Consider the following 61701-nt stretch of genomic DNA (forward strand, 5'->3'; position numbering starts at 1 on the left):
ATAAATCTTTATATCTTTGGAGCACCTGGGTGGCTCTGTCTGTTAAGCATCCTACTCTGTATTTCAGCTCAGGTCATGATGTCATGGTTTGTGAAACTGAGCCCCGCATCAGACTCTGAGCTGACAGTGCAGAACCTGCTTGAGATTCTCTGTCTCTCCCTATTTCTCTGCCCCTCCCTGGCTCATGCTCTCTTTCTCCAAAATAAATAAATAAATATTAAAAACAAACAAACAAATAAATAAATCTTTATATCTTTAGCAACTAGCTCAGTGCCTGACATATAAGAGTCATGAATATTTGTTGAACTAGTCAACGACAGTTTGAATAAATCTTTTAACATCGTTCACATTTTTTTGGTCCAAAAATAAGGTAAGTGGGTTGATCTATAAGTGGTTCTCAGTGAACCACTATGTGGTAGGAGCATCTAGAAATGTACGGAGACAGCTTTTTTGTTTTCCTAATGCCACAGAGGTGTCACTGGCCCTTCTGACCAGGTCGCAGGCAGGTTAAATACACTGCAATCACTAGGCTAGTCCCACACACTAAAGAATTGCTCTGCCCAAAATATCATAATGAGGCCATTCAGAATTTCATTCCCTAAAGTCTTTTCTAGTTCTGAAACTCTATGATTGTAATATTTTAAACATTACTGTTTCAAAATGCAGACACAAATATCGAGTTAACATCAGCTAATAAGGCTCCTGATTTGTTTCCCATTTGCCTTCAGGTATGCTCCTGCCTGGCACATTGCTCTCAGATACAGTATGTGGACTACATGAATGAAAAGGCCAGTTTTTCTAGTGTGAAACTGAACTACTGCCCCTGCTCCTCAGGGATCCCAGACTAGCCTGGGAAATCTTTTCTCGCCCTTGTATACTAACCTCATTCCAGTAGATAGGATCTGGGAAATGCAATAGGGCCAAAAGGATCTCTAATCCCTTCACCCCCAAATGTCGATCAAAGCCCCCAAGACAAGGAATCTTCCTCTCACGAGCCATAAAACTGATCTTCCTTATTCTCTAAGCCTCCTGCTCTAGAAGGCTCTGGTATTGCTGCCATTTTCCTGGTGATTTAACTTATTTGTAATTTGTGTAAGATAAGCTCTTCCTCACGTAATCACAGCCCTTTGATTGTCCGGCTCCTAGGATGATAGTAGTTGCAGAATAATGACCTTGCCCTTTTGTAAAGGTAAACACCAGGGGGAGGGATCAACCCCTCAGAGCCTGTGGGTAGATCTGACTTTTAAGTCAGTGTTTCTCAACAGTTCATCCAAGAGTCAAAAATCACAGTGATTCACAGCCAAACTCCGTTTCACCCTCCTGTTCCAATGTTCACTTGCTTGTTAGCTCCAGGATGAAATGTACAGTCTTTTTCCTAAGTTGCAGAACACTTAATTTTTTTTCCTGATCAGAATATTTTCACTTCAGTTTTCTTTATTTTTTAAATTTCGTCTATCGATTGATTGATTTGGTCCTAGCTCTTTCATCCATTCACATATGATTACCTCACACGAAAAAGCATATTACCAACTTGATACATATCCATTCATATTTCTCTCCCTAATCAAAATTCATTACAGATTACATGAGTAATTGTGTGTGTGTGTGTGTGTGTGTGTCCATACATATACAGAATTGTTAAAAATCATGGTTTATCTTTCAAATTAGAACCATGTCATAAGCACTTTTCTATGTTTGGTTTTTGGGTTTTTTTGTTTGTTTGCTTTGCTCTCTAACACTTTATGGGGTGTTTCTCTAAGTCATCTGTTATAGCTCTAACTCACACCTTTTAGTACCTGCAAAAAATTTCATGGAAGGGATAAAATAACTTATCCACCTCTCTAACAATAAGCATCTATTTTGTCCTCAGTTTTTTGACACTTTGACAATACAGAAATAAACTTCTTCATACAATATGTAGAAACGTGCTTGTGTTTTCACTTCTCTAAGATAGATGCCCAAGAATAAAATTGCTAGATCAAACACGATGTATCTTTTTTAAAAAAAAAGAAAAACTGGGAGCACTTTATCATCATGATTGAAGTTAACAAATGATAAACCCAATAAAGGAAATGTTTTATATAATTTTACATCACTGATCCAAGACCTACAGATATAGGAAACAGATAGAAAACAGAGGAAAACACATACATCTTTGGAAATGAACACAGCATTGCTGTGGAGGTGAAACTTAAAATACAGAACACTTCTTAAGTTTGTAGCTCAAGTACAATGGATTGCCTCAGCCTAACTTCACACTGCCTGCACAAGATGTCCCTTCCTGACTTGAGATGTTAGCTTCAGAATATGTACACTGAAGAGGCTGCTATCTCTGGAATGTTCCACAGGAGCACTAGGGATCCAGTCTGAATTTTCAAAGGCCATTGTCATTTCATACAAGCCTTTCATCCATTAAGGACGACATGGCATCACCAGACTTACCCACCACATCTCTTGTGAATCATTTTGAAGGCAAAAACAAAATGTCTTTGAAATACAGAGCAAATCCTGCTTCTCTCTGAGGAAGTGTTAGAGAGATTGATGGGACCAGATATGCATCCCTGTGTACTAGTTGGCAGAGGTAGATTTGATGATGGTATCTGCAACTCCAATGGAACAGACAGCGCTCCCAGTATCCAGCTGACCCTCAGCAAGTTACAGCTCGGGGCAAGCCGGTCAAACCAGCCTGTGCGCTCCCCCCAGCACTGTGTCAGAAGACTTGAACGCCTGAAGACATATGCCACTGTAGTTTTTAGTAGGGCACTCCAGGGTCATCATCCAAGTAGCAGTGTGTAACATCGTTTGGTAGGGAAAATGTGTAGGACAATTTAACACAGTCTGACCCACTCACACAATCCTATCTACTCTCAGCAAACAAAGACATGTTTTAGCTCGAATCTGTTCCGTCCTAATCTTAGCCACTACGCTGAGACTTCATACATCCAAACAGCAAAGCATAATATGATGACCTCTAAGTCAATGCTTATTCTGGATTCTAGTAGCAGACTTCTTAAAACTAACGTGAATTGGAGGTCAACCTGTTGAGCATCCCTTTATTATTATTGGCCAACTAGCCACAATCTACATCTTCTTCTTATCCTTGTGACTATACCGCTTACAAGCTTAACTGGATGTAACCTTCTTAAATTACAAGTCCTTGTATATTTATTACTCCAGTCTTCCAAACCAGAAATGGAGACAAATTTCTCCCCACGGCCATCAAGGAAGGAGCCCTCAGCTCCACCATCAGCACCCGGAGTTGAAATTCTACTTAAACTATTCCTTGTATGGTTATATGTAAACAAGAACCATTATTCTATGTTGATATTGAGGAAAAGTATTAAAAATTCACCCACTATGTACATCATGCATTATGCGATCTACCACATACTATTTTATCAGCATATACATATTTAATTATACATAATACTATATGTAATTGTACATTAAACTACCTGCCCCATTCACATAACCATGTACATTAAACTATTTATCTTACATAATACATATCATACATAAAACCCCAGACAACATGAATAGTATATGCTACATATCACCATTCACATCACATAGGATATCACATTATTGAGCATCCAGAGCCAATTGAGTCAAATTAATCCTTGCCACCATGTTTATCATAGCCATTGTCTTAATCACCAAGTGTTGAGGAACTAGCAACCTACTCACATTATACCCATTCCCTCTCTGGCCCCATAATATGTTGGGGTTTTTAATGGGAAACTATACCTGGCATCTGGTTCTTACTTCAGGACAATTCCACCCAAAATCGTCTATTCATTACCTTAAATAAGACATCCCAACGAACCAGTGACTAATCATCTCATGCTCACACAACTGTGGTGCCATTTATTTGGTATTTTTTAATTTGGGGAGGCTGTCAAAGGCCTCAACACAGTCAAGCAACTTGTAGCTGAGCTTAAATTGAATATTACTTACCAACATCATAACCCTATGGTTTTAATTAGTTAATGCTTGTAGGATATGTAAAAACTTAATTATAAATTTGTACACATATTATCATCAAACAAAATTAGCTTAACAAACCTCCTCGTCCCCCAATAGACTTTTAACTGTAAATAATATATAAGTTTATCTTGCCAAACTCCCAAAATAAGACTCTCTAACATACAAGGCCTAAATAATCTTAATTATTCCATAATTTGTATATTTTCTCCAATTATAGTCTCAACCAAAACATATTCTAGCCCAACTCCTAATTAAATAAAATTTTAAGACACTAAAAATTTTCCAAATATTAGGCTTAATGAGCTAATTATTTTTTATTCTTTATTAAGTTTAATCTCACCCCTTTGAAAAACTGATACAGCAGTTAGTATTTTGAAAATGAAATATTTGGAAAGGAATTTTTCTAGATATGATTTAGTTAATGAATCTTAACAATTAAAGCCAGGCACTGAAAATGCCTAGATGAGTTTATAAAACTCCATAAACTCATAGGCTTTGTCCCACTATTTCTACTAATTTTGTATCAAATTACACAGGCAAGTATATGCATCCCAGTGAGAATGCCTTCCAGATCTGTGAAGATAAAGGAACAGGCCTCAAGGTCAATAACAAGGAGTTCATTATGCTTTGCTTAACCACACACCCATGAAACACAGCAGTGATAAAAATTGTTATAAGTGAAAGTTTGACTAATTTATATTAGCTTACTATTAGAGTTGGTAAATTTTGTGCCAGCCACCGCAGTCATACAATTAACCCAAATTAATAAAATTTGGGGGTAAAGCATGTTTAAGAAAATTTAATAATAAAGTTAAATTCTGATTAAACTATAAGAAGCTGCGACTAAAATCAAAACAACCTGCAGAAATGACTTTGATATTTCTGGTTACACAATAGCTAACTGAGATCTGAACTGGGATTAGATACTCCACAATGCTCAACCCTACACCCAGATAATTAATATAACAAATTACTCTCCAGAGCACTACTGGCAATGTCTTAAAACTCTAAGAACTTGGAAGCCTGTTCTATAATTTATAAATCCAGATAAACCTCACCACCTCTTGTTAATCCAGACCATGAACCACCTTCCTCAGCAAACCCTAAAAGGGAATGATAGTAGGCAAAAATATCAACATAGAAATATAGGTCAAGCCATAGCTTACGAGGTGGAAAGAATGGGCCATTTACTCCACTTCGAGAAGATTAAATACCGTGCAAAAGCCTATATGAAACTGAAGACTAAGGAGGAGTTAGTAGTAAATTAAGAACAGAGAGCTTCATTGAATTAGGCCACGAGGCAGGCGCACAATCATCCATCACCCTCCTCAAATGTTAATTTCATTTTTTAAGACTATTTATAATTATCTAACACATGAAAAAAGACAAGTGTGTTTGGACAAACCAAGGTGTAAATAAAGCACTTGGTTTACCCTCCGGAGATTTCATCTTAAGATGACCGCTTTGAACTAAAGCCAGCCAAAACTTAACTAAACCTAACAATTATATTTAAATGCAACAAGACATTTATTTACAAAGGCGAATATAGGGGAGAGGAATCTTAATGGGTGCTATGGAGAAGATAGCGCAAGAGAATGATGAAATAAGTGTTTAAAGTAGTAAAGAGCAAAGTTTGCCCATTTATCTTTTGCATCATGAATTGACTAGAACAATTTTGACAAAGAGAGCCTAAGTCAAAACATCAGACTGCTACTTGCAGACACTTTAAGGAACAAACTCATCTATTTGGCAAAACAGTGACAAGATCTATAAACACAGGTAAAAAGCCTGATGAGCTGGGAGATAGCTGACTCTCCAGTTCAACTTCAATGTTACCCAGGGGCTTCTGGGTGGCTCGGTCAATAGAGCATCCGACTTCTGCTCAGGTCATGATCTCACAGTTTGAGAGTTTGAGCCCCATGTCGGGCTCTCTGCTGTCAGCGCAGAGCCCGCTGTGGATCCTCTGTCCCCCTCTCTATCTCTGCTCACGCTCTCTCTCTCTCTCAAAAATAAAAAAATAAAATAAAATTACCCAAATTAGTTCAACTTTACAATTACCCAAAAAAGTATGGGGCGCCTGGGTGACTCAGTCAGTTAAGTGTCCCACTTCAGCTCAGGTCATGATTTCATGGTTCATGAGTTCAAGTCCCTGGAGCCTGCTTTGGATTCTGTGTCTCCCTCTCTATCTCCCACTCCTTCACTCACAGTCTGTCTCTCTCTCTCAAAAATAAACATTTAAAATAAAATAAAATAAAATAAAATAAAATAAAATAAAATAAAATAAAATAACCCAAAAAAGTATTAAGTCCTACATAAATTTAAATGTTAATTTAAAAAGGTACAGCTCTTGGGGCGCCTGGGTGGCGCAGTCGGTTAAGCGTCCGACTTCAGCCAGGTCACGATCTCGCGGTCCGTGAGTTCGAGCCCCGCGTCAGGCTCTGGGCTGATGGCTCAGAGCCTGGAGCCTGCTTCCAATTCTGTGTCTCCCTCTCTCTCTGCCCCTCCCCCGTTCATGCTCTGTCTCTCTCTGTCCCAAAAATAAATAAACGTTGAAAAAAAAAATTAAAAAAAAAAAAAAAGGTACAGCTCTTAGGACATGGGAAATAACCTTCTTTAGAGGTTTTTACAATATTTACAATATTTTACAATATTTACAAATCCACAGTTGCTTTAAAAGGCAAATATTTAGAGTTCTTATTGACAATAAGGTGCCAATAAGGTGACAACCTCAATGCCAGACCAGAATATCCCAATGTTGTAACTACTATCAATGGTCCTTCTGTTCAATGATTAAAGTTTCATATGACTTGAGTTCAAATTAGAGCAATCCAGACTGATTTCTATTTCATATTTTCCCCCCAGGAAAAGACAAAAGAAATGAGGCCAACCTGAGAAAAGTGCCTTCGACTGAATATATGATATACTCTTCATCTAATTAATTTCTATCAGCCCTGCTCTTGGTCTGGGTAAGTGGAAGTCGGGTAACCTCATGAAACTTGAACCTTTATAACTAGCGGTTCAAATCTTCTTCTTAACATGGGGTCCCTGTGTGGCTCAGTCAATTAAGCCTCCGAATGCAGCTCAGGTTATGGTCTCACAGTTTGTGAGTTTGAGCCCCAAATCTGGCTCTGTACTGACAGTGTGGAACCTACTTGGATTCTCTCTCCCTCTCTCTCTGCCCCTTCCTGTCTCGCTCTCCCTCAAAATAAATAAAATGTTTAAAAAGGTATATTCATAATTAATCTCCTGTTAATTATTCTCCCCCCCCCCACTTTTTTTAATCTAAATTCAAAGTAGTTAACTTACAGTGTAGTCTTGGCTTTAGGAGTGATTCATCTCTTACATATGACACCGAGTGCTCATTCTGAAAAGTGCCCTCCTTAATGCCCATCACCCATTTAGTCCATCATCCCATCCACCCTCCCTCCAGCAATCCTAAGTTTGTTCTCTATATTTGAAAGTCTTTTATGGTTTGCCTCCCTCTCTGTTTCTATCTTATTTTTCCTTCCCTTCCTCTACGTTCATTGGTTGAGTTTCTCAAATTCCACATATGAAGACCTAAATGTGAGATAGGAAACCATCAAAATTCTAGAGGAAAAAACAGGGAGCGACCTCTTTGACCTAGGCCGCAGCAACTTCTTACTTGACATGTCTCCAGAGGCAAGGTAAATAAAAGCAAAAATGAACTATTGGTACTTCATCAAGATAAAAAGCCTCTGCACTGCAAAGGAAAATCAACAAAACTAAAAGGCAACCGATGGAATGGGAAAAGATACTTGCAAATGACGTATTAGATAAAGGGATAGTATCCAAAATCTATAAAGAACTTACCAAACTCAACACCCAAAAAAACAAATAATCCAGTGAAGAAGTGGGCAAAAGACATGAATAGACACTTTTCCAAAGAAGACATCTATCTAGATGGCAAACAGACACATGAAAAGATGCTCGACATCACTCATCATCAGGGAAAAACAAATCAAAACCACAATGAGATACCACCTCACCCCTGTCAGAATGGCTAACATTAACAACTCAGGAAACAACAGATATTGGCAAGGATGTGGAGAAAGGGGAACTCTTTTGCACTGCCAGTGGGAATGCAAACTGGTGCGGCCACTCTGGGAAACAGTATGTATGTTCCTCAAAAAATTACTAGTAGAACTACCTTATGACCCAGCAATTGCACTACTAGGAATTTATCCAAAGGATTAAAAAATTCAGTTTTGAAGGGGCACAAACACCCCAATGTTTATAGCAGCACTGCCAACAACAGCCAAAGTATGGAAAGAAACCAAATGTCCATCAACTGATGAATGGATAAAGAAGATGTGGTATACATGCATATCATAGAATATTACTCAGTGATGAAAAAGAATGAAATCTTGCCATTTTGCAACAATGTGATGGAACTACAGGGTGTTATACTCAAGAAATAAGTTAGCCTTCTGTTAACCATCCTTATTTTACTTGCTATAGTTCTTTTCATATTAACTGAATGAAAAGTATTAAGTTATGTAGAACTTCATAAAGGACGAAATATTGTTGGTCCTCATCATCTATTTAAACCCATCACCAGTGCCTTCAAATTCTTTATCAAAGAATATTTACAATCATTGACATCATCAATAATTATATCATAGCACCAATCCTAGCCCTTACAGTAGTCTTAACAATATGTATTTCGCTACCCATACTATATCCACTAATCAACATAAATCTAGGTGTATTATTCGTATCAGCTGTAGCAAGTCTACCTGTTTATTCTATTCTCTGATTGGAATGAGCTTCAAATGCAAAATATGCCCTAATTGGTGTAGGCTGAGCAGTAGCACAATTTCATATGAAGTAACACCAGCAATTATTCTATTATCAGCACTACTAGTAAATGTATCATTTACATCATCAACCTTAATTATTACTCAAGAGTATTTTCTTTTTTTTGAGAAAGAAAGAGAGAATGAGGGAGGGGCAGAGAGAGAGGGAGGCAGAAGATCCAAAGCAGGCTCTGTGCTGACAGCAGAGAACCCAATGAGGGGCTCAAACTCACAAACCATGAGATCTTAACCCGAACTGAGGTCAGAAGCTTAACCGACCGAGCCACCCACGGGCCCTTCAAGAGTGTTTATGATTAATTTTTTTCTTATCATGACCACTAGACATAATATGATTCATTTCAACTCTAGCAGAAACCAGCTGGGCCCCCTTTGCCTTAAGAGAGAGAATCAGAATTTGTCTCTGGTTTCAGTGTAAATATGTAGCAGGCCCATTTGCTCTATTTTTTTTTCTAGCAGAAATATGCCACCATTATCATAATAAATACTTTAACAATTCTTTTGCTAGAAGCATTTCACAATCCTTATATACCAGAAATGTATACAATTAACTTCGTTATCGAAACCTTTCTTCTTTCTGATATGACCAACTTACACATCTCATATGAAAAAAAATTTCTTATACTAATGTTAGCATTATGCATATGATATGTATCAACTCCCATTATTATAGCAAATGTCCCACCACAAACATTAAAAATATGTCTGAGGGGCATCTTGTTGGCTCTGTCAACTGAGCGTCTGACTCGATTTCGGCTCAGTCATGATCTCAAGACATGGGATTGAACCCCATATCAGGCTCCATGCTGAGCATGGAGCCTGCTTGGGATTCTGTCTCTCTCTCTTCTCTGCCCCCACCCCCCTCTTGTGCTCTGTCTCTAAAAATATATAATAATGATAAGGTAAGATAAGATAAGATAAGATAAGATAAGATAAAATAAAATAAAATAAAATAAAAATTTTTTAAATAATAAAATGTCTGATAAAAGAATTGCTTTGATAGAGTAAATAACAGAGGCTTAAACCCCCTTATTTCTAGCATTATAGGGGTTGAACCTAATCCTAAGAATTCAAAACTCTCCATGTTACCATAATACATCATATTCTATGTTACGGTCAGCTGAATACACTATAGGGCCAATACCCCCAAAATTGTTTATATTCTTCCCATACTAATAAACTCTCTTATCTTTAGTATTATATTATTTACCATTATTACAAATACCATAATCATTATATTAAGCTCACACTAATTAATAATCTAAATTTGTTTCAAGATAAATATAATAAACCACATTCCAATTCTAGTTAAAACTTATAGTCCATGATTCATAGAAGTATCCATTAAATATTTCCTAATAACAAACAAGCTACCACATCTCTACTTCTCATAATAGTTATCATTATTAAATTAATATATTCTGGTCAATGGACAATTAGTAAAATTTTTATTCCACAGCATCCTTTATTATTACAGTAGCCTTTATTATAAAATTTGAACTTTCCCCATTCCACCCTTGAGTACCAGAACTTACACAAAGTATTCCATTAATTCCAGATGATTAAGACTTAATCATCTTATCAGCATGACAAAAACTTACCTATCAGTTTTATATCACATTTCACCATCAATTAATCTATTATTAACAGATCATAAGTTTACTATATTACTATATAGTATTACTATATTATTAACAGATCGTAAGTACCACCTCCTTTGATCCTGAAGGAGGAGGCGACCCAATTTTATCTCAATATCTATTCTGATTCTTCAGTTACCTGAAGTATATATTCTTATTTTACCTGGATTTGGGATAATTTCACATATTGTTGTATATTATTCAGGAAAAAAAAGGCTTTTGGATATGTAGGGATAGTATGAGTCATGTTATATTGGAGAATCAGAAGTTACTAAAGGATTTTCAACTGCACAGGAGGTCAGTGCCCTTGACCCCGACATCGTTCAAGGGTCAACTATACTTGCAACACTGGTATTACACGTGGTACTTTGGCGAGAACAGTACACTCAAGTACCACACACAAGTTAAGCAATAAAAGCAATATGTAGACATTTTATTCAGTAGTATTAATTTCTGAGAACCTCTCCCTTTCCTGATGGGCCCTTTCTGTTCTGTTTCATTTACATCTAGCTCAGAATCCTTGATTTTCCTCCTGTTGGGGCCCATTCCTGCCTTTAGATTTGGTGGCTCATTTTGGCTTTGTTATCTTGATCTCTACTGATTTATACAGAGTTTGACTTGATTCTCTTTACTTGTTGACACATTAGGTAGGAACTCTTCCTTAGTTCTGACCCTTGTGACTGCAATCCCTTTTAGGCTAGGTGCTAGCCATATGTCACCTTGGTTTCCTCCTCAGGGTAATTCTGATAATTTACCATCTATGAGATGCACTTTTCTGTGTATGTGAAGTGTCAAACATTCATTTATTCAAGAAAAAAATTTTTTCCTACATTTGATCTTCAACAAACACTCTGACTCAGATCTAAATGTATCTAGAAACATAAATTTTTCTTTGCTCTTCTGTTTATTCACACGTTTAAATAAGAATACTCAGTGTTAGAAATCAATGATCTCTCATGAAGTAGGATTTCGTTTTCGGGTGTAAAACTCTTTTGAAGGAAATTTATATAACTGGGACTGGTTAGTTAAGGAGTTGCTTGACTTAGATTTGTCAGTATTTTGTTGGACTTTTAAACTTTCATTTTACATCATTCTTGGTCATTATTGTACCTCACTGAGATTTACGATCTCTGTATGTGAGCAGATGAATAAACAGATGGAAATGATAACTAAATGGTAGCCCTGGAGAATGGGTGTAGTTCTCAGACAAGCCTCCACTCACTGATGGTTAATTCTGGCTTTCCTGAGTTCTGAGGTGGGCGGGAATGTGGTGAGCACTTACTAGAGGGGGGATCCATCAGGGTGGGCAAATTGAATTTGCAAGAGGCATGTTTACTTGGAAATTCTCTTCCCTAGAAAATTCCTTAAAAACAGAACTATCTGTTCATACTTTGAAGCTTTTTAATAAGACCACCTCACAGAAGACCTGCAATACCTTGAACAATGATTCGCTAGAATAATGTTTCTCCAAAGAAGGGGCAGGCCTGTGGCCAAATCTGGCCCCATTTGTTTTTGTATGACTTGCAAGCCAAGACAAGCTTTTACATTTTCAAACAGTTGGGGGGAAAAATCAAAAGAAGACTAATATTTCATAAGATGTGAAAATTACATGAAACTCAAACTTCAGAGTCTACACATAAGTTTTATTAGAACCCATCTGGGGTGCCTGGATGGCTCAGTCACTTAAACTTCCAACTCTTCATATCAGCTCAGGTCATGATCTCATGGTTCATGAGTTTGAGCTCCTCTGCCCTGACAGGGGCTCTGTGCGGACAGTAAAGAGCCTGCTAGGAATTCTCTCTCTTGCTCTCCCTCTGTCCCACCCCCCGCCTCTTTCTCTCTCTCTCAAAAATAAATAAACATTAAAAACACACATACAAACACACACACATCCTTGCCCATTGATTTACATATTGTCTATGGCTATTTTCAGCTACAACGGCAGAATTAAGTAGTTCCAACAGAGACTGACTATATGGTTCACAAAGCTAAAACATCTGCTATCTGGCCCCTCGCAGATAAAGTTTGTCAGTCCCAACTCTAGACCTTATGTGAGGAAAGCAGGCACTGAATCCCCCTGGGTACATACAAAATGAACATCTCTATGCAGTTAAGGAGACTGAACAAGTCAGGAAACAGAGAAAAGACGGTGAGCTGGTAGTCTCATTGCTTAACTCGAACATTCCTTCAGGAAATCTCGGTTGTCAATCCTCTTCACTGAAGCACTCACATTCAAACTGCCACCTGGAAACCTGAAACTGTGGGTCTAGAACAGCCGTCAAACTAGTGCATTGGGAATGGAGCCAGGAATTAAGAGTAAACTGGGGACATACCCAATATGCGTCCCTCCATGGAGTGCCATACCCTGAGCTAAATTGCTCTATCAAATATTCTCTCTAGCTGGCCCCGTTCCAGAGAACAGGAAGGAAACAGCATTAAAGGTTTGGAAAAGAGGGGGCAATGAAGCAAGAAAAGCTAGGATGAGGTGCCCAGGAGAGACAGGGGGCAATAAACGTGTCCTCCACCGACAGAATATACACTCCTGCGAAGGGCAGAGAGGGGAAGAGTGGCCTTTTTCACCTCCTGGAGAAAGAAAACAACATCAGAGGCCAAGGTGGAATTGGGTGTGTCCCGCCCTTCCTTAGATGAATAAGGCTACAGGAACGTTCCTGAGAAAGAGAGCCACAGTCTTTTCTCGCACTATAGTTTATGTGGCATGAAAACTGAAAAGAGCTGTATGAGAAATGAGATAAAACCACGCGGTCCGAACTGTAGCCCTAAAAAATTTAGTGAACCCCATGATTTAAAGAAAAAAAAACTTACCAACAATCCACATTTACCATTTAGTAATTGCTAACTACATGCCACATATGTGTATATGTACGAATATATATACATCTATAAATATACATATATACATAAATATACTGTAATCCTTGCAACAACTGAGCAATACAGATGGTAGTAGTGAAGTATCCCTATTTCATTAATGAAGAAACCAAGAATTAGAGGGGTTAAATGACTTGCTCAAAGCCAAACAGCTGTAAGAGACAGAATGAAGATCTGAAGTCTCTCCGTCCAGTTAACCACGTTTACTTTACAGATGAGCACTGCTACCATCTTCAAAAGACATAAAAAAGCAGCTCCTCAAAAAATTAGATATATGCCAGTTTCTGCTAAGTATCACCTGCTCAATTAAGGGATTACCTGGGTAGAATAATTGAGGTGTCATAATTTTAGTTGATATAAGAAAATGCTCAATGGGGAACCAATTTTTAGCAATTTCACTGTATTTCATGAGTGGGAGTTAGCTTGCTTGGTCCTAGCCAATATAATTTTACCTGGTAGTAATGGATCAATTTATTAAACTTGATCTTTTCCAGGATGGCACACTGTCCCAGAATCAAAGAAATACAAATTTGTGAAATCCAAGCCTTTGACCACAAAGGTCAAAAGAGAGAACGGGAGGAAGGAGCAGAGAACACCCATTTTCACTGCTGGGATATCTCAATTAAGCAGCTAGGTTTCTACAGTGTTAGGGGGCACTACTATGAGATACCCCCCCACTAAAATTAGGACCGAGTAAAATAAAGTAAACACAATAAAATAGAGCAGAAAACTGCGGTCACCTGGGAAAAAGTGTCTGACTCCCAGCAGAGTATCCAGGAGTGTAAGCGGTGGATTATATTTACCTTGACTAAAGGGAAAGCAGGTGCCAGGTGGCCAGGAGACTGGGCAGAGCCCAGCCCACCCAGGGAATTGATAAGAGGGCCATTAAGTGAGTTCCTCTTTAAAAGCAGTTCCTCCCCCCAAATAAAAAAAAAAAAATTAAATAAATAAAAGCAGTTCCTCCCATTTGCCAATAGCTTCCATGGAGTGCTAGTTCAGGGAAAACATTTTTCCTTCCAAACTGCCCAAACACCTGGGACAGGACTGAAACATAGAGGAGAAGGGAAGATAAAGAAAAAGGTAGAAAAGGGGAAAAGGAAGATACTATAATGGGCAGAGAGGGAGGTGGGAGGGATGGGTAAATGGAGAAGGGAATCTATAGTTCATACCAAATGTGGCCAGAATGAGAATGATGTCTAATTTGTGTAGATCTTTTTTTCCTAAGAATTATGATTCTTGTCATCCAAGTCTATGTCACTGCATATCTATGTGATTTTGTCTAAAAAGAAAAAAAAATAGAAGTAATAGTAAGACCTAAAGATAGTGTCAGAATCAGGAAAAGATTAGGAAATCTAATTTTTAAAAAAGAGAATGGAGGTTTGGGGTGGCAGTTAATGGAAGGAAGTTGTTGTTAGATAAGAGACCAGACTTTTTTTTTTAATTGAGAAGGTGAAGAACATTGTAGGGGGGAATGAGGTGACTGCCTGGCATACTAAAATATTAATATGCCCTGACTTTCTTCCTCATTCAGTCTTATGTAAAAGTAGAAAGAAATTAATGTGTGTGCGTGTGCACATACACGTGCATATTTGTTTCTTCATTCATATATACATACATGTTTGTGGGTATTGACGTGTGCATATGTGTTTTAGTTGTGAATCTCCTTATCTTTCTCATGTTCACTGTCTCTGGTAGAAAATAAATGACAAAAGGGCAAAAGCAAAAAGGATAAATACATATACTACACCATCAGTCTCTTAATTTGGGGGAGTTGACTAAAAGCAAAGCGCTTCTTTTTTTGGAACAAAACATTGTCTTTAAAAATCAGAGAGAAATGCAAAATGTAGTTAGATTACTTAAAAAGGTTCTGATCTATTTTTTTAATATTGCTTTCTTAGTGCAAAACAAAGGTTCTTATTAGGCCAAAGAGTGATTAAAAAAAAAAAGTTTTCAGCAATACTGTTGCTAGAAATGTTCCCTGGGTCTTTGCATAGGCAACCATGGGAAAGAGAGTGGCCATCATCGGAGCTGGTGTCAGTGGCTTGGCCACCATCAGAAGCTGTCTGGAAGAAGGACTGGAGCCCACCTGCTTTGAGAAGAGTGAAGATATTGGGGGCTTGTGGAAATTCTCGGTGAGTGGGACATCACTGCAGCAGACCAGGAAGTGGGGTGGGAAGTGTGTGACAACACAATTCTGGAGCACAGGCCTCCAAACCAACTGCCCCGCAGTTAGAATCCCTCTTAGGTTGGAATCTACAAAACACAGCATCAGAAGCAGGTTGAAAAGTTTCTTGCTTACTTCAGAAGTAAATGAGATAATGGGCTAGCTTTGAAGATCTCTGTGTACAGAATTGACCCCTGATAAACCATTAATAACTGAGCCACTCAGAAATAAAATCTGAGGGCAAATATTGGTTAGATTTATGTAATATAATCACATGAGTTCCTCACTTAAAAAACAATGACTGTTCCCATTCTTTTGTTGAGGTTACCAAAGGTCCACTTAGTGATTCAGACCACAGATTTTCAGGTTTCAGGTGCCAACTCTGGCTTTGCCAAAACCGTATAATTAATGAGACAGTTATAGGAGAACCAAGAAAAGGATACACTGATTTCAAGTTCTTCAATATCCTTTTGTCTCTGTGCATTCATAATAAGGACTCTGCCAGCAGACATGCCTCTATGCAGCCATTAAATCACTTTCTGTGTTGCCTAGCAACCATAACAGCAGGTGTGAGGGCCTTCCTGTGCCCCAGGTCCTTCACCGTCTCCAACTTAGGAACACTCACTAAGCCTACTCCATCTATCTTCTCCTTCTTCTCCTTCTTTTTCTCCTCCTCCTCCTCCTCCTCCTCCTCCTCCTCCTCCTCCTTCTTTTTCTTCTTCTTCTTCTTCTTCTTCTTCTTCTTCTTCTTCTTCTTCTTCGTCTTCTTCTAATAAACCATTCATATATGCAAATTTAAGAAGAGCAATAACCCTTTTTAAGCTACTATTTTCTCCTCAAGTGCAAAATTGGTATTATATTTTATACCTCAATAAAAAAGTTTGCATTTAAGGAGACAGTGTCTATGACAACTCTTTAAATATTATAAGGACATGAAAATTATTCTTATTAATACAGATATTTTCTGGGCTGTAAAGAATTACTGAAACTGCTTAATCTTGTATAACGTTGTGGAGCCTAATATATGTTGATGAAATGTGCTGACAGGGCTTCAGATTAGCATACCGTTGACTCTTAGGGCAATTTTATTGAGGACTCTCTATATGCCAAATGCTTTTTCCCATTTAATTCAATCTTTGCAATAACGCTATAAGGTAGGTATGAGTTTTTCCCTTTCATAAATGAATCTGAAGCTTAAAAAAAGGAAAGAAAAGAAAGGAAATGGCAAATGGCTGGTAAATGGCAAAGACAAGATCCTGATTCAAGCTGGCTATCTCTCCAGCCTGAGTGCTTAACCCCTCGGTAAACTGTGTGGCACAATTGCAGCATGTGGCCTATTGAGCTGGCAGGATTTCTACAGGAATCTTAACCAATCCTTGTATTCCAACTTACTTTGCAAAACATCGCTAAAGATAGACACTGATGATACAGCCTTTGAGAGCAGCCACATCTCTTGCTGCTCAAGAAAGCCTTTAAAATTTTATCCTGCCATCATAGAATGATAAACTACTCAGCTGCAAACATATGTTTCTCTTCAAGAAAAAGATGAAAATAACATTTAAAATTAAAAAAAAAAAGTGGGGGGCACCTGGGTGGCTCAGTCGGTTAAGCATCCGACTTCGGCTCAGGTCATGATCTCATGGTTTGTGGGTTCAAGCCCCACATCTGGCTCTGTGCTGACAGCTCAGAGTCTGGAGCCTATTTCAGATTCTGTGTCTCCCTCTCTCTCTGCCCCTCCTACTCATGCTCTGTCTCCCTCTGTCTCAAAAATAAATAAACATTAAAAGAAATTTTTTTTTAAAAAAAGAAAAAGATGAAAACCTCAGAGGGTGAGACTGCGGGCCCAGAGGTTGGAATCTTGAAACATAGAGGGTTATTCCCAGGTCTTGAAACCCAATAACATTGACCCTACTGGACTTCAAAATTGGAACTGGTAACTCCTTTCTTCCTCCCATTCTCTCCTTTTTGGAATGGGAACATCTATAACTGGTACCCAATGCCTGTTTCACTGCTGTACGTTAGTAGAAGAGAACTTGTTTTCTAGTTCACAGGTCCACAGAGGGGAAGGCATTTTGCAGGTGGATCATACCCGGAGTCTCATCCATATCTGATTGAGATAATTTAGATGATGCGATTTGGGACTTTTGAGCTGATGATATATAGATAAGATTCAGGACTTGATTTAGTGCTGCAATGGATTGAGACTTTGGGGTGATGAGATGGGGTGAATGAATTTTGCATGTGGGATATATATGAATCTTTATGGGCCAGTGGACTGTGGTAGGCTGACCAAGTGAACAATGGTGCCCCCAAAGACACCAGATCCTAATCCCTGGAACTTGCAAATGTCCCTAATAAGGAAAACTAAGATATGATTAAGTTAAGAATCTTGAGATGGTGATATTATTCTGGATTATCTAGGTGAGCTGAAAATGCCATAACATATATGCTGATAAGTGAGAAGCAGAGGAGATTTGACACCCAGAGACAGAAGGGAAAAGGTAATGTGATCACCTTGGCAGAAAGAGAGCTTTCAAGATGTTATGCTGTGACTTCCACCTTCAAGATGGAGGAAGAGGCCATTAGCCAAGGAATTCAGGTGGCCTCTAGGCCCTGAAAAGGCCAAGGAAGGCTGGCATCTGCCAGAAGCTGGAAGGGGCAAGGAATGAGTCCTCCCCTGGAGCCCCTGAAATGAACACAGCCCTATGGACACCTTGATTTCAGCCCCGTGATACTGATTTCTGACACCTGGCCTCTAGAATTGTGAGAGAATAGATTCCTGCTATTGTAAGCCATCGAGTTTGTGGTAATTTATAACAGTACACAGGAAACTAATACATTGGTTATTCAGAGTTCCCTAATTACCTCTGTGAGAGGGCCCACATTGCAGATGACAGCATCGCTTACCATGTTTCTCAAATACCACTAAAAGCCTTACAGTTGTATGCCTTGAACTCATATTATGGAATTATATCATAAAGTCATTTTAATTTTGTATTTTCATTACCTTTAGTTTTTAAAGTCAGCATTATATATTCTCTCAGCATTTGTCTTCCTTTGAGAGGTATCCAAACATTTGTTAAGTGTGAAAAAATCATGGTACAGATCAGTCAAACTTTTGTAGCTGTTTCCTGGATCACTTCCCTAGGTCCTTCTAAAGCCAGAGTAATGTCTTTCCCTCACCTGTTTTGATCACTGAGAGAATTAAGTACTTTAGGACTAGGCCACAGGTCTAGGGGAAATCTCTTTCTGTCTCAGGAGATACCCAAACAATACATCAGTAAATTGTCTGGATTTGGACCTGAGGTTTCATGAATAAAGGCTCTTTTTTTCTGGTCACACAACCCTTTGTTCACTTCCCCTGAATTTATTCTACTCTGGATCATTTTTTTTTTTTAATGTTTAGTCTCTCCTTGTGTTGAGACTACCCAGCTTTCTAACCTCACCAAAAGCTACAAATCACAAAATTACTAGACAAAAATCAATCATTTTTATATATTTTAGAGTTAGCAAACTGGCTGCTTTTATACTGCAGCTGATCTATTTTATTTTAGCTATACAGTTTTTAAGATTTTAATCTAATATTTTACATAAAAATCTAGAAATCTGTCTTCTTTTGAACAAATCAGAAAATCAGGCAACACTGAATCTTCCCTTACTCATAGTAATAACTGGCCTCTTATAGCTTAAATTTAAATTCTCTGTTTCACCATATTCATTTTTGCCCATTTCACTCATCTCTTGTAACTTCCTCTACACCTATAAAATTTGTCATGGCTTGATGCTATGTACAAACAGCAATCCCTTAAATTATGTGGAACAAAAGTCACCCCCATTTACAAAATTTTTCATCTCCTTCTTCATATAGTTTCATGATCCTTTTTGTTTAAGCAAACCTTCATGTGTATACTGTTATAATGGAAACATTGGTCATTGCTGAGCCACTTAGTGGATTCTGATTACATTTTCTTTCTTGAACACTTTTTGTTTTCACTGGAGTTAATAATCACCTGTATCCCCTGTTTAATTTTACAAATACTGTTTCTAATTCATCGCCACACTCTCCCACAGAATTATGATTCTCCTTCCAGTATGTTTAAACATATCAGCGAGTCCATCAGCTTAATTCTTCTCTCAACTATCAAGGATAGTTCTTCTGGCCATCTTCTTTCCCTCATCAAGGCCACCTTGCCATTACCTGGGCAACCCTGTTTCCCTTGTTGTGCTACTATTTAATTTATTCTCTCCTTTTAGTAGAGTACATCCTCCAGTAGTTCTCTGAGAAATCATACATGTGAAATAAAAGACTACCTTGAATGTCTTATAATATCATTATTGGACCTGGGTTCCCATTTGATTTGACCAAGGCTTAGCTTTTGGCTTTGTTAGGTTTCTTAAGTCAGTTGTCATCATTCATCTATGTTGTATCTTCCAAGATGTGATTGCTGGGTTTTGTTTGTTCTTAATTTTCTCTCTCTCTCTCTCTCTCTCTCTCTCTCTCTCTCTCTCTCTCTCTTTCCACCCTCCCCCCCACCCATGAGTTCAGACCTCTGATACTTCTACAGTCCTTTTAGTAAAGTTTTGGGTGAAAGAAAAGTTAAATGTATCTATATAATCTGTCATGTTTAATCAGAAGCTTGAATTACTTTTGTAATAAGAAAAGAACAAATCTACTTCCATAAATAAGCAGAGTTTGGCTCGTTGTTGACCACTCCCTCAAAAAACCCCTAGTATATTTAAATATGCAATTATTGACTCTGGAGCCATAAGAACTCTGGAAAGTTCTCATGAACTTTCTACCTGATCAACTTAAAATAATCAGTCTGTAAACATGAGCTCTGAGATGCACTTTATAACACTGAGTGGGAACAGTAAGATATCCATCATTAAGTTTAAAAAAAAAAAAGAGCAAGTCACAAATCACGTATTTAATTGATGTTGCAACTTTTTTCTCAGTAATCGGGGCTTTGGGGGAACCTAAGAAAAACTGAAGACCAACCAGCTAAACATTTCCAGGAAGACTGATTATCTTGGGGCAGCCAAAGTTGCAAAAGCACCCCCAACCTGTCTCAAAGGTTTGCATTATTTTTCTTCTATGAAACTCCTCCCTTAGTGTAACATTACCTAATGTTTCCCAACATTGGCTTGCTCCAGTACCTCACCTTTACCCTTGTATTAGCTTTCTATTGCTGTGTAACAAATTACTGCAAACTCATCAACTCAAAACAACACCCATTTATTATCCTCAATGATGTAGGTCAGAAGCACAGTATGCTGGATTGTCAGCTTAAGGTTTCACAAGGCCAAAACCAAGGTGTTGACTGGGCTGGGCTCTTATCTAGAGGCACTGGAAAAGAACCTGCTTCCAAGTTCATACACGTTTGTGACTGAACTCAGGTTCGTGATGATGTTAAGCGAAGGTCTTTGTTTCCTTGCTGGCTACGTATTGGGGATTCCTCTCAGCCCCTAAAGGCTGTCAGGCTCTTTGGTATGTGGCTACTTCCATCTTCAAAGGCAAGAACAGCAAGCTGAATTCTTTTCATGATCTGAACTGGCTTCTGCTACCAGCCAAATAAAATGTTCTGCTTTTAAAGAGATTATGTGTTTAGATGAAGCCCGCATGACAACGTAGTCAGGGGAGTGATAAGATATTTATAGGTGTCACCCACACTCAAAGAGGAGAGGACTACACAGGGATGAGGGACACTGAGGGTCATTCTTAAAATTCTGCCTACCACATGACTTAGAAGTTGAGGGAACAATCGTAAGACTGTTGAGTGAAGCATATCACCAACCCTAAAACCCTTGCTCTGTCCTAGAAGATCTTTTCTCATCTTGGGAGTTTTTGATATTTTGCATGTTTTATCCATAAGCACTAGTGGAGGTTATTAATGTTTGTTAATAGCCTAGACCGTAAGCATTAACTAGACTATTAATGCTCAGGTTACTTTTTTATATCTAGCATAAATAGGACAACAAACAAATATCCAAAATTTCATAGGGAGAAGCATAAAAGCATTCCAAGACAAAAGGAGTACCCCAAGTTTTCATAGCTCAATCTCCAGGTCTCTTTTGGATCATACTCAGTCTTTCAGATCACCCAAAACCTCTGGCTTTTTCCAAGATTGGATCTGGACTTATGGAGAAAAAGGACTTATGTGACTCGGGGCGGAGGAAAGCCAAACTTTCTCAAATTCAAACACAGGTCCTGGGACTGTTCTCTGGCCCTTCTAGTCTCTTGGTGTTCCTGTTTTGCTTGGTTATCATTCATGCTTATCCTTTAGGAATCTTAAATTGAACACAGTAGTTAATGAACTTGGAGACTGGCCTCTCATAGCTTAGTCAGAGGCCAGTGGCCCTCCTTGCTGATGAAATCCCACTTGCCTATTATGAGCACATCAGATGATCCTCCCTGAGGTCCAGTCTTCCCATTGAGTTCCTGACCCGAAGAGTCCACTCTATAGCTGTCTATTCATATTCCACTTAGCCCTCTCCATGGCAACTCTCTGGTAGACTATCTGCTAAGAGTCTCAGATAAATTCTGCATCTCTTTGGGAGCAAGTGGGAACTCCTATATTCTGTTCAAACTGAATGGGCTTCAGGGCACTAAATTAAGATCCTACCTCTTCCTAATCACTGCTACTTGACTACTGTGTCAACCTCCCCTTATCAGATTGGTGCAGGCAGAGCCTTTAAACTAAGTGAAATCTCACCAAAATTTCAAATGTGAAAACAAAAGCCCCTCTGCCCTCAGTGTTCCCCTCAATTTTATCTGAGGTATATTAATCTTGGAATTTCAGCCCACAGAATAAACTTGAAGACCTAGGTGATTTACATCAACCTCTTTCCTGCCTCTATTCTCTTTTCTTCTACCCAATCTTCCAAATATCACCCTTCCATTTTTTTTAAACCACTGTTTTTCAAACTGGAAACTATGACCCGTTGGTGTGGTATGAAATAAAGATGAATCAGACTACATTTTTAAATGGAATGACTAGAAAATATCAGGATGCAATTCAAGTAGTTGGATATGATTTATTCATAAAACGTTTGGGGTGTGTGTGTGTGTGTGTGTGTGCGTGCTTGCTATGTTGCAATATAAAATATATTACTAATTACAGGTTGTGGTTAAAAACATTTGAAAACACTATTATAAACATAACCTAAGTTTTCTATGCCCTACATACATGAGAAAATATTATGATCTAATTAACCAGAACTATCTCATGAAATGTTAAAGTGATATGTAATTTGATATGCATAGTTCTGTGGCATTAAGTTTATGCACATTGTTGTATGATCATACCATCACCCATGTTCAGAACTTTTTTTAATCTTCCCAAACTAAAACTCTGTACCAGTTAAACAATCACTCCCCATTCTTCCTTCTTCCCAGCCCCAGACAACCACTATTCTTTCTGTCTTTATGAATTTGATAACTCTGGATATCTCATATAAGTGGAATCATACAGTATTTATCCTTTTGTGACTGACTCATTTCACTTAGCATAATGTCCTCAAAGTTAATGCATATCATAATGTATCAGAAATTCTCCTTCTTTGATTCTCATTATATATTCCTAAAAAGACATAATTAAATTTAAAATTTGTTTCCCTTAGAAAAGATGTTAAGAAATATATATTCTCCATATTGTAAGTTCCTTTGATTGATGTCAAATTGTTTAAATAAAGTTAATTTATTCCTCATCTTCCTGAATTTACTTGTGGGTAAAGGTGACTTAAAGGAGTGATAATTATTTGGAACTGGCCATGACCATGGTAAGTGTACCTATTTACAAACTCTCTTTCATTTGAAACTATACATTTACAGGACCATGCAGAGGAAGGCAGGGCCAGTATTTACCAGTCTGTCTTTACCAACTCTTCCAAAGAGATGATGTGTTTCTCAGACTTCCCATATCCCGATCACTTCCCTAACTTTATGCACAACAACAAGATCCAGGAATATATCACTGTATTTGCCAAGGAAAAGAACCTCCTGAAATACATACAATTTAAGGTAAGATGCTATCAAAAGATTAGATAGGGGCATAACTGTGAGGAATTCTATATTTATTATCAGATTCTTACTCGTTCTTTTCAGTATCTCTTTCTTAGTGTCAACATTTAAAAAAATTTTTTTATTTATTTTTGAGAGAGAGACAGAGCATGAGCAGGGGAGGGGCAGAGAGAGAGGGAGACACAGAATCTGAAGCAGGCTCCAGGCTCTGAGCTGTCAGCACAGAGCCTGATGCAGGACTCGAACTCACCATGAGATCATGACCATCTCGAACCATGAGATCATGACCTGAGCTGAAGTCAGACTCTTAACCTACTGAGCCACCCAGGTGCCCCTTGGTTGTCAACATTTTTTTTTAAATTTTTTTTTTTCAACGTTTATTTATTTTTGGGACAGAGAGAGACAGAGCATGAACGGGGGAGGGGCAGAGAGAGAGGGAGACACAGAATCGGAAACAGGCTCCAGGCTCTGAGCCATCAGCCCAGAGCCTGATGCGGGGCTCGAACTCAGGGACTGCGAGATCGTGACCTGGCTGAAGTCGGACGCTTAACCGACTGCGCCACCCAGGCGCCCCGGTTGTCAACATTTTTAAGAGTGTGGCCTCTCTGACCCCAGATTTAGAGAATACATTGGAAATTTACAAAATACCACATACCACATTTAGACTAAAATGCCATTAACTTAGATATTAATAAAGGGAAAAATAAATGTAAAACAGCCGTGAATTTATAAATGAAAAACTCCTTTTTTTCTAAACAATTTATGGGTCAAAGAAGAAATTAAAATAGAAATTTTAAGATATTTAGATCTGAATGATAACTTAAATTCTACATATCAACACTGTGGAAAGCATAGAGACCAAAACTTTAATGAAAATTATAAGCTTAAATGATTATATTAGAAAATAAGAAAGTTGAAAAACTAACAAGATAAAGAAATTAGGAAAAGAAAAACAGAATAAGCCCAAAAGGACATAGAATGAACAAGGTAGTAAAGAGAACTTAATGAAATTTTAAAAACATCTTATGATGATTGAAAATTCATCCTTCGAAAAGCCAAAAAAACAAACAAAATAACAAACAAAAACAAATAGCTGACAGTTTGAGGAAAAAGGAACAAAGATACAAACAAATAATATTAGAAACAAAAACAATGGATAAAACTGATGCAGATGAAAAAAATATATAATAAGAAAACTATAAAAGCATTGCCAAATAATGTTTAAATTGGTTAAATTTGAAAATCTTTTTTATTTTAAACTTCCCAAAACTCGCATAAAAATAAGTAGAAAGTCTGAATAGTCCTTTGGTAACTTAGAGTTCTTTTGACTCAGAAACTAAAATTTTACCCATTAAAAAAATATTCTGTAGGTAGTTCCAAATTTACAATGAACAAACTATTTCAATATTTTGTAAACTCTTCCAGAGACTAAAAAATAAAGTATGACTTCCAAACTTATCCCATGACATTATGACCATGACATCAAAAGCAGACAAGATTAATAGGAAATAGGAAAATTATAGGCCTAGCTCCCCATGAAAATTGGTGGGAAAAAAAACCTTAAAAAATGAATTCAGCAAAATATTTTTAAAAATTAACTATCTTCATTGAAATCAGTTTGGGCTAAGGATACAGAGAATTTTAATATCATGCAATATAAACATGTAATTCAGTATAAAACCCTGTTACAGGAAGAAAACCATATATTTACCAAATTCTGAAAAGTAAAATTTAACATTTATTTCTACCTAAAAGAAAGAAAAAAGAGAAAAGCAAAGAAAAAAAGCCTCACCAGACTAAGATTAGAAAGGAATTTTCTTGACCCATGGAAACATACAAACATCTTAAATCTGCACTGTTCAGTATAGTAATCACTATCCCCAAATTGAGATGTACTAGAAGCATAAAATAACACCCTGGATATCAAAGTCTTATTATGGAAAAGAATATAATATACCTATTAACAATGTTTATGTAGGTTACTTATTAAAACAACAAAACATCAGATAGATTGGATTAAATTATACACTTTTTTCTATTTTAATGTGACTACTAGAAAATGTTTAATTACATATGTTGTTCATGTTATATTGCTACTGGACAGTGCTGTGCTAAAGAGTGCAGAGTTGGAATCATTTCCTTTAAAATCCAGAACAAAACAAGGATTCTTATTATTACTACTTCTTTTCAATAGTCTTAAGAAACAGTACAGCAAGTAAAGAAAAATAAGTAAAAGGAATGACAACTAGAAAAAAAACAGCATTCATCACAGATATGACTTTCTATATGGAAAACCCAAAAGAATCTAGAGATGAATTACTAGGTTTAATAGCAATTAATATAAAAATATTGGGCAAGGTGGTAGTATATAAGATCAATATATACAGATCAGTTGCATTTCTGTAAACCAGCTGCAACAAACAGAAGATATAACCCAAAAAGGAACCATAAATAAATTCATAATCCCAGAGTTATTCTAAACAAATGATATGCAAGACCTCATGAATTTATAAGTGCTTTTGTTATATTTCATAAATAACAAAGATATTATACAGATATGTGTAGACATATTGTTTAATATGAATGAGATGCTATACATAATAAAGTTGATAAGAACAATTCAACTCTTGATCTCAGGGTCATGAATTCTAGCCCCACAGTGGATGTGGAGCCTACTTTAAAAAAAAGAAAGAAAAAAGAACAATTCATATCAAATAGAGATTCTCTTTCCAATATAACCAGAAGAATTGAAAAAAAAATTTGAAGAGGAAACATACCAACCAACAGGCAGCCATTCAGCTGTGAATAAATATTTATTGATAATCTAATCCAGTGCGACTCAATGTATGGGCCAAATAGCATTAAGATCACCTGGGAACTTGTCAGAACATCAAATTTTCATGTCCTGTGCAAGACCTACTAATTCAGAATATCTAGGAATGTGGCCCAGGAGTCTGTACTTCGACAAGCTTTCCAGGGAATCCTTGTGCACACTAAAATTGAGAACTTATGCTATGAATATAGACAGTATCTTTCACTCCAAGACAACAATGATATTAAAAAATAAAATGGAAGAGGTATATTAGGAGGTAGTTGTTACTACAAAAACTATCATCCTGGGGCGCCTGGGTGGCTCAGTCGGTTAAGCGTCCGACTTCAGCTCAGGTCAGGATCTCGCGGTCTGTGAGTTCTAGCCCCGTGGCGGGCTCTGGGCTGATGGCTCAGAGCCTGGAGTCTGCTTCTGATTCTGTGTCTCCCTCTCTCTCTGCCTCTCCCCCGTTCATGCTCTGTCTCTCTCTGTCTCAAAAATAAATAAAAAACGTTAAAAAAATAAAAACAAAAAAACAAAAACTATCATCCACTAGATTACTCAGTATGTGTGATACACGCCAGTTGTAAGCTGTGATTAAATTCACATCATATCTCCAAGAGGGGAGTCACTCTGGTCTGCAGAACATATTGGTTATGCACAAGAAGCCATGTGAGGACAAAAATATGTATTTACCATTTAATGTTTGATTTTCTTGAATTTTAAATTCATAATATGTACCTTAAGAATGAATTAAGTATTTTTCCTAATCCAATGTTAACGATTTTTTTCCATACTATTCTATCAAGTTGGTGCCAAATCTAACTGTTAGCATAGAAAAGAAGTCTGTCTTTATTTCTTTTTTTTTTTTTAATTTTTTTTTTCAACGTTTATTTATTTTTGGGACAGAGAGAGACAGAGCATGAACGGGGGAGGGGCAGAGAGAGAGAGAGGGAGACACAGAATCAGAAACAGGCTCCAGGCTCTGAGCCATCAGCCCAGAGCCCGACGCGGGGCTCGAACTCCCGGACCGCGAGATCGTGACCTGGCTGAAGTCGGACGCTCAACCGACTGTGCCACCCAGGCACCCCTGTCTTTATTTCTTTTAGACACTCGTATCTAGTGTAAATAAACGTCCCGATTTCTCAGTCACCGGCCAATGGGATGTTACCACTGAAAGGGATGGTAAAAAAGAATCCACTGTCTTTGATGCTGTATTAATTTGTTCTGGACACCACGTGTACCCCAACCTACCAAAAGAGTCCTTTCCAGGTAAGGGTGAAATTTAGGCTGCCATCTATACATTTGGCACGAATGACTATCTTGATCATGCTTTTTAAATATATATATATATATATATATATATATATATATATATATATATGATTAAATTAACATATGCTTCTATTATATGTAATATTCCTGGAGCGTTGAAGTTCCATATCATTCTGACTGCATTCACCTACAAGCCTTTTATAGCGGATTTTTAAATGGAAACCAAATGACTCATATGTTTGCCACTTTTCACTCAGGACTAAAACTTTTTAAAGGCAAATGCTTCCACAGCCGGGAATACAAGGAACCAGGAATATTCAAGGGGAAGCGAGTCCTGGTGATTGGCCTGGGAAACTCGGGCTGTGATATTGCCACAGAACTCAGCCGCACAGCTAAACAGGTACTATTTCTCAGGTACTCGGGGAACTATCTTTAAAGGAACAGAAGTAGTTACACTGGAAAGACGTGTTAGGAAACCGGGGGCAGGGGAAGCAGCAGTGCACAGGGTTCTTGACAGGAAGACTAAGTAGTGTTTCTTTAATCTCAGCTTCCCTCCACAACAGGTGAGGTTTTCAATAGTTTGGTCTGACAAAGGCAGATCATCAGCAGGGAGTGAGGTCATTCAACAGTCATCTTCGTCAGGACGTTTGGTGTCTAACAGGTGTCTAATCAATTCCTCCAAAGCTAGTGTGGATGTAGGGTTAAGGTCATGACTCTGATACTCTTGGGTCAAGTCCTTCAATCCCTCCAAGTGTCAGTTTTCTCATAAAGATAAATAAAACAGATAAAAAGAGAATCTACTTTGCGATTTTGGTAAGGAGTCAAAGCATTTAATTCCTTAAAAGTGTTTATTTTTGAAAGAGAGACAGAGTGCCAGTGGGGGCAGGGGCAGAGAGAGGGAGACACAGAATTTGAAGCAGACTCCAGACTCTGAGCTGTCAGCACAGAGCCTGACACGGGGCTCGAACCCACGAACCGTGAGATCATGACCTGAGCTAACTCAGATGCCTGACTGCCTGAGCCACCCAAGCACCGCAGGAGTTAAAGCATTTAAACATGATTTCAGCAATACCGAGTTCTATAGTCATTCATGCATACAGTCATCCCCATAGTTATTTGTTGAGGGCCTACTATGTGCCTCAGCAAATGCTTAACCAGGCACTGGCTTGGGTGCTGGAGAGAAAGTGGTGAACAAAACAGGCATGACACCCACCCCAGAACTGAGTCTAGGGTAGAAAACAGACATTAAAGAAGTAAATGCACAAATAATTTGAAAATTGTGAAAAGTGCTAGTAAAGAAAGAAAAAGCATGCTGTAAGAGTGGATAATCAGGGTGAGCTGCCTCAGACAAGAGTGGAAAGGCTCTTTTCAGCTGATGACATTGAAGCTGAGGACTAAAAGTTGAGGAAGGGGCTCAGTGTCAGAAGAGGACTCCAGGAACAGAAGACCAGGGGGGAGGGGAAGGGGGAAAAAAAAAAGAAAGTTACAGAGAGGGAAGGAGGCAAACCATAAGAGACCCTTAAATAGTGAGAACAAACTGAGGGTTGATGGGGGGTGGGAGGGAGGGGAGGTGGGTGATGGGCATTGAGGAGGGCACCTGTTGGGATGAGCACTGGGTGTTGTATGGAAACCAATCTGACAATAAATTTCACATAAAAAAAAAAAAAGAAGTAGAGGATTCCAGGAAGAAGGCCTTGAAGCAGGAAGAAGCTTAGAGTCTCAAGAAACTGAGGAAAGACCCCTTTGCTGCAACTCAGTGGGTCTGGAAAAGAATGGTAGGAGGAGAGGTTGGAGAGGAGATGGAGTAGAGGTGATACAGGGCCCATAAGGTCACGGGAAGGAGTTTGAACAAACATTGCCTACTAGCCTTGAAAGATTCTAGAAGCCCACAGACAGGAATCTTTTTCTTTTTTTTTAAATGTTTATTTATTTTTGACAGAGAGGGAGAGACAGAGCATGAGCGGGGGAGGGGCAGAGAAAGAGGGAGAGACAGAATCCGAAGCAGGCTCCAGGCTCTGAGCTGTCAGCACAGAGCCTGACGCGGGGCTCGAACTCACAGACTGCGAGATCATGACCTGAGCCAAGGTCGGACACTCAACCACCGAGCCACCCAGGCGCTCCCACAGACAGGAATCTTCTCTCTAGATGCTATGCCTACTGATGTGATAGCATCCTCAACATAAGTCTATTTTAAATGATGGTATTGCCATGAGTGAAGCAAGGAGGTCATGACAGGATAAATGGCATAAAAATATATTCCTATTTGCCTGCTCAAAGCACTATATTAGACAGCATAGAGACACAGAGAAGTCAACTTTGTGTCCCCTCTCCTCCAAGAACTTCAAATGTGCTTGGGAAAATAATACCTCAATATATATAAATTAAACATAACCTCAAGAGTTAAGTGGAAAGCCTAACAACCTAACAACAGCACAAGAGGCCACCAGGACAAAGGCTGCCCCGGTGATTCAGGAACTAACTGCTCTGATCATGGAACTGGAGGCCTCACCAAGTGGGCAGACCTGCACCAGTCCTTGAAGGATATTTATGAGTCATATGGTTGACGAGGTAGCAAAGGGAGTTCTTGCAGGGCGCCTGGGTGGCTCGGTCAGTTAAGCAGCCAACTCTTAATTTCAGCTCAGGTTGCAATCTCATGGTTCATGAGATCAAGCCGCCTGTCAGGTTCTGAGCTGACAGGGAGGAGCCTGCTTGGGATTCTCTCTCTCTGCCCCTCCCCCACTCACACTCTGTCTCTGTCTCTCTCTCTCAAAAATAAACAAACATTTAAAAAAATTTTTTTTACACATTGGATGCTTAACCAATGGAGTCACCCAGGTGCCCCGATAAAAAAATTCTGTAAAAATGCCTGAAAAACTATATCATTAGGGATGATCATGACAGAAGGGGAGGAAAGGAATACATCCTCCATGTCAGGCAATGGTGGTCGTACTGCATGGCTAGCACACTGCATCAGCTCTCCCACAGATTTGATGTGGCGGGTACCTATTATCTTCATCTTACAAATAAGGAAACTGAATATTAGAGAAGTTAAAGGAATTTGCCACAAATCACATTATTAGTAAGTAGGAGAGCCAAGATTTGAGCCTATGGTTTTCAGATGCCAGATGTCTTTCTTGCCTTCTTTCAGGATGGGGAAAGGCATTTTAAGTCGAAATGCCTATTCGGGGGTCATAATTGCTTGGTTGTAGACAATGGTTACCAGCTAAGCACTAGAGGAAATGGGATGAGAATTTAGGTATTGGGCACCTCCATCAGAGGAGATGACAGGGTGGTTGGTCCTGAGATGTAGATAAGACGCAGGAAATTTACTTGGGAGATGAGAGAGCCAAAGGAAGGATGCTTCCCTTTACACTACTCCAAAGCTACACTTCTGACTTGTCTCCAGTTGGGATGAGAGACCAGGTATCAAACAGTCACTGAAGGCAAGAAATACAGAAAGGGCATAAGACTTTGGGTGAGGCCCTCTTTTCAACCAAAGCAATTCTCAAAAAGGGCTGACAGCCGAAAGCCATGAGACAACACTCACACTAGCTGCTGTGACAACTCCCCAACTCCCCTCAGACCCGAGGGACACACCACAATACCCACTACAAACAGTCACTGCTCTAATGGTTAAAAATTGCTGTTTTTTTAAGGTCATCATCAGTTCCAGAAGTGGCTCCTGGGTGATAAGCCGGGTCTGGGATGATGGTTATCCATGGGACATGGTGTTGGTCAATCGATTTGAAACCTTCCTCAAGAACAACTTGCCAAAAGCCATCTCTGACTGGTGGTACAAGAAGAAAATGAATGCAAAATTCAAGCACGAGAACTATGGTTTGATGCCTTTAAATGGGTAAAGCAGAGTTAAATATGATATGCCTGTTACTTGCATTTCAGTGTCAACAATTCACAATGTGTGTTGTTGTAACTCCAAAACCAACCAAAATAATATTAGTGAAGCAATCATGTCTCACATTTCAGAGGATGAAGAACTGAAAACATTTGGAGTTATTTCCCATTTCACAATCCTCCCTCCCATATTTGCACAGCTGGAAAGTTATACACGTCCCTAGAGTCCCTAGAGAATTAGTCCCTAGAGTAACGATAATATTTGACATGTTTTAAGCACTTAATGCAGCCCAGCAAGGCTCTCACGTGCATTATCTCATTTTATCCTCACAACAATTACTACATCTCTATTATAATGCCCATTTTAAAGATGAGAAACTGAGGTTCAGTGTAGTTACTAACTTTGCCAAAGTCCCATAGGCAGAAGGCAGAAGCAGTATTCAAAATGAGCCCAGATCTGCTGACTCCAGAGCTTCTCGCTCTCAGCCACCTTGCTCTCCTGCCTCTCACTTCATGGAAAAGTTCAGTTAAGCAAAGCAGGGCTTTCCCTGTGCTGCACTCTCATCACCCACCCTTAACAGAGTCCTCCCACTGCAATGTGGTCACAATGTCTGCCTCTTCAGCCTCCTCCTCACTCTTCCCTATCATATCCCCCTAGATATAACCCTCGGACACATAAGAAATTACCTTGACATGGAGTGAAAAATCCAAATTATAAACTGTTTACATCAAAATTAACTTATTCAACAAATATTTATTAAGTGTTTATTGTGTGTCAGGTCCTATATTGAGCCCCATGACTGTAGTTATGAAAAGACATTCAAAATCCCTGTCTTCACGAGCTTACCTTCTGGCAGTGGAAAACAGACAGGAGACAGATAGCAGAAGACCATATGCTGATGTGTACTGTGAAGAAAAGAACAAAGAAGGCAGAGGTGATGGGGAGAGCTGCCAGCATTCCCAGAGGAGGCCTCACTGAGGAGGGGACTTTTAAGTAAATCCCTGAAGGAACTGAGGAACTGAGCCAGGGGAGTGTCTGGGGGAAAGTATTCCAGAGGAAATAGTTAGGGCATTGCCTCTTCAGGGCCATGACTGCCATGTTCAACAAACTGGCGTGTTCAATGGACTTCTCTCCATGGGGAAAAGAGGATGGGGAGAGTAAGAGTAGTAGGAAATAAAACCAAAAGACATCAAAATGGCCAGATGGCATTGCACCTTGTAAGCCATTGTAAGGACACTGGCTTCTACTCTAAATGCAATGGAAAGCCATAACAAGCATCTGACAAGATCCAAGTTAATTTGAAGAAATCACTGTGGACCTGTGGTCATCATTCAGTGTATAGAGGTAGGTCAAGGAAGGAAGCAAAAAGACTAGTTAAGAGGCTATTGTCAAAAACCCAGATGACAGAGGCTGGTGGCTTAGACTAGGCTTGTTAGCAGCAAGTGCTCAGAAATGGTCAGATTTGGGATATACTTTAAAGGTAAACCCAAATAGGATTTTCTGTTAGGTTGGCTAACAGATGTGAGAACAAGAAAAGAGTTCGGAGATGTATTCCAAACTCTTGAACTGAGCAAGGATGCGAGGGTGGAGTTGACAGTTTTTATGGGATGTGGAAGACCGTGGGAGAAGCAAAGTTTAGTTTGAAACATCTCAAAATTGAAAGGCCTATGAGTCATTGTGAGTCATCATTGTAGAAGAATGTTGAGCAGGCTTGCGATTCACAAGACAAGAAAGACTCAAACCATAAGTTAAAAATGCAGATTCACCAGAGTATAGATAGTACTTTAAGAAATGAAGCCAGATGACATCTCTTGAAAGGTGAATGTAGATGAAGAAGACAAAAGGTCTGAAGGCTGAGTCCTGGGGCATGTCATTGTTCAGAGAGAGGTCAGGAAGAGGAGAGTTCAGTGGGAGACAGTAATAAAGAATAGCAGGTGGATAGGAAGGGAATTGAGAGAGTGATGACCTGGGAGCAAAATGAAGGCAGTGTTTCAAGGAGGAAACCATCAACTGCGTCCAACGCCGCTGATAAGTTGAGTAAGATGACAAGTGACAATGGATCATTGGATCTGGCAGTTTGAGGATCTTGGTGGCCTTGACAAGAGCAGGAGGCTCATACCTCACCCTCTATTAGAAACCCGGCCAGGATCTTGGTCTTATTTCCATCTCCCAATGACCCGAGGTGGGCATAACAGTTACTGCTGCTCCAGATGAGAAAGATGAAGCAAGATAAATTAAGAAACTTTCATTTGATCAAGGTTCACAGTTAATAAGAAGTGAAGAAAAAAATCCAAATACCCCTGGACTCTGATTTAGGATCTTTCCTGACAAAGCTTTCACAGGGGATAGGGCCCAGGTGATTAATTCTGAGATCTGAAGCTCTGTGGGAGAGAAAAGATCACAGGAAATAGAGAAAGGAGTGGCAAAGGCAACTTTTCTTAATTCACAACATTGCCTTATTTCAGTTTTGTTCTCCAGTCATATTGGTAACACTCCATGGCACAAGAAAAAAATCTTGTGTAGTTTTTCCTTCCTTATTGATTATTAATTATTATGGACCAATAAAACAAAGAGGAAATATTACCGTTCTAGTGGCTGTCTCTATTTTCCATACAGAGCCCTGAGGAAAGAACCTGTGTTTAATGATGAGCTCCCAGCCTGCATTCTGTGTGGCACAGTGTCCATTAAGCCTAATGTCAAAGAATTCACAGAGACTTCGGCCATTTTTGAGGATGGGACAGTGTTTGAAGCCATCGACTGTGTCATTTTTGCAACAGGCTATGGTTATGCCTACCCCTTCTTTGATGAGTCTATCATTAAGAGCAGAAACAATGAGATCACCTTGTTTAAAGACATTTTCCCTCCTTCACTGGAGAAGCCAACCCTGGGAATAATTGGTTTGGTCCAGTCCCTTGGGGCTGCCATTCCCACAGTTGACCTGCAAGCTCGCTGGGCAGTAAAAGTAGTAAAAGGTAAGTATTCAGGGGCTCCTGGGTGGCTCAATTGGTTGAGCATCTGATTCTTGCTATCAGCTCAGGTCTCAGTCTCGTGGTCGTGAGCTCAGCCCCCATGTTGGGCTCTGTGCTGACAGAAGGAGCCTGCTTAGGATTCTCTCTCTCCCTCTCCCTCTGCCCCTACCTGGCTCATGCTCTCTCTCTGTCTCTGTCTCTCTCTCAAAAATAAATAAACTTTTTTTTAAAAAAAAAAAAGGTAAGTAGACAAACAAGATCATTAATGGGGAAGATGGATGCCGATAAAAACGCCTTTGAGTCTTTGTGAAAGCAATCATCCTAATAACAAGGGGAAAATTCTAGGTCCCATCTGGTTTTGAATCTATAATTCTATATTTTTAGTATTGTATTTTACAAGCAATTAAAAAATATTACATTGGATTATCATATGCAATAGTACAAGATATTATTCAGGGAGTATTTTGTGATTTATAACTCCTTAAAGTGGTTGACTTTCATTAAACTTAAGAACACCAGAGCTTTTGGTCTTAAATGCATGACAATTTTATAAAATTATGATTTCAAAACTCAATTGAATGACATTGCTTAAAAGGTTCATAAGAGATGTTTCCAAGCCAATATCCATCCAGCTTCCAATATCCACACTCATGGAAGAAATTATGATTGCTGGAAAGGCAGTGTTTTTTTTGTTCTTTTTCCCTGCCGTGTGTCAGATAAGAACAAGCAATGGATCATTAGAAGCAGAAAGTACTAGATGTAGTAGATGACCAGTCTCTAAGGTAGGGAAATACTGAGTTCCTGTATTAAGAAATAATAATAACAACAACAAACTTGATTGGGGTCAGGTATGGAAAGCAGTCAGCATCCTCCAGCAGAAGATACGAGGATCAGATTCCCACTAAGGTTTAAATGCAGTTGTGCGAAGATTCAAATCATAAAACCAAAAGTCCAGGGTTAAAGAAATTGAATGTGCAAAGTTTGTTTGGTCCTAGAGGTATAAAACTTCTGGAAAGAGATTTTAGCAGGCCTACTTCCTTCGAAGCCCTATGTAAGGCTTCCAGTCCTACTTGACATGCTGGAATTTAAATGTTCTTTTATACAGGAGGTTGGAACCTTCCACTAGGTATACTGAGACACCGTTCATCCCCCAGGCTGTCATCCACATCATTACAGTCATGCATATCAGTGATCTCTTTAAATTTCCTTCACTCTTTCATCCAAGGCAGAAATATGTTGCAGTGTGAATGTTGCAGCAGTGAGGCAGCAGCCAGGAAGGTGATGACAAAAATTCCCACTAGGAATAAAGTGAGCTTAAGGTTCAAGGCTCAGGGAGACTGGCATTAGAGGGTAGGACACTTATTCTGTTAAGATAAGTTGTAATCTGGGCTCTGATGAAAGGAGGCAATGATCCAAGGCAAACACTCAGTCTAAGGGGAAATGAATGATAAAGCAAATAACTCAATTTGGGGGAACCCAAGTACCAGGACAGAGGGGCCAGTTACAGGCAACCCAATGATAGTAGCTGGTGGGCTACTGAGCAGAAGCTCTTCCTTCTTGATCTTCCTTCTGCCCAGGACAGAACAGGTTCCAAGTTTTGGAACAAAGTCATACCTAAAGAGGCTGTTCAAGTGACCCTATCTGTAAGGTTTGCAGGAACAGGAAGTTAGGCAATCATGATATGTTTCTGAGCAATCAGATCTGGGCATTCTAGTCTTGTTCAAGGTGATCCCAAAATTACCAAAGAAACCACCCTAAATTTGAAGTATCTCTGGGCACAAAAGAATGTTTTGGTATGGGTTTCAGAGAAGTGTGCTAACTATTCCAGAATGAGCCTGAAATCCTAGAGCAGTCCCAACTCGGATCTGGTCTCTAGGGGCTTGCCCATGTTCTTGGTGACTTGTGCATAATCCATATCCTCCGTCTCACCTAGGAACTGTTGGCTCTTCAGAGAGAAACTTGGGGCTTGACTAAATTCTACATGTTATGTGTTGGAAATTCCTTTTTCTGACAAAGGAGGATAGTTTCCTATGAAGGTTTATTTTCTTATACCTTAAAAAAGAGATGCCAATTTACCTTTGGCTATAAACTATTAGATAACATTCTTTAAAAAATACTGCTGAGAGACTAGAATATAATCCTTGAAACTGATTTTAAACATCTTCTAACTTGTTTAACAGCAAAGATACAAAGATAAAATGCTACATGGCTCTTGGTTTTTAATTATGTGACACCTCAATTCTGAGAAGACTGGAAATGACTTGTGTATTTGTCTCAAAATGACCGCCTGTTGATTGGCTCAAGATTTTACTTTGCTAGACAATGAACCCCCCAAAATGGAAATACTGATGTGATTCATAACCCATTATTAAGAAGAAAACATTGCAGGCTGATCTTATGCCAGACTTATTTAACTATTATCATATCTTTCCCTTTATCTTTTCTTTTGTTTTAGGAACTTGCACTTTGCCTTCTATAACAGACATGATGAATGATATTGATAAAAAAATGAGGGAAAGGCGCAAATGGTAAGAGCATCTATTGTAAAGAGGGTCTATGGTTTCCATAGAAAAAAAATGTGAATAGTTGGAACTACTCTAGTCTTACATGGTCCAGAGTGAGGTCATTAGCGTGACAGCTATGAGTTAAATTCATCCATTCCACAAGTATTTATGGAAGATTTCCTTTGCACCTGACATGGTACTCGGTCCTAATCCATCCCTCCATGGCTCCTTCAATATATCACAGAAAGAAGACCCAGAAAGGATTAGAAATCAGAGGAGTCTGGGAGTGCATGAATGTGGGCTCCTATTCTCCAGTCTATAAATCCTGTAAGATACAGAGGATGCCCTCCAAATGGATGGCTCTAATGAACACGAGTCAGCAAATGAGAATAATCAGGGTAATTGAGCTCTAGTCCTATCTCTGTCACTAATTAGCTCAGTGGCCATGCATGAACTTCATGAGCAAGAGACAATTTCCACTTATGAACAGGGATAAAAATGCCTTTCAGTTGCTGTGCAGTCTTGGGAAATGTCCAGTTGAGGTCGGTATGCAAGTCTCTTGGAAAGCTACCAAAGCACAGAATAAATGAGCAAGGTCCCCTTACCAACACAAGGGATTGACATTGAGTCCCTCTGATAAAAAGCTGTAAGGCATTTTCCCCTGTTCTTGTTCCTGTGAGACGTCCTACATAGAGCTTCAGTATCCACAGACCTGTTTCCTCTCCCACCTCTAGGTTTGGCACCAGCAACACTATGCTGACAGATTATATTAACTATATGGATGAGCTTGCCTCCTTCATTGGGGCAAAGCCCAACATCCCGTGGCTGTTTCTCACAGATCCCAAATTGGCTGTGGAGGTTTTCTTTGGCCCTTGCAGCCCATACCAGTTTAGGCTGGTGGGCCCAGGGAAGTGGCCAGGAGCCAGGAATGCCATCCTGACCCAGTGGGACCGGACCCTGAAACCCATGAGGACAAGAGCGGTTGGAACCCCCCTGAAGCCTTGCTTGCTTTGCCGTTGGGTCAGGCTTCTTGCTCTTCCCATTCTGGTTGTTGCTATTTTCCTGGCTTGGATCCAATGATCATTCTCCCCAAGATGTTGAAAGTTACTGAGAATACCTGGGGCGGGGCGGGGGGCGGGGAACTTTTCTATTTAAAAATTAAGAATTTCACACCTCCTACTTCCCTATTCAGCAGGCATTAGTCAGTAAAGCAGTACTATTTCTAGGCTTTTAAATAAGCCTCTTTAAGAAGCATGCCATGACCTAAAGAGAGCATTAATCATTTCTTTTTAGGTTCCACTAACATTTCATAATCAGAACTATGGTCTTCATCTCTAACCTCAATTGTCTCCTGAAACATTTTGACATAGTTCCTCTTCTCCTTTACACAAGGTTTAAAATACATACTTCAAATCTAAACAAAGAGCAAATTCAGCAGAGTAGTTGTGATATTCTCAGGCCACCTCTACAAACCATTTGCAGGAGCCTCAAGTAGGGAATTTGGCTATTAATTCTATTTTTGTGTTATGCCATATCCTCCAGGCAATATGTCCTGTTCCTGGGCCTCCATAGCATGGACACCTGGTTTATAATGAAAATTAACAAGAAGTAACTCATCATATTTATATTCTCAACAAGGACACAAACATAGCAGCAAAATAATACAACAAGGAGTAGAACACCAAATATACCATTAGCTGAATGAAAAGTCTTCAAATATTTAGCCAAAGTCATGACAAAAATTTAATACTGCCTTTATAACATGAGCTTCTGGAGTATCAGCATAAATCTAAAGTTTTGCTTTTTAGGGGCATCTGGATGGCTTAGTTGGTTAAGCATATGACTTCAGCTCAGGTCATGATTTCATGGTTTGTGAGTTCGAGCCCTGCTTCGGGCTCTGTGCTGACAGCTGGGAGCCTGGAGCCTGCTTTGGATTCTGTGTTTCCCTCTCTCTCTGCCCCTCCCCCACTCATGCTTTATTTCTCAAAAATAAATAAGTGTTAAAGTTTTATTTTTAAAAGTATTATTAGATTTCATAGCTAAAATTTTAATAGTTAGAAGTTTTAAGCTTGACATTATAGAGTAGATAAAATAATCTGGCAGTGTCATCAGTTACCAGAGGCCTCTATAGGTGGTTACACCACCTATTTCTTACTACATGTTCACTTCTGAGGACAGTGGAATGGCAAGATAGTAGATATATGTTAGATAATAGATAGATAGATAGATAGATAGATAGATGATAGATAGATAGATTATAGATTATAAATGATAGATAATAGATGATAGATAGATGATAGATAATAGATAATTGATTAGATAGATAGATAATAGATGATTGATAGATAGATGATAGATAATAGATAATTGATTAGATAGATAGATAGATAATAGATGATTGATAGATGATAGATAGATACACAAATGATAGATTGATGATAGATAGATAGATGATAAATAATAGATAATTGATTAGGTAGATAGATAGATAGATAGATAGATGATATATTGATGATAGATAGGTGATAGATAATAGATGACTGATTAGATAGATAGATGATAGATTGATGATAGATAGGTGATAGATAATAGATGATTGATTAGATAGATAGATAGATGATAGATAGATAGATAGATAGACGATAGATTGATGATAGATAAATACATAGCTAGATGACAGATAATAGATGATAGATACATGATAGATAATAGATTATAGATAGATGATAGATAATAGATTATAGATATAGCTAGATAAAGATAGAGATGATAGAGATAGAAATAGAGATAGTTAGAGATGATAGAGATAGACAGAGACAGAGATAGAGATCTGTAAGAAAGGGGCAGGAGACCACATTTTTCTGTAATACTTTGTTCTTTTTATTTTTAATTCTCTTTATATGTTTATCTTTGGATCTAAGATTTATCATGGATGCACACAATTTTTTTACAGTATAATTTTACTTTTTTTGAATTCTACCATTTATTTTTTTAATATGAAATTTATTGTCAAATTGGTTTCCATACAACACCCAGTGCTCATCCCAACAGGTGCCCTCCTCAATGCCCATCACCCACCCACCCCCTCCCTTTCACCCCCATCAACCCTCAGTTTATTCTCAGTTTTTAAGAGTCTCTTATGGTTTGGCTCTCTCCCTCTCTAACTTTTTTTTTTCTTCCCCTCCTCTATGGTCTTCTGTTAAGTTTCTCAGGATCCACATAAAAGTGAAAACATATGGTATCTATCTTTCTCTGTATGACTTATTTCACTTAGCATAACACTCTCCAGTTCCATCCATGTCGCTACAAAAGGCCATATTTCATTCTTTCTCATTGCCAAGTAGAAACTGATGAATGGATAAAGAAATTATGGTTTATGTACACAATGGAATACTACTTGGCAATGAGAAAGGAGGAAAACCATTTTAAATATATCCCTTACCCTAATTGTTTAAGGTAGCAAAGTAACATTCTGCTGTTAAGGTCTTCTCACAAGATGTGAAATATTCTCAAATGTTCCCAAGTGAAATAGAACTTTTCTTAAAACCGTGTGGCCTCAATAGAATCAAATAACTAAAAATTAAATATAGCCCATGGAGGGGTGCCTGGGTGGCTCAGTTGGTTAAGCATCTGACTTAGGCTCAGGTCATGAACTCCAGGTATGGTGAGCCCGAGCCCCACATCGGTCTGTCTGCTGTCAGCGCAGAGCCGGCTTCAGTCCTGTTTCCCTCCTCTGCCCCTGTTCCGCCTCTCACATGCTCTCTCTCTTTCTCTCGCTCTCTCAAAAATAAATAACCATTTTTTAAAAATTAAATATAGCCCATAGAATTTATGTTATTTGGTGTTATCAATGCTATTACATGAAATAAATTGAAGATAAAATTGATATAATCCAACTTCTGTTATTCTTCCTCATATGATTATTTAAATTTATGTAAACATTGGGGCACCTGGGTGGCTCAGTCAGTTAAGCGTCCAACTTTGGCTCAGGACAAGGTCTCGTGGTCTGTGAGTTCGAGCCCCGCGTTGGGCTCTGTGCTGACAGCTCAGAGCCTGGAGCCTGCTTCGGATTCTGTGTTTCCCTCTCTCTCTGTCCCTCCCCCACTCACAGTCTGTCCCTCTCTCTCAGAAATGAATAAACGTTAAAAAAAATTTTTTTAATTTATGTAAACATCAAGGGCTCATAAAGAATACAATATTCTTCCTAAGCTAATGTAGCCAACATGTTCCCTAAATTATGCTATTAACGTCAATCAACTTCCGTACTAAATTGGACTGTTGCCAATGTCTTACTTCTATACATAACAGTAAGGATTTTCAATCATTCATTTTTGCATGCTTTACTGATAAAATTAAATATATATTTATACCTCAACAGACATACAATCTGAACATATGGAGCCAAAAGATCTTTTACTCCCAGTTGTATCTCAAATTTCTTACCAGGACTTAAAAGTGCATAGTCAGATATTAAAAATACAACCAGGGGTGCATGGGTGGCTCAGCTGGTTAAGCGTCTGACTTGATTTTGGCTCAGGTCATGGTTTCTGGGTTCATGGGACTGAACCCCACATCAGGCTCTGTGCTGACAGCATGGAGCCTGCTTGGGATATTTCTCTCTCTCTCTCTCTCTCTCAAAAACAAATGCACTTAAAAAAATACAACCAGCTAAAAATTGTCTTTGTGCAGCTATGCTGCTTAGATCTGAAGCTAATCTGCATGATCACACCCAGTTTTCAGGATGGGAGGAAGGACTTTGAAGCGGACTTTTGGCTCTTCAGCCTTCTAGAGATTTCAAGCTTAGCCAAATACCGAGGCCAAAGCCAAACTTCAGTGTATACATCTGCCAATCTTCTCCTCATTCCTCTGTTCCTTCCTTGCTCTTTCCTCTGTATCTTCCTCTTCTTTCTTGTTATTATTCTTACTTCTCTCTCCCTTTTTCTTTCTCTAACTTCTTTGTCTTCCTTTGTCCTCTTTGTTCTTTCTTTTGCCTTCTCCTCTAGCAGGAATGATCAGAGGTGGGAATATTCGCTTTGAAGGACTCTTGGGTCTTCTGGGATGGTGTCCCAGATGCTACCCCAAGTGGTCTTTCAAAAAGTGAGCATATTCCCCCAGATGCAACTATCTAACCAAATTCAACATTACATGAGACCTAACCTCACCATTCATTCTAGTCACTGCTCAAATGCCAATCTGTATAAAAATACAATCCTTTGTCACTCTCTGCCTCCTGTCCTGCGTTTTTCCTTGTGGCATCTGACACAGTCGCTTTGTGTTTGTGAGTGGTCTGTCCCCTCACTATAAGCCAGCTCTGTGAGGGCAGAAACATTTTGTCCATGGCTGTTCCCCCAGTGCTTAGAACAGTATCTGGCACCTAGAAAGCAGCCAATAAATATTAGCTATTCTCTTTGAAAACAGGTGTTATTCAGTCTCAGTCAAAACTTCCAGACACAAAGCATTTAAGGGTAAGGGGATAAGAAAGTGTTTTGCTAGGGGTTGTTCCTTTAAAATGTTATTATTGTTCAGGTATGGCAAAGCCAACAGATCAGGAGATTATGGGTTGTTAATACTCACAGATTCCAAGAACAGGAGGCATGCCACACTACATGAGTCTACACAGGAGTCAGCAGGGTCAGACAGGAGGCAGAGGGAAGGGAAAACATGGGTAAAAGACTTTATTGGGGTTTTTTTGTTTCCTTAGGTTTGTTTTTTTAACAAACATAAGTATTATTATTTCTGTGAGTATTATTTTTTCTGTGAGAAGGAGCAGGGGAGGCAAGGTAAGCAGGTTTAGGACTGGCTGGTTTGAGTAATGTGAACAGACTCTAGGCTGGGGGGGATACCCCCAGTTGTCTGGTACCTGGAGTGTGAGAGCCAGCAGAAGAAGGGTTGTGGGCATGGGCTCTGGATTGGTTGCTTTGCTTATGAAAGTCACACTCCCTGGGCCAGGTGAGTTTTTGCTCTCTCTAAAGATTAGCTTGCCCTGGGAAAAGCAAGCTAGCCTGACACAGCTAGCAAGTCTCCAAGATTAAAAGCATCAGAGATGCTGAGCATCTCTACTCAGAATGGGGAGCAACTGGATGGCTCAGTTGGTTAAGCATCCAACTTCACCTCAGGTCATGATCTCACAGTTCATGAGTTCAAGCCTCACGTCGGGCTCTTTGCTGTCAGCACAGAGACCGCTTTGGATCCGCTGTCTCCCTCTCTCTCTCTGCCCCTACCCCGATTACACTCTCTCTCTCTCTCTCAAAAATAAGTAAACAATTTTTTTAAAATACAAAGTAAATAAATATTTTTTTTTAATTTAAAAAGGGGCATCTGGGTGGCTCAGTTGGTTAAGCATCCAACTTCAGCTCAGGTCATGATCTCATGGCTTCTGAGTTCGAGCCCCATGTGGGGCTCTGTGCTGACAGCTCAGAGCCTGGAATCTGCCTCAGATTCTGTGACTCCCTCTCTCTTGGCTCTCCCCTGCTTGTGCTGTCTCTCTTTCTCTCTCTCTCTCCCTCAAAAAGAAATAAACATTAAATTTTTTAATAAAAAATAAAAATGAAAAAAAAAATACAGACTAAAAAGACATGATTAATACAATGGTCAAATCTGCCCTGGGTTGGAGCTGGAAGGGGGAGGCAAGAGTCAGACCTAGAGAAGGGAGACCTAGAGAAGGAAAGACCTAGAGAATGGAGAACTAGAGAAGGCAGACCTAAAGAAGGAAAGATGTAGAGAAGGGAGACCTAGAGAAGGGAGAGCTACAGAAGGGGAGAGCTAGACAAGGGAGACCAGGAGAAGGGAGACCCAGAGAAGGAAAGACCTGGAGAAGGGAGACCTAGAGAAGGGAGACCAGGAGAAGGGAGACACAGAGAAGGAAAGATCTAGAGAAAGAAAGACCTAGGGAAGGAAGACCCAGGGAAGGGAGACCTAGAGAAGGAAAGGATTCCTTTTAGCCAAATGACAGGGATTGAAGTGAAATGGCAGAGTCAGCTCCCTGGAGCCTAGGGTGGTGGCAGAGGCCATCAGAGGGCTGGAGCAGTTGACGACAAGAGTCTGGGAAACCCCTGATATCTGTCTTAAAACTAGGAGATTTGGTAGAAATCCATCCGCTCTCAAGACAATTAGTTAAAAGGTAAACATCTAACACTGGCCTTTCACACATGGGTTATTTTGTTACTCCAAGTGAAAGGTCTTGCAAAACTATGTGTATTTAAGCATTTGTATCTATAAAATTAATTTTCATCTATTTGAATAAAATATATATACACAAAGTCCTTTCATCAGGATACTTTCCCTGAGTGTTTTAATTCATTTCAATTAATTTTATTTCAATTTCAATTAATTTTGCCTATTCTATAGTGCTTTTTTTTATGTTTATTTATTTTTGAGATGGGGAAGGGCAGGTAAAGCAGGCTCCATCCTGTCAGCACAGAGCCTGATGTGGGGCTCGAACTCACTAACCACGAAATCATGACCTGAACTGAAGTTGGATGCTTAACTGACTGAAACACCCAGATGACCCTATTCTGTAGGACTTACTAACAAATTGGAAACATCTCAATCGTCTATAATAAGGAATTAAGTGTCCTCTATGTCCCCCACATCTCTGGGATACTGCATTCTGCCCTCCAAGTGACCACTTTATTACCATTGTTGCCTGCCGAGGCCAAAAAGAAGCCTCTGGTGGCCAAGGTTTGTACTTTAAAAAAACATAAAAGTAATTTTTTTCAAGTCATGTGTGCCACATACACTTAGGAAGCTCTTTGTGGGATAAATGCTTTCTTGTTTTCATGCAATTTATAGCTCGGAGGTGAGAACAGACATTGACAAGTTTATATTTACATTTACTCCTTTTCAGGAGGCTTACACTTTTGAGCAATAAACAGTTGTTATTTTTAGCTAATGTTTTATTTCTCTTCGAATAAATCTTCTGATTCTGCAGGCCTGTGCATTACTATGTGATAATCTAAAGATAGTCTTAATCAGATGTGACATTTAATTAAAATTTTTGAAAAGTCAGCTAGCTGTCATTCCTAGCAACGATGGCAGCAACAAGATTAACAATGTTTTTGTGCACCTGGGTGGCTCAGTTGGTTAAGTGTCTGACTTCGGCTCAGGGCATGATCTCGTGGTTCATGAGTTCGAGCTTCACGTCAGGCTCTGTGCTGACAGCTCAGAGTCTGGAGCCTGCTTCGGATTCTACATCTCCCTCTCTCTCTGCCCCTCCCTCATTCACACTGTGTCTCTCTCTTTCTCAAAAATAAATAAATGTTAATTTTTTTTAAATGACAATGTTTCATTAATAAATTCTCTTTTCCGGCCTCTTAGACCAGTTCCCCGAACATTAATTGGTAGCCTATTATGGCTGAGTCACCATGCTAGACATTAGGACAAAAAAGCAGAGATAGGAATGGTCCCTGTTGGCTCAGTGGGTTGAGTGTCCCACTGTTGATTTTGGCTCAAGTCATGATCCCAGGGTCGTGGGATTGAGCCCCACGTTGGGCTCCATGCTGAGCATGGAGCCTACTTGGGATTTTCTCTCTCTCTCTTTCCTTTTGTCTGTCTCGACCACTCATGTGGTCTCTTTCTCTCTCTCTAATAAATAAAGTTCAATTAAAAAAAACAAAAACAAAAGAAAGAATGGTCCCTATCTTCAGTCAGTTACAGTCTGCAGTGTAACAGGGAACTGAAAAATATCTAACTTTGCTTTGAGTAAGCAATAACTTTTTCATAAAAATCCAGTCTCTGTACCCTCAATTACCCAAGATTTTTAGAAATTACTTGTACCTGTTACCATCTTCGATTTAATTAAAGTATTAAAGCTTAATTAATCCTCAGAATAATACCCTGACATGGGTCTTATCACCAGGCCCTCTCAGAGGTCATGAGAAGCTGGAGACTTTTTTTTCTATCAGAATATTTTTTTAATGAAGAAAGGTCAGAAAATTATAAAAATTACAATTTATTTTAAATATTTATGTAGGACAAAGTAAAACTTTGAAACAAAAAATATGATTGCATCATATTGTATGTATATTTGCAAGATGACCTTTGGTTCTATTACGTTTCATCTTGTCGGGAGAGGAGATCCAAAGTAGAAATGCGAGGCCCTTTAGGGAATATGAGTCTGGGCCAAGTGGCGTCTCTGCTCAAGATGTTAGAATCAGCACAATTCAATGCAATGCCCCATTTCAACAGCAAGAATCTTGCAAAAGGTTATCTTGCATGTATACAAAACAATAGAAAGTCCAACTCACTGACATTGATAAATAACACTAGATCCATAAGTCCACCTCTTTGCATTGGTATCCAGAAGTGACTGGGAATAGACAGGAGACTCTCCTTTCCTTTTCTGAATCATTTATGAAACAATTTGTGAATTCACTAGGTTTATACCTACCACTGCCTAAATGGTATCTTTTCTTGGATGTGGATAGGCATCGAAACATAAAAACTATCTAGTCAAACTCCCCACCACCACGCACACACATGTGTATACAAACTTGTGTCTTCCTTAGCCTTATTCATTCTGGTAATGAGACCTCTAGATACACAGCTTCTCAAGCCCAAACCCCAGGCATACTCCTTCATTTCTTTCTTTGCCTCATGTATTAGTTTGCTAGCATGGTCATAACAAAATGCCACAGACTAAGTGTCTTAAACAACAGAAATGTATTTTCTCACAATCCTGGAAGTTTCAGGTCCAATATCTAGGTATCAGCAGGGTTGTTTTCTTCTGAGACCTCTCTCTCCTTGGCTTGTGGATGATGACTTTTTCTGTCCTGTGTCTTCACATGGTCCTTCTGCTGTGTCTGTTTGTATCCAGATTGCCTCTCCTTATAAGGACATCAGTCATATTGAATTAGGCCCACCCTGAGATGACATTTTAAGTCAATCACTTCTTTACATACCCTATTTCCAAATACAGTCACATTCTGAATACTACAGGTTAGAGCATCAATACAGAAATTTGGGTGGGGGAAACACAGTTCATCCCATAACACCTCACCACCTTTCTCAAGCACAAATAGGATCTTGTCACCACCATGCTAAACCCTTACAATGGTTAACCATTGCAATTAGTATAAAATACAAAGTCCACCATGTCCTATAAGATCCCACTTTACCTTCAACCCCATTGGACACCTTTCTCCTCCTTTTCCATATTGCCATGAGACTGGCCCTCTTTCACACTAAACTCACTCCTCATTGAGAGCAATTACATTTGTTCTCTCTCTCTCTCTCTCTGCTTGAAATGCTTTATCCCAAGATCCTTGCACAGCTAGCACTTTCTTATATGCAAATCTCAATTTACACAGGACAATTCCAAAAATGAGACAAAGGATATGCCTTCCTGGCCACCCAGTTTACATCAGCACAACCCTCTCTCAAATCATCCTATTTTTGTCCTTCATGGAACTTTTGTTTCTATTCATTTTTTTCACTGTTGTTATCTATCATCCTCTTTCTCACCCCTAACTGGGATATAAACATAAATATTGCCTATTTTATGCTTCACTATATCTTCAGTGATATATCCTCAAATGTGCCTTGCATAGTGGACACTTACTGAATATTTATTAAAGTAATCAACAAATCTGCATGTATACTGACATTTCATGTAAGCATATATTTAATATATGTTATTAACTTTTAAAAAGTTATTTAATATGTTCCTTTTAATGTCATTTTATTCAGTAAAATAAATAGTATTGTTCATTACTTACCTTCAAATTGTGAAATATTCATTATATAAAATGATACATCCATTGGAGTTTGGGTAAACAATATAAATTTACTTTTATTGCTCCTAAGTATTATGGTTGCCTTGTATCAAGACTAGTATCAAAACCAACCTATCATAACAACTTATGTCAATAATTAATATTAAATCAATAAATCTTATGTCTTTTGAAGCACCTTCTTCTAATATCCAATCTACTATTCTTTTTTTGTTTGTTTATTTATTCTTGAGAGAAATAAAGCATGAGTGGGGGAGGGGGAGAAAGAGTAAGACAGAGAATGCCAAGCAGGGTTTGTGCTCTCAGCACAGAGCCCAATGTGGGGTTCAAACCCATGAACTGTGAGATCATGACCTGAGCTGAAACCAAGTGTTGGGCATTTAACCAACTGAGCCATCCAGGTGCTCCCAATCTACTATTCTTGAAAAAAAGACTTAAAATATGCCAGGTGAAAGACCAGGTTAAAGTCAAATTTTAACTGTACTTAATACATTCACATTTATAAGAGTAATTGGGGGGGGGGGGTATCTGGGTGGCTCAGTTGGTTAAGTGTCTGACTCGATTTCAGCTCAGGTCATGATCTCATGGTTCATGAGTTTGAGCCCTGCATCAGGCTCTGTGCTGACAACATGGGGCCTGCTTGGGATTCTCTCTCATCCTCTCTCTCTGCCCCTACCCTACTCACTCTCTCTCTCAAAATAAATAATTAAAACTAAAACAAAATTTTTTAATAAATTAAAACTAATGGGAATACCTAAACGACATAAGCAGTTATATTCTTGAAAACAATGCTTTTTGTTACAGTTATTCCAGTCAAAGATATTACTCATTTTGAAATTTCAAAATCCTTGGGGATTAAAAGTCAACTAATGAAAAGAAACACATGCTACTAAGTCATGTGGCAAATTGACTTGCCACATGAAGTCCAGAAGTACATGGTTAACCTGCTTCGCTATTATCACCATCTCTAGAAGATAACATGTTCTTGAAGGCCACACACTGCTCTCCAAGCACCTTCTTCTTGACCTTATCATCCTTTTGTCAAGAACAGCATATAGACTTCAAGCTGTATTACAAACTGTAATCATCAAGAGAGAATGGTACTGGCACAAAAACAGACACTCAGATCAATGGAACAGAATAGAGAACCCAGAAATGGACCCACAAACGTATGGCCAACTAATCTTGGGCAAAGCAGGAAAGAATATCCAATGGAATAAAGACAGTCTCTTCGGCAAGTGGTGCTGGGAAAACTGGACAGCGACATGCAGAAAAACGAACCTGGACCACTTTCTTACACCATACGCAAAAATAAACTCAAAATGAATGCAAGACCTAAATGTAAGACAGGAAGCCATCAAAATCCTCGAGGAGAAAGCAGGCAAAAACCTCTTTAATCTTGGCCGCACAACTTCTTACTCAACGTGTCTCTGGAGGCAAAGGAAACAAAAGCAAAAATGAACTATTTGGACCTCATCAAAATAAAAACTTTTGCACAGTGAAGGAAACAATCAGCAAAACTAAAGGCAATTGATGGAATGGAAGAAGATATTTGCAAATGATCAGATAAAGGGTTAGTATCAGATAAAGGGCTAGTATCTAAAATCTATAAACAACTTATCAAACTCAACACTCAAAAAATAAATAATCCAGTGAAGAAATGGGCAAAAGACATGAATAAACACTTCTCCAAAGAAGACATCCAGATAGCCAACCCAACACATGAAAAAATGCTCAACATTACTCATCATCAGGGAAATACAAATCAAAACCACGGAGGGGAGTCAAGATGGCGGAACAGCATGGAAGTTTTTTGTGTGTCTCACGTCCATGAAATACAGCCAGACCAACACTAAACCATCCTGCACACCTAGAAAACTGATTTGAATATTAACCCAACAGTCGGCACAACCTGAACCACAGAACTCAGCAGATACACAGTACAGAGAGGTGAACTTGGGGAGAGAGAAGCCGTGAAGGGCAAGGAGCCACTTTTGTGGGCAGAGAGAACAGAGACTCGGGGAAAACATGGGAAAAGCACCCCACCCCAAAAGCAGCTGGAGAGAAAGTGGAAAATTGGAAACAACCACAGGGACTAAACTAAAAAGGGAGAAAGAACAAAGGAGAGGGTTTAAATTCCATTAAGACTGTAAACAAGGAGAGTGCAGAGTCTGCAACTCTGCAGCTCGATACCTGGCAGTGCTCTGGTGGGAAGGGCAAATCCCCAGAAGAAGAGTGGGATCCGGGAGGCTCTTGGGCCACACAGGGAAAGCGGTTCCACTCCTGGAAGGACATTTGCTAGACACTGTTGAGACCACCTGGTCCCAGCAGACCCTAGAGAATGGCCACATTCGCTGGTGCTGGAACAAGGTTGTTAAGGGTGAAGCCTGGTGCCAGATGTGCGTTGATTTTCCATAATCCCTGAAATGCTGCTGCTACACTATCTTGCGAACTTTTTCTGGGGTGGGCTGGCACCTGGCCACAGTCTCAGGGCACCGGCAGCAGCAGAGTCCAGCAAGCGTTCCTGGGTGCAGCGGGCATTTGGCCATTGCTTGGTGAGACACTTCCCACAGAGGGGCAGAACAGGTCAAAGCCTCAGTCCTTCAGAAGTAAGGGGCAAGGGAAAACAGCCACATCTGAGACAAAACTCAGGAGAGAAGTACTGCCTGGAGCTTGGTCAGGGATAGTGAAAAAGCAGGCAATGGACAAAAGCTGAAGACACAGGACAGTGCGCAATTGCTGAATGGGAAGAACAGAGTTTCGATACTAGAGACTGGGTAGCTGAGTGACGCCATTTTCACTGCTCCCATGCATGCGCATACGCACCTACAAGTGCTACTAAAATGCATCCCAGTAGGCTAAGCAGTGCCATCTAGTGGAGAATGGAACCATTACACTGAGCTCTGCCCAACTGGGCCAACCTCTCTCTTCAAGAACACAAGTCTCACCGCCTGGTTAGTTTATGGACTATAAAACACTTCATAGTCTGACTTCTAGGGGAAAATGAAGTAATTTCAGTCCTATTTCAATCTCTTAGCAGGTCCATCTATTCAATTTTCTTTCTTTTTTTCCCCTCTTTTTCACTTTTCTTTTTCTTGAATATGGAAAGGGAAAAAATTCATTTTTATTTTCAATTTTTATGAAAATATTTTTCTTTAATGTTTTTAAATATATTTTTACTTTTGTGTAATTTTTTAAAATTCTATTTCACTTCCATCATTTTATTTTAGTCTACTTCAGTGTATTAATTTTTTCAAACTTTCAAATGATTTCCTTTTTTTTTCTTTTTTTTCATTTCTTTTCTTTTTCTTGAATAGAGAAAGAGAAACGTCACTTTTATTTTCAATTTCTATTAAAAGTATTTTTCTTTAATTTTTTTCTACTATATTCTTTACTTTTGTGTAATTTTTTTTAATTCTATTTTACTCCCATCATTTCATTTTAGTCTACTTCAGTGTATTCACTTTCTCAAATTCTCAAATGATTTCCTTGCTGCCCCCCTTTTTTTCTCTAATCTATCAAACCACTTTCAACACCCAGACCAAAACACACCTAGGATCTAGCATCATTTATTCAATTTTGTGTGTGTGTGTTTTTAATTTCTTAATTTTAATTTTTTAATTTTAATTTTTTTAATTCTCATTTTTCTACCTCATTAAATCCTTTTCTCCCTTCAAAATGAGGAAATGAAGGACTTCATCCCAAAAGAAAGAGCCAGAAGAAATGAAAGCCAGGGACTTAAACAACACAGACACAAAGAAGATGTCTGAACCAGAATTTAGCATCACGAGAGTAAGAATATTAGCTGGAGTCGAAAATAGATTAGAATACCCTTCTTCAGAGAAAAAAGAAGTAAAAACTACTCAGAATGAAATAAAAAATGCTATAACTGACCTGCAATCACAGATGGATGCCACAGCGGCAAGGATGGATGAGGCACAACACAAAATCAGTGATATAAAGGACAAACTTATGGAGGATAATGAAGCAAAAAAAAAAAAAAAGAGGGAGATTAAGGCAAAAGAGTACGATTTAAGAATTAGAGAGAATTTAAGAATCAGTGACTCATTAAAAAGGAACATCAGAATCATAGGGGTCCCGGAAGAAGAAGAGAGAGAAATAGGGGTAGAAGGGTTATGTGAGCAAATCATAGCAGAAAACTTTCCTAACCTGGGCAAAGACACAGACATCAAAATCCAGGAAGTATAGAGGACCCCCATTAGATTCAACAAAAACCGACCATCAACAAGGCATCTCATAGTCAAATTCACAAAATACTCAGGCAAGGAGAGAATCATGAAAGCAGCAAGGGAAAAAAGTCCTTAACCTACCAGGGAAGACAGATCAGGTTTGCAGCAGACCTATCCACAGAAACTTGGCAGGTCAGAAAGGAGTGGCAGGATATATTCAGTGTGCTGAATCAGAAAAATATGCAGCCAAGAATTCTTTATCCAGCAGGCTGTCATTCAAAATAGAAGGAGAGATAAAAAGTTTCCCAGACAAACAAAAATTAAAGGAGTCTGTGACCACTAAACCAGCCCTGCAAGAAATTTTAAGGGGGACTCTCTGAGGGGAGAAAAGAGGAAAAAATAAATAAATACATACATACATAATACTTACATACATACATACATACATACATACATACATACATACAAAAGCAACAAAGATTAGAAAGGACCAGAGAACACCACCAGAAACTCCAACTCTACAAGGATCATAATGGCAATAAACTCATATCTTTCAGTGCTCACTCTAAACGTCAATGGACTCAATGCTCCAATAAAAAGACATAGGGTAACAGAATGGATAAGAAAACAAGATCCATCTATATGCTGTTTACAAGACACCCACTTTAGACTTAAAGACACCTTCAGATTGAAAATAAGGGGATGGAGAACCATCTATCATGCTAATGGTCAACAAAAGAAAGCCGGAGTAGCCATACTAATATCAGACACCCTAGACTTTAAAATAAAGACTATATCAAGAGATGCAGAAGATATCATAATCAAGGAGTCTATCCACCAAGAAGACCTAACAACTGTAAACATTTATGCGCCAAATGTGAGAGCACCCAAATATATAAATCAATTAATCACAAACATAGAGAAACTCATTGATAGTAATACCATAATAGTAGGAGACTTCAACACCCCACTCACAGCAATGGACAGATTATCTAATCAAAAAATCAACAAGGAAACAATGGCTTTGAATGACACACTGGACCAGATGGACTTAACAGATATATTCAGAACATTTCATCCTAAAGCAGTGGAATATACATTCTTCTCCAGTGCACATGGAACAGTCTTCAGAATACTGGGACACAAATCAGCCTTCAGCAAGTACAAAAAGATCGAGATCATACCATGCATATTTTCAGACCACAACGCTATGAAACTCACAAGCAACCACAAGAAAAAATTTGGAAAGGTAACAAATACTTGGAGACTAAGAACATCCTACTAAAGAATGAATGGGCTAACCAAGCAGTTAAAGAGGAAATTAAAAAGTATATGGAAACCAATGAAAATGATTACACCACAACCCAAAACCTCTGGGATGCAGCAAAGGAGTTCATAAGAGGAAAGTATATAACAATCCAGGCCTTCCTAAAGAAGGAAGAAAGATCTCAGATACACAACCTAACCTTATGCCTTGAGCTAGAAAAACAACAGCAAATAAAACCCAAAACCAGCAGGAGACAGGAAATAATAAAGATTAGAGCAGAAATTAATGCTATTGAAACCAAAAAAAAAGTAGAACAGATCAATGAAACCAGAAGCTGGTTCTTTGAAAGGATTTACAAAATTGATAAACCACTAGCCAGTTTGTTCAAAAAGAAAAAGGAAAGGACTCAAATAAATAAAATTGAGAATGAAAGAGGAGAGATCACAACCAACACAGCAGAAATAAAAACAATAACAGGAGAATATTATGAGCAATTATATGACAATAAAATGGGCAATCTGGAAAAATGGAAAAATTCCTAGAGACATATACACTACCAAAACTGAAACGGGAAGAAATAGAAAATTTGAACAGACCCATAACCAGTAAGAAAATCAAATTAGTAATTAAAATCTCCCAAAAAACAAGAGTCCAGGGCCAGATGGGTTTCCAGGGGAATTCTACCAAACATTTAAGGAAGAGTTAACACCTATTTTCTTGAAGCTGTTCCAAAAAATAGAAATGGAAGGAAAACTTCCAAACTCTTTCCATGAAGCCAGCATTACCTTGATTCCAAAACCAGACAGAGACCACACTAAAAAGGAGAACTATAGATCAATTTCCCTGATGAACATGGATGCAAAAATCCTCAACAAAATATTAGCCAACCAGATCCAACAATACATTAAAAAAATTATTCACCACGACCAAGTGGGATTTATTCCTGGGATGCAGAGCTGGTTCAATATCTGGAAAACAATTAACATGATTCATCACATCAATAAAAGAAAGGACAATAACCATATGATCCTCTCAATAGACACAGAGAAAGCATTTGGCAAAATACAACATCCTTTCTTGATAAAAACCCTCCAGAAAGTAGGGATGGAAGGATCATACCTCGAGATCACAAAAGCCATATATGAATGACCCAATGCTAACATCATCCTCAATGGGGAAAAACTGAGAGCTTTCCCCCTAAGGTCAGAAACAAGACAGGGATGTCCACCCTCGCCACTGTTATTCAACGTAGTACTGGAAGTCTTAGCCTCTGCAATCAGACAACACAAAGAAGTAAAAGGCATCCAAATCAGCCAGGAGGAGATCAAACTTTCACTCTTTGCAGATGACATGACATTCTATATGGAAAACCCAAAAGGTTCCACCAAAAAACTGCTAGAATTGATTCATGAATTCAGCAAAGTTGCAGATTATAAAATCAACCCACAGAAATGGGTTGCATTTCTATATACCAACAATGAAGTGACAAAAAGAGAAATCAAGGAATCTATCCCATTTACAGTTGCATCAAAAACCATAAAATACCTAGGAATAAATCTAACCAAAGAGGTCAAAAATCTATACACTGAAAATTATAGAAAGCTTATGAAAGACATTGAAGAAGACACCAAAAAATGGAAAAAGATTCCATGCTCCTGGATAGGAAGAACAAATATTGTTAAAATGTCAATACTACCCAAAGCAATCTACATATTCAATGCAATCCCTATCAAAATAGCACCAACATTCTTCACAGCGCTAGAACAAATAATCCTAAAATTTTTAGGGAACCATAAAAGACCCCAAATAGCCAAAGCAATCTTGAAAAAGAAAACCAAAGCAGGAGGCATCACAATCCCGGACTTCAAGCTATACTACAAAGTTGTAATCATCAAGACATTATGGTACTGGCACAAAAACACTCAGATCAATGGAACAGAATAGAGAACCCAGAAATGGACCCACAAACGTATGGCCGACTAATCTTGGACAAAGCAGGAAAGAATATCCAATGGAATAAAGACAGTCTCTTTGGCAAGTGGTGTTGGGAAAACTGGACAGCAACATGCAGAAGAATGAAATTAGACCACTTTCTTACACTAATCACAAAAATAAACTCAAAATGGATGAAAGATCTAAACCTAAGACAGGAAGCCATCAAAATCCTGGAGGAGAAAGCAGGCAAAAGTCTCTTTCACCTCACCAGCAGCAACCTCTCACTCAACATGTCTCCCGAGGCAAGGGAAACAATAGCAAAAATGAACTACTGGGACCTCATCAAAATAAAAAGCTTTGCACAGTGAAATAAACAATCAGCAAAACTAAAAAGCAACTGACAGAATGGGAGAAGATATTTGCAAATGACATATCAGATACAGGGTTAGTATCCAAAATCTATAAAGAAGTTATCAAACTCAACACCCAAAAAACAAATAATCCAGTGAAGAAATGGGCAAAAGACATGAATAGACACTTCTCCAAAGAAGACATCCAGATGGCCAACTGACACATGAAAAGATGCTCAACTTCAGTCATCATCAGGGAAATAGAAATCAAAACCACAATGAGCTGCCACCTTACACCTGTCAGAATGGCTAACATTAACAACTCAGGCAACAACAGATGTTGGTGAGGATGCGGAGAAAGAGGATCTCTTTTGCATTGCTGGCAGGAATGCAAACTGGTGCGGCCACTCTGGAAAACAGTATGGAGGTTCCTCAAAAAACTAGAAATAGAACTACCCTACAACCCAGCAATTGCACTACTAGGTATTTATCCAAGGGATACAGGTATGCTGTTTCAAAGGGACACATGCACCCCCATGTTTATAGCAGCACTATCAACAATAGCCAAAGTATGGAAAGAACCCAAATGTCCATCGGTGGATGAATTGATAAAGAATATGTGTATAATAGACACACACACACAGACACACACACAGACACACACACACACACACAATGGAGTATTACTCAGCAATCAAAAAGAATGAAATCTTGCCATTTGCAACCACGTGGATGGAACTGGAGGGGATTATGCTAAGTGAAACTAGTCAGTCAGAGAAAGACAAAAATCATATGACTTCTCTCATATGAGGACTTTAAGAGACAAAACAGATGAACATAAGGGAAGGGAAACAAAAATAATATAAAAACAGGGCAGGGGACAAAACAAAAGAGACTCATAAATATGGAGGACAAACTGAGGGTTACTGGAAGGGTTGTAGGAGGGGGGATGGGCTAAATGGGTCAGGGACATTAAGGAATCTACTCCTGAAATCATTGTTGCACTATATGCTAACTAATTTGGATGTAAATAAAAAAAAATGTTGATACCATAATCTGATCACATTCCTCATTTTAAAAACTATATGACTTGTTAATGAATCTGAATTGATATGAATGGATTAACAGCTTCCAACTGGAGATATTTCTGTGCTTTATACAACGTGATGAATTCATTCTAAGTTTTTAAAGTCAAAAGAAATAACTCATAGTGCAATTAATAAAATGTGTGTCCCTATCATTTCTTTTATAAGAGCCTTAACATCCCTAACTATGTCAGATTTTAAGACTGTAGTCTTTCCTGGGAACAGAGGAAATGGAGTGAAGAAATTAATATTTATAGAATACCTATTGTGTATCAAACACTATGACGGGCACTTCCATTTTCTCATTGAATCTTCCTAACGACTCTCCAAGTCAAGTATTATTATCCCCACTTGAAAGATGGGAAAATTGCCGAAAAGAGATTAAGCAATTTTTCGAAGGTTTCATAGCAAGTGTTTGGGATCATGATGTAAACTCAGATCTGCAGTTTCCATTCAGCTCTAGCTCTCCACTGATGGCATGGCGACACTGATTTTGAGGCTTGCTTTGTAATTGCACTTGTCAACAGAGATAATAAATCTTTGATCTTAAAAAACAAAACAAAAAAAAGAACAGCATGTAAACCGGTCAGAACATTCTCCCCGCCCAGATTACAGACAAGGAAATATATACACAAAGAAGTAGCGTTATTTCCAGAGATCTTCCAATTCCCTGGCTAATTCTTATGGCAAAGCATAGAAGGGAAGCACGTATAATCTAGAAAAACATCTCTCTGTTGACAGTTCTCTCAGGTTAAGATAACGCTATTTACCAAAGGAAATTCTGACTATGCTTTCTAATCCTTAGAGGGTACCTACACTGCTCCAACCTTTTCCTACCGTATTTCCTACTGTATTCACAACTGCTTCTCACAGACTTGGTTATCAGTTTAAGTATGATTGAGGCCCTGAAAATAAAGAGCTTGTTAAGTTGTAGACATAGATTGGTCGGGGTAATTGCCCACTTCTGATTACCAAAAGGATTAAGCTGTAATAATATAATGTTACCACATGGAAGTATATAGCCTCCTGTGTGTTATGTAACAGGGTGGATGTCTGACAAATAGAGCTTTCAATTCTGTCTGTGTTGAGTTCATGACACAGGTATATAGAAAGCCCATGGCACTCCCTGACACTGGAAAAAAACTATGGTGGTAATGAGGTTTTACTTGGAAGTTCCTGGCTTTCCCTTTCTGCTTTTGTGCTCCTTAGAGTATTTTCCATGTCACACAAATATCCACTGCCTTCATATTTCTTCTGTTGTTCCATTAATCTCAATAAATGGATTGAGATTATAATTCACGCTTAATAAGGATTACTGAAAATAGCTGAAAATGTAACCTCTCCTAGGGGGATCATATTTCAATATCTCTTTGAGATTATTGGAACTCTAGCTTTTGATACATGGGAAGCTAGGACATCGGCTATGGGCTGGTGTGAAGGGAACAAAGCCCCAAACCACGCAGGCCACAGGCTTATGCAACCAATCTGTTCATTCCGGGACTAAGACCCCAGAAAGGGGGCCAGCAGTAAAAATTCCCATGTCCAACTTAGACCAACTCATAGTTGATATCCAAGAGGAGGACAAGTTGAGTGTTTGGTCTTAGCAACAATGATCACAAGGCAGTGAGTTTCTCACTGGTAGCGACAGTCACATTCTTTTTTTTTTTTTTTTCTTTTTTGAGAGAGAGAGAGAGAGAGAGAGAGAGAGAGAGATACAAGAGGGGGAGGGGCAGAAACAGAGGAGGAGACACAGAATCTGAAGCAGGCTCCAGGCTCAAAGCTGTCAGCACAGAACCTGACACAGGACTCGAACCCACAAACCATGAGATCATGATCTGAGTCATGACACAAGAATGAAGAGTTTCTATCCGATGGTAATACCGAAGCGAGACTCATAACCCACAGCTGGCCAGCGTGCACTTTCCACCCTGGGCGTATTAGCTCAAAGACTGGCAGCAAATTTAACAGACTGAAAATTCTCTGTGTGGAGGTGAACAGGTGCCTCTGTGTGAGAGCATAACTGCTCATTATTAATCCTCCTTTCCCAAATGTATGTAAATTAAGGAGGGACTCTAAACTATCAATGTAAGACCCGGAGCTTTCAAATAAGAAAATTAGGACTTCTTGAAAAGTTTCCAGCAAGATAGTGGCAAACCCCTATCTAAATGCCGCTGCGTCCCTTGCCTGCTCTCAGATAACACTGCTCCTGTCCAGTGTTTCACGCTATTCCCCTGACCTCTTCTCAGTCTTCTTCCTGGAGAACAATAAACAGATAATACTGGGGACAACGGAATCGGCTTCTTTCCCAGACTGCTGCTGTGCTGCAAAAAGCATTTCAATGCCAATGCTTCCAGCTCCAAAATCGGGTTCTCCAGTCCAAAAGGTTCAGTAAAAATGATAATAGTTAAGAACAAATAGAATTCATACTTTCCATCAACAGTTATTCAATGTTTATCACATGCTAGAGTCTATCCCAGGCTCTGGGGGTCTAACAGTGAATTAAATAGACATTGTCCCTTAAAAAGTTACCTTCTACTGGGTGAAAACAATCAATAAACAAATATGCATATTAATTTTTTAAATGTCGTAGCATAATAGACATTTAAATATTAAATATATTAAATATAACAAAGAGTTAAATATTTTATTATAGTTAATGTTACTATATGTACAATAGTTGTAATTACATATTATATTTAATGTTATTTTAAATATAAATATAGTGGGGTGCCTGGGTGGCTCAGTCGGTAGAACCTGGGTGGCTCAGTGGGGTGCCTGGGGGGCTCATCCAACTCTTGATCTCAGGGTTGTGAGTTCAAGCCCCACACTGGGTGTGGAGCCTACTTAAAAAATAACAATAATTAATAAAGAATAAAAGGGGCACATGAGCGGCTCAGTTGTTTGAGTGTCCGACTTCAGCTCAGGTCATGATCTTGCCGTTCACAAGTTCAAGCCCCACATCAGGCTCAGCCTGCTTCGGATCCTCTGTCCCCTTCTCTCTGCCCCTGCCTCACTTGCACACTCTCTCTCTCAAAAATAAACATTAAAAATTTTTTTTAAAGAATGAAAGGAAGACTGGAAATCAAGAATGAAGGGCTTAAAAAGTGATCTGGTCCAATCCTCTAACTTTAGACCAAAGTGACCCAGGAAACATATAGTGTTGATAGTTACCAACCTTGACAACCTGCTAGGGTGATGCCTGTACTCATCTCAGTCTCTCCCTCCCCACTATCATCCTCCTACACACACACACACACACACACACAGAGGGGAGAGGATCCATGAATGCTGGAGCAGTGCCTCATGTATCCATATCTCCTGCGATTTCTCAATAGAGAAATCATTGTCAAATTTATTCACTACTGGATCCCCAGTGCCTACCCCTGGACCTCGCACATAGTAGGCATATATATTTTTTAAGCTTATGTATTTATTTTAAGAGCCAGAGAAAGAGAGGGTCCCAAGCTGGCTCTGTGCTGGCAGTGCAGAGCCCCATGCAAGGTTCGATCCCAAGACCCTGGGATTGTGACCTGAGCCAAAATCAAGAGGCGGATGCTTAACTCACTGAGCCACACAGGCACCCTGGCACATATATTTTAATGAATGGCTGAGTTAATGAGTGAATTTAACTGAATTGAATAGCAGGCTGGGGAAACCAGGCTTGCCTGACACCGGGGGTTTCTGAATCTGGGAATGCCTTGGTTAAGCAGTAAGCCACCTTTGTGGAGTGACTCACCTAATCTCAAAACTCAGGAAACTTCTCAGCATCTAAATCACCACCTTCCCCACTGCTCCCCTGACCATGTCAGAAAGGAGACGTATGCCAAAATCTCACGGCTTTAACTGGATCCAAAACCCGAAGCTAGTTTCACATAACACAATGAATGTAGAGAATGTGTTTTGCAACCAATTCTAATGACCAAAAAACCAACTTATGTGGCACAGACTTGCTTCGAAAGATAAATATAGCATATTTTATTCAAACCAAAGGAAAAATGGCTCCAAGCATTCCTGTGGAAAGAGGTGAAGTCTGTTCCAAATCCTGCGGTGCCAGATAATACCCCGGCAGACGAAGTTAATCACTGTTCTGTGTCACTAATAAGAAAACTTAGACCGGGGTCATCAGGTAAAATCAACATTTACTTATGGAGCTCCTACTGGATACCCAGCTCTCCGCTAGGTGTTGAGGAAGATAAAATTTTAAAGTATACATGACAGTCTCTGATAGGAAATATGAAATCTGTCTACAGAGGTAATTAACATTCATGAGACAATTAGCAAACAATCCGGGGAAGTCTGCGGTGGGAAGCAGCGTGGGACACAGTGATTGACCTCTGGAACTCAGCAGCAAAGTGTGCAGGTGCTAGGAAGCCTTCCTGGGGAGAGTGAAGTCGGTTCAGGGTCTTGGCCCCATCTATAGGATTTGTACAGACAAAATGAAAGTGGAAGAGCCCCCGCTCCCAGTATCAGAGGCCTGTGGCAGGCAGAAAAAGGAGAAGGAATGTAGTGTGCCTGGTGGGCATGAGGGTGCCAGACAGGCTGACGGGCAGCGTATGTGCAGGGCGGTGATGACAGTGGTAAAAAGCAAGGCCGTGTGAATGCCAGCGGGGCACGACCGTCAACCCCTAAAGAGGGGCTTGACATCACGGTGGATTAGGAAGATCGAGTTCCCGACACCCTTTGAAGCCCCAGCTTTAGAAGAAGGATCCCTAAGAAAGAGAAAGAGAAAGACACTTACTGCTACAAGCAAAAGATCGTCACAGCTAGAACGGGGTTGAGCTAAAGTTCACTTGACAGGGCAGGGTGGTGTCAGGAAGAGGAAGCAGTCACTGGAGAAAGGAAAGGGGAGCCTGCCCTTCTGGCCCTTTGGCCTTCCTCACGTGGCTCAGAGCATCCTCCTGGCCAACGTGAGGGGTCACCGCAAGGTGATGTGCTGTAATATCTTGTTATTGAAGGAGACTTCAGGAAAGGGAAGGCCAAATCTTCCCCCCCCCCCCCCCCCCCCCCCCCCCCCGTCTCCCTCCTTCGATTCCTGGGATAAGACAGAACCAGCTAGGCCTGGGCCCAGACAAGGGTGCATAGGAGTATCTCTGTGGTAAGAACAGGCCTGCAGACGTGATCGGATAAAGCCAGGGATCTAGAAATTATAATAAATCAAGGCCTCCGGATACATTTGTAGATACCCCCAAACTCCCTTAA

The 61701-nt window shown here is 39.2% G+C and overlaps 1 protein-coding gene across 1 annotated transcript; it reads left to right on the forward strand.

The window, feature by feature from the left end:
• Positions 1 to 14305: 14305 nt before the first annotated feature.
• FMO3 (flavin containing dimethylaniline monoxygenase 3) lies at positions 14306 to 38631 on the forward strand. Its single transcript, XM_043567830.1, has 9 exons — positions 14306 to 14431; positions 15346 to 15483; positions 23347 to 23535; positions 27454 to 27616; positions 27877 to 28019; positions 31276 to 31475; positions 34089 to 34444; positions 36897 to 36969; positions 37680 to 38631. Exons 2-9 carry the CDS (start codon positions 15352 to 15354, stop codon positions 38023 to 38025), a joined length of 1602 nt encoding a protein of 533 aa, XP_043423765.1. The 5' UTR covers positions 14306 to 14431; positions 15346 to 15351; the 3' UTR covers positions 38026 to 38631.
• The last annotated feature ends 23070 nt before the right edge of the window (positions 38632 to 61701 follow it).

Source organism: Prionailurus bengalensis, chromosome E4, assembly GCF_016509475.1.
Source record: "Prionailurus bengalensis isolate Pbe53 chromosome E4, Fcat_Pben_1.1_paternal_pri, whole genome shotgun sequence".
Lineage (NCBI taxonomy): Eukaryota > Metazoa > Chordata > Mammalia > Carnivora > Felidae > Prionailurus > Prionailurus bengalensis.

Coding starts and splice junctions, on each gene's coding strand:
- FMO3 (XM_043567830.1), top strand. CDS start 15,352: ATGGGAAAGAGAGTGGCCATCATCGGAGCTGGTGTCAGTGGCTTGGCC. Junction 23,536..27,453: donor TGAAATACATACAATTTAAG/GTAAGATGCTAT, acceptor TATTTCTTTTAG/ACACTCGTATCTAGTGTAAA. Junction 27,617..27,876: donor ACCAAAAGAGTCCTTTCCAG/GTAAGGGTGAAA, acceptor CTTTTCACTCAG/GACTAAAACTTTTTAAAGGC.